Source organism: Cupressus sempervirens, chromosome 8 (assembly GCF_028749045.1).
Source record: "Cupressus sempervirens isolate cs-2001-9-10 chromosome 8, ASM2874904v1, whole genome shotgun sequence".
Taxonomy (NCBI): Eukaryota; Viridiplantae; Streptophyta; class Pinopsida; order Cupressales; family Cupressaceae; genus Cupressus; species Cupressus sempervirens.
This window is the reverse complement of record NC_143125.1, coordinates 23,162,340-23,234,428: the sequence shown is the minus strand read 5'-3', so window position 1 is coordinate 23,234,428 and position 72,089 is coordinate 23,162,340. Positions and strand designations below refer to the sequence as shown.

The window sequence follows — 72,089 nt, the reverse complement described above, 5'->3', positions numbered from 1 at the left end:
AGGATAGAAAAATTAAGTTATAATCTCCTATATTTCCTATCATGAAAAACCTATCTAATTTTTTAGCAATGTACGCAAAATCCTTCCTTCTATTGTTCCATGTGAAATTTCCATTATTGGTTGGAATTTCTATCATGTTATGCTTATCTAACCAGGCTTTAAAATCCAAAGATGATTTTGAGAGATGTTGAATACCACCTACTTTTTCTTCTAGGTTTAAAATAGTATTAAAATTGCCTCCTATCAGAAAAGCTTTATCCTTAAATTTGTAAATGAAAGAGCTAGTTTTATTCTAGATGAACTTTTCTCCCACATGACTATTTGGGCCATATATATTAATTAATATGAAATTTAGGTTTTATTTAAGACTCTGTATACATACACTAATCCAATTGTGACTAGATTTTAAATAGTGGATAGCTACCTTCCTAGGATTCCAAATTAAACCTAGGCCCCCTGAAGCACCCATAGATTCTTGAAAGATGGAACTCCAAAGACCTAGCATCTTATTTAATTTTGAACCTTCTACTTTATTTAACTTTGTTTCCTGAACTAGAATGATTTTTGATTCAAAGGTTTTAAGATTTTTCTTTAGTAACCTTTTTTTACTAGGGGCATTTAAGACCCTAGCGTTCTATGTAGTGATCCTCATGATTCCTTGGGAAGGCACTTTCCTTTCCAATTATTGATTAATTGATCTATCTTCCTCTATTTTCTACTAACTCCATCTACTTTCGTGAGTTCCTTCAATGATTTTCTGCCTCTTTTGCCTTTCACTCTACCATATTTAGGTGAACTTAAGCCTTCTTGATTCATTTGGATCCCAAGGTGCTCAATCTTATTTTTTTCATTTTGAATAGTGGAGAATTTGAAGCCACTTTTTCCTTCCAATTCTTAATTTTTGAGTTCACTTATGATTTGATGAATTATGCTTGGTTGCTCTCTAAATTCACCATATAAACCTTCCATGATATCTTTTTGGGTCCCTATATTTTCCTACTCTGTTATATTTCCACATATCTTAGTTTGTCCCCTGATATTGTCCTCAATCTCTATTTTTAGTAAATCTCTTCTTAAATCTTCAGCTAAATAATTATCACCACCTAATTTAAGGATTTTTTTAATTAATTCCTCCTTCTAGGTTTCTGAGTTGTTATCAATATTATCCCAACTGAATACCTAGATTAACTTATCAGTTAATAAGTCAATATCCTTATCTTCTAAATTTAAGGTATCTAATGTGGGATCCATAGTGATATCCTTGTTTAAAAAATTTTGAACTTCTATCAAAGAGCTATCTATACTTTTAGTATTGCACTTCTAATCTTTTTTCTTACCCTCTGGAGTAAAAGGAGAGCTAACCATTGTTGATGGAGTCTGTCAGAACTTAGAAGAACTTATATCAACCTCTCTTCTGAGAGTAGTACTTCTATCTTCTATGACCTGCTTTTGACACTATTTTGTATGCCTATCTTCTTTTATTCTTTCATAAACTTCATCTTTATCTTCATCTTTGTCTATATTTGATCCAAAAAGAAAGGAGTTTTCCAAGTTCTATATGCTATCTTTTCCATGAACCCCTATTGCCCTATTTTGTGCTAGTGTTGATATCTCTTTGTCTAGACCCTTCTCTTTAGTTAGACTTGAATAAATAGTTGGGCCTCTGCTACAAACAATATTTATTACTTGTTGATCCCTCTTGGTGGGGCTAGATGACTTTAATCTCCTATCACTACTAATAACCTCTTCTTGATTCCTTTCTACCTTTGTCTCACTATTTATCCTCACTTCCCCTTTGTCTAGACTTATCCTCTACCCTAGGTTACTGTTTGAGATTTTTTGCTTCTTTTTAGATCTTCGTTTAGTAGATACATCTTTCTTTTTTCTCCCTTCAAGACTTTCTTTGTGATCAGCCACAATGATGGATTTGATTCTTCTATTAGGTTCTGGACCATTACCATATTCCATTTTTTAAGTACTTTGTAGATCAAATTGAGTGTCAATCTTTCCAAAACACTGTGGGGATGTGATCGAATCTATCGATCTAATTCTTAGCTTCTTTTTATGGGTGCTTATCATGGGAACCATACTCTAAAAATCTAAAGTGTGAGGTAGATACTTAATATCTATTCCTTTATTGTCCTCTACTTTTATGATTTCAAAAATTTCCCCTTCATATGTTTGTAAAGTTAAATCATAAGACGCCTTCTTTGTTATTACTTTTTTGTGCATAGGAAGAGATTGATCAAACTTTGTTCTAATCAGTAATTTCAAATTGTTGGTATATTGAAAGGAGGCATCTATCCCTATGAACTCTCCTATAGCAGACCCTATTGATTTGAGAATTTCAATTTGATTTAACTCTAGTGGTAAAGCCCGAATATTGAACTATATTGGGCACCTAAAATCTATCCCATCCAACTTAAAATTTGGACTCCAATCTACAAATTTGATAGCATGACCATTGAAAAAAAAAATTGATACATTAATAAATTCTTTTTTAATAGCTTCACTCATACTTTGCAAATAAAGGGTTTTATCTGAGTAGTAAGAAATACTTACCTGGTCATGACAAGTTTCTTCTAACCAATTTGAGAGAAACAACAAATCTTCATTAGGGCCATTCCATAGCACAAAAATGCCCATTTTTTGACATTCACACCATGTGGCTTCAATTTCCTCATTGTGAATGTAGATGGAGTTATCTTTATAGAGTGGTTTAGCCTCAGGATCTATCTTTCCCTTAGGGTTTGAAGGATTCCTGCTAACCCTCATCATGGATCGCCAGTGTGGAGGGAGATAGGGGTGTGGAGACTTATCATGAGACTCAACTAGAATATGAAAATTGGGATGATATGGAGTGAAAGGAACTAGCCTATCAGACTCTAATGGAGGTGGCTTGCAAGGGTTGAATTGGGAATACTTTATAAGATTAAAGATCTTAAATTGATCATTTAGACTCTTAATTGTAAAAAATGACTATGGATGAAAGTTCTCAAAAAATTTTGGTGTGTTATGGTTGGATTTAGCCTGATAATCTTTTGACCAAGGAATTCTTCCACAAATCTCCTCCTACTATGGATTTGATTGGTAGAAGTGTTAGCTCTAACTCTTTTTGTCTTCATAGTTTGGTATTATGGATAACTTATTCGCAGTCTTGACTGTATATCAGGATTTTTGTAAATCTCAAGTGCCCTCACAGACCTGCTTTGATTTTTTTTGTAAAAATGCCAAATTTCACCATTTTTGGTCATTATCTATAACATAATGTGAGATCAAAGGGAAACAAGTTTATTTCCATGTAGTTTAGTGGTGGGAACTAGACCCTTGATTTCCAACATTTTTTAGCAACTAAAAAGTTATCATTAAAAAATTAAAAATATATATCATTTCTTATTCCAAATAATTATTAAAATTTATAATCCTAAACTTCATCCATTTCTACACATTTCATTAGTTTACTTCATTTTTAAATTCTAAATAATAATACTAGTTTTATATCATTGATGGTGAACAATTATACTTTTGTTAGCCTTTTCCTTTGTAAGAGGGTGATGCAAGTTTGTGCTTTTCACCTCTGAAAGCTTGGTAGGAAAACTTTGTGTAACTTGTGCTTCTAAACTTTCTTAGTGTAGCTAGCCTTTATAACCTTAAGTGGATTATCAATGCATCATGTTATCACTATCTCAACTGATTCTTGTACTCCTTTACATAATCATAACTCAACCTTTCCTCTAGGTGCTATTGTTACATCTTTTTATCAAATCCTCTTCATTAATCAAATAAGTGATAGTACTTAAATCATATAAGCAGTTATCTTACAATTGAATAGTAGGTTTGACATCAATGAAAAAATAATGATTGAAACATATATATCAATCTCCGTCTTTAACAATATTACTCAATCATTTTCAACAATCTCCCTTTTTGGCATTGATGGAAAACCAAACTAATCAACCAAAACAACTAGATGATAAACACCTTTGCTCAACCAAACTGACTAGGTTAAAACAACAAGACCAACAAAATACCAAAAAGAAAATAATTACTTGTATTGCAATCTCTCCTATTAGCAACTTCCATCTTCTGAATAGGTTACAAAACTCTCATAACTCCCTCCAAATTTCTTCTATATCTCCCTCTTACTAGGTAGATGTTAGGATTTCTCTTTCTTCTATCTCCCTCTAATTTTAGTAACTTTGTCTCTTTATTTCTCCATCTAGGATTAGTATCTATCTTCAATTATCAGCAACTCTCTCCCTCTAATGATGATCAATATTTATGTCCCATTTTATCAATCTTGATCAATAAATCTCTCCCTCTTTGACAACAATGCCAAAGACTTATCATCTTTATATGCAGATATAAGCTTCTTCAATTTCTCCCTTTGTCACCTTGCATGTGATTGATTTGTAGTTTCAACACTTTGACTACTTTAGGCAGCTCCTAAAGTAAGATCCATTGTATCAATTTTTAACATATGGAAAACAACTTGTTTGATGTAGGGCACTCCTCTTGTTACTTACATAACCTTTGATAGGGATATCACCCCTAGTTTACCTCGTAGATACTCATGAGCATCTTTAGGTAATTCTTTTGTGAAGATATCAACAATTTTCTCTTTTGTGTTAACATATTCCATCTTCACCTCTTTATCTTGAACTAATTCCTCAAGTAATGATACTTGATTGCAATGTGCTTAGTCTTTGTGTACATCACAAGATTCTTTGATATGTTTATAGCACTTGCATTTTCACAATAAAGTGTCACTAGTTCTATGATTTATTCCTTCATACCTTTGAGTTGATGTTTGATCCATACAATGTTTGTACAATTTACAACAGCAACAACATATTCAACTTCAGCAGTAGATTGTGAAGTGTAGTTTTGTTTCTTACTAGTCCATGTAACTAGTATCTTGCCTAAGAAAAATGCTCCTCCACTAGTGCTCTTTCTATCATCAATGTTTCCAGCTTAATTAGCACCAGTATAGGCTCTTAATTCAAATTTATCATTTTTCTTATAGTATAGACCAAACTCGTATGTTCCTTTTAGATATCTCATTATTCTCTTCATAGCCATTAAATGATTCTCCCTAGGATTAGCAAAAAAGCTTGCAACTATCCCTATAGATAATGCAATATCAAGTCTGTTATGTACTATGTATTGTAATTTTTCGATCATAGACTTGTATAATATTTGATTCACCTCAATTGAATCATCATTCCTTGACAACTTGTGTCCTATCACATAGGTGTACTTACTAGTTTGGAATCTTCCAATCCAAAAGTTCTCAATATTTCATTGACATATTTAGACTGAGTGACATATATAACATATTTCATCTGATGCACTTACAAACCCACAAAGAATTTGATCTCTCCAAACATAGACATTTCATATTGTTGCTTCATTTCATTTGCAAAAGTCTTACATAAAGCATCTTGACCTCCAAATATGATATCATTGACAAAAATTTTAGATAATAAAAGATCTTTGCCTTTATCTATCTTCATTTATAGATTGTTGTTATCATTAGACCTTTCATATCCAATCTTCATAAGATAATTATGAAGCCTCTCATACCATCAACAAATCCTTTTAGTTGTTCTATGTAGACTTCTTCCACTAATATGTCATTCAGAAATGCATATTTAACATCCATTTCATAAAATTTGAAACCTTTGTATGCAGAATAAGAAAGTAGAGTTCTTACTCCCTCCAATCTTGCAATAGTGGAAAATTTCTCTCCATAGTCAATCCCTTCTTCTTATGCATATCCTTTGCAAACTAATCTTTCCTTATTTCTTGTGACTTCACCATTTTTATCTAGCTTATTTTTGAATACCCACTTGGTGCCAATCACATTCTTGTCTTCTAGTCTAGGAACTAGACTCGATGTTTTTTTCTTCTCAATTTGTTCAATCTTTTCTTCAATGGCTCTACTCCAATCAACATCTTCTAATGCATCTTTTACTAATTTTGGTTCTTTCATGCTCAACAAGCATGTATCATTTCTTAATTTTTTTTATTTTCATTGGTCTAGCATATTTATCTCTAATAATTTATGTAGCAGGATGATGTCTTTTGATATATTTGGACAATCTTGGTTCAACTCTAGTTTCTCCATTTTTTCTTTCAGCTTTAGAATCACTATGTACATCTCTATTAGGTGTCTTAGCATCTCTTTCATGTACACTAATCTTAGAATTAGAATGTGCTTCATTTTCATTCTATAACTTGGCATCTGAATGTAGCTGGGTTCCTAAATATAGCTTGGCATTCATAGGATGTGACTCAGTAGTCACTAAAACTTGATGTTGATTTGCAACTTGATTTGTAGCATCTTCTTCAATAGACATAGCTTCATCAAAGTATACAAATGATTTCCATTCTTCTGGTTCTTTCATAGGTTCAGCCTCATGTACATCTATATATTCATCAAAATTTACATTTGCACTTTCCACAACTTTGTTAGTGTTAGTATTCAAACACTAATAAGTTTTACTTCTTGTGGAATATCCTAGGAATATACCTTCTTCACTCTTTGCATCAATTTTACCATTACTAAAAAATTTAAGAATGTAACATTTGCTTCCAAATACCTTAAAATATTTCACTTTGGGTGAGCATTCATACCATAGTTCAAAAGGTGTTGAATGAGTACCTTTCTTGACTTGCACATGATTTAAGGTATAGATAATTGTACTTATAGCTTCTTTCTAGTATTTCAAAGCAACATTCTTCTCCATCATGAGTGTCCTAGCACAGTCCATTACAAACCTATTCCTCCTTTTAGCTATTCCATTTTGTGGAGGGGTTCTAAGAGAAAATTTCTATCTTTTGATTCCTTTGTCATTACAGAACATCTTAAACTCATCTAATATGAATTCTCCTCCTCTATCTGATCTCAAACACTTTAGACTTTTACCTATTTCTTTCTCAACTCTTTCTAAGTACCACTTAAAATTTTGGAAAGCATCAAATTTTTGTTTCATAAACATAACTGTCATCATTCTAGAATAATCATCAACAAATAGCATAATGTACTTATCTCCTTTCTAGATTTTCACCTCAATTAGTCCACACAAGTCAATATGAACAATCTCTAGTATTCAACCTGACTTTGTCATTTTTACATTGTTTATTCATTGTATTGTCAGGTTTCTTCAACTTAGGCAAACCTCTAACTTTCTTCATGTTACTAATACTAACCAAGTTATCAAAATTAACATGACATAACCTCTTGTACCATAGCCACATATCATCAAATCTTACAACTACACAAGTAGCATCCTTTATATCAAAATAAAATAAATTACTCCTAGTTTGATCACCCTTTCCAGTTAGTATGATATATCTTAGCAGTCTTGTTTTCAAACTCGACCTTACATCCTAAATTATTCAATTGTGACACACTTAAAAGATTATAGTTTAGTCCTTCAACATAGTAAGAATTATCACATGAAATCTTAGCAGTGAGTTTGATAGAACCTTTTCCTTTTATCAAACATGGTGCATCATTACCAAATCTTACACTATTTCCTCCATAACAATTTAAGGTAATGAGCTTACTTTTGTCTCTAGTCATGTGATGTGAATACCCACTGTCAAGGATCCATTTATCATTTTTGTTCACACAAGTCACAAGTGTAGTTGCCTCATCTTCATCAAATTTTTCCATCATAGCAACATACACCACTTCATCATCATGTTCATTAGATTCATATCTTGTTTCCTCTTTAGCAACGTAAGATGGCTTCTTTCCTCTGTCTTTGTAGTCATTTTTTTCATCATATCTTCTACTTTTTTACTTGTCACCACCTTTATAGTTCTTCTTTTGTGGACATGTAGCAGCATCATGACCAACCTCATCATAATTGAAATAAATGATAGGTAACTTACCTTTGAACTTGGCTTTTCCTCTATGAAATATTTTTGCCAGTAGTGCTTCAAGTTGTTCAACATCTTCATCATCTATATCACTGTCACTAGACACATATTTTATCTTTCTCTTCTTCTTCTTCTGTTGCTTTTCATTAGAATCCTTCAATAAAAACTTATCTTTGAAAGCAGACTAAAGAGTCTCAGGTTTGCAATTATCAAAGTTAGATAGCTCAAAAGTAGTGAGCCAACCTACCATACCTTCAAGGGTTAGAATATTTCCCAGTATACATCTATGTTCTTGAATTGCATAAACTCTAATAGCATATATAGGTAGTAGTGTTTTGAAAATTTTTCTTAGCATAGTATTATCATCAATATGACTAGTAGCTCCTCTTATTTCATTAACAACTTCTTTTATCCTTGCATTATATTGAGCAATATTCTCACCTTCTTCCATTCTTATATCATCAAACTTACCTCTGAGACTTTGAGCTTTGGCTCTTTGAACATTAGTGTCTCCTCCATGGATGGTATGTAAGGCATCCCACATTTTCTTTGTAGTGTTATAGCCTTTCATATAATCAAATTTGGCATAGCTAAGGGCAGAGGCAATCTCCAAAATTGTTTGGTTGTGTTCTTTCTTCCATTTCATATCTTTAATAGTTAGTGCTCTAGCAAGACCAACATGCTTAGTAGTAATGGTAGATTGTGCATGATCTCTAATTCTTCCAAGGTGTAGCTACATCAAACTTTACCATCTAGGAAATTTATCTCTATTCAGCTTGGGTACATCTCTTTTTGACATCTTGATCTTTGTGCTTCTAGTACCTTCAAACTAGTCCTCTTAAGCAGATGGATCTGATACCAATTGTTGAAATTCTTTAGAATAATTGAAAGGGGGGGAGGTTGAATTAGTTATCCAAGGTCCAGATGTATAAATAAAACTTTTCACATCTTAGTGAACCCATAAAATATTTACCATCATGCATGCATCCATAATATTATAAAATCACTTATAAACTTGTAGGTTACTCTCAAATCAACTTGCAAAAATGTAAACATGAAACATAAAAGATTCACCAACACATTTGACACAATAATTTACATGGAAACCCAATTTGGAAAAACTCACCAATAACATGCTACTATTTTTCACTCTTCTAGAGTGATGCCATATGAAAGGCCAACCCTGTTAAAGGTTACAATACACACTGTTAAATTTGACCCTATTAAAGGATTTCAATCACTCTATTAGGAGTGAGCCTTGTTAGAGGACTTTTTACCATTCACTTGGAATATCACCTAGTTAAAGGATTTACAAATGACTATTAGATCAACCTTAATACAAAGGATTTATCCAAGACTGATATAGTTGTTAGAGAGTAACAATAAGGCTTGATTTGATTACAACTTACAACTTCATTTGTAGATTATAGATCTCTACTTTAGTCCTCCATTCTACTTGGCCTTCACTCATTGCAGCTTTGATAGCTTGTTAACCCTTCAAGAACTCATACTCTTAAGCTTTCTTGCTTATCATGCCAATGCAGACTCTTCTCTAGGTCACTTGATGAAGAAAAACCCTTAAATCCTAATCTTCCTTACGTTCTTACACATGACAACCTTTTCTTCATGACCAAGCATCCCTATAAATAAGAAATTAAAATCTTTTGTTTCTCATTCTCCATCTTCCAATTTAGGGGTAGGTAGGTTACAATGTATCCACCCAATATTCCATATCTCTTCTAGAAACTTTTCCTTTTATCCTCTTTGAATTTGCCTAAAATTTGGCTTTACCTTGAATTCTGGGACACCAACTCATCATCCTTATCTTCCACCTAGTTCACACAAATCAAGAAAACAAACTTATTGACTCAAATTCATCGAATACAAGATCTTTAAAATAATGCAGTAGCTCGGCACATGTTCTGTTACTCAAAATCCACTATAAAATCACTTGGCATCAACTAAAGTGTATTGGTGCTTGGCATCAACTGTCTTGAAGGACATCCACTAGATTTTTCTTTTACTCAACTCCAACTAATTTTCTTCTTAGGTTGCATTGACTTTTTTTGGCACCTACTATCCACTTAGTCAATCTTGGCAAACAAACTTTGTGTAACTTGTTCTTCTAAACTTTTTTAGTGTAGTCAGCTTTTGTAACCTTAAGTAGATTATGAATGCATCATGTTATCACTGTCTTAACTGATTCTTGTACTCCTTTACATAATCATAACTCAACTTTTCCTATAGGTGCTATTGTTACATCCTTTGATCAAATCCTCTTCATCAATCAAATAAGTTCAATAGTACTTAAATCATATAATCATTTGTCTTACCAACAAATAGTAGGTTTGACATCAATGACAAAACAATGATTGAAACATATATATCAATCTCCCTCTTTAAAAATCTTACTCAATCATTTTTAAAAGTCTGCAAATCTCTATATTGCAAAGACAAAAGGTCATAGAGTGTCCAAGCTACAGGGTTCAACCAATAGTACCATCTCCCCCATAGAGGAATCATCTACCAAGTTGCAAGTGCCCACCCTACTCTGAATGCCACTATGAATATAGAGTGCACATGAAACTATGTTCTATATGTATGGATAGTAGGTGGAGCTAAAAAGACCCATCATGTTTACATTTATTTAATAGGTCTATGAATATTTTAAAATTATAGACCGGATCATGAACGTTAGAATGTTTGTGATGGTCTATAACTTAAAATACCTAATTAAAGACCTATAACAAAAATGCAAACATGTTACATTTTTTTAGCTCCACCTAATATCATATGCATATGAATTTAGATTTCATATTGAACTATGGGCTCCTTCTACATTGCCTAAAACCAAGAGATTCATATAGTTATTTGTACATTGTGCAATCATAGGTTAATGTTGAGCTTCACTTGGTTTTGAGAATAGTTTAATATTATCTACTAATCAGGACCAACCATGTGAAGGTGGAAACTCATTTGCCCCCTTCTCCCCCCCATGAAACATCTAAATTCCCCATTAACATCTAAAATTTATTCATTCAATTAATGAAATGTAACATTAATGAATTATCACATGATAACATTCATTAACACATAAGTTTCATTAAAACATTCACATTAACATTAGAACATTCACATGAACAATCAATAGAACATAAATAAAATAGTTGCAAATAAACATTAGTCATCATCAAATAAGTTGCATAAATAATACATAAGTCCAAATGAATCATTTTTTTTTTTTTTGTCCTTCTCTATATTGTTGTAGAGGCATATCCATGTCATCATCGATATTTCTTCTCACTCATGGACGTAATCTCATTGTCCTTTGAAAAGGTGGGTCCTTTGAAATAAAAAATACAAGGGTTAAATTTTTTTAAAATTGATACTTTAAAGATTTTAAAGAACATTGTAGTGCTCTTTACCTTGTCCAACCACATAGCTTGCCCACTAACTTGAACCTCAACACACTCATCAGGAACAACCTCTGCATCCCCTAAAACTACAATACAAGATGTTTTCTTAATCCCAACACATATTATAGTTAAATTTGTATTACTTCACCAAATTCAATTTAAAATGTTTATTTTTATTAATAATTCAGAAATAAAAAATTGAATAGAAAATATATACCTTTAGTACTACGATCCACATTTGAATTGATGCCTCCATGGTGCTCAACTAGTGTATCGGGATTGGCAAGCTGCAATCCAATGTAAATAATTAGTACATTTATCAACAATATATACATATAAATACAAGATAAATACTACGAAATGTTAATCATTCATTTTAATACAAATATAATAACTTTTATTTTTGGAACTTAATATCAAATACAGTAATTGCCAAAGTATTCAATTTGAAATAAAAATAAATTGACTTATTTACCTCATCAATACATCTAGTAGAAGAACCTTACACACACATTTCTTAGAGTCGTCTAGCCATGATTGTATAGCCTTATCTATAGGCTAATTGCTTGTCCTCTTCAGAAATTTTTTTTTTAACTCCGTGGCCTACATTTTTTCTTAGTATCATGAATTTTTTTTGTAATCAATTTCATCAAGGCCAATTTTTTTACAATTTATAAATATTTTCATATAATTTTTCATTTACTTGTACTTACAATTCATGCAACAAATTTTGAATATCCACTGAAGTCGAGCTTGTGCTTCTCATGCTTTTGTTTTCTAGCTTCGGTTGTCTTTGATGTGTTAGGGAACCTATGTGAAGTTTGAAATATGTTAGATAGAATAAGTATTAAGAGTAATTAGTACATAATTTCATTCTTAATATTATGAAATACTTTCTTTCCTTGGGTGGTACTATTTCTCCATCATGTATTGTTTTTTTCTTAGTGACATCCTTTTTAAGATTCTCCCACTCAGTTATAGGAATATAGGGGGCTGCTCAAAACAAGGGTTATTTTCATTTGGGTCCTATAGTTATACCTAATATACTTCAAAGCTTGGCCCACTTTCTAAAGGAGCCTAAGTATTTGAAAGATGTTGGGTCCAAAATATGTTTTCATGGCATCAATGAGTTTATCCTTAACTCTTTAGTTTGTGAATTCCACCTTTTAAGAAAACCGAAAAAATTGTTAGATTCATAAATGAATTGAAGCTCCCTTTTAATTTACTTGAAGAAATTGATCAAAGGAAACATGATCTACCAATGAAATCAAAATATGATACCCTATGCATATGGTCAGCCCACATATACACAAACATTCATCATTATGTTTACCATAAAATAGATTATTCCCTGCAAAATAATAATGGGAAATCAGTAGTTATTGCAAGGGGCTATATGGGAAGTTAGTTCATTTTATTATAAGTATATGATTGTATAGTAAAAGAAGGGATCAATATTTAACGTACTTGGAAGTTGGGCTACTCTTAGGGGAAGACCATCATCATTGCTCATGAGCAATTGATCATAATTCGTTAGCGTTCATGTACATCTAACACGAGTATCCCCAAGAATGTTCTCATCACCTCCTACATAAAATGAATCTAATATTACAAATTGTCTCCCAAGAAATAATAGTTCAAGTGAAATAAACACATAAAAAATGACAGAGAAAAAGAGGAATCTACTTACCAATAGGTTCTGCCATCACATATGTGTCCATGCTATGTGTTGTCAAATTTGTAGTCAACATTACCTGTTCAATTATGTTCCTTGTAGTAGGTGGTGTAGTGAACATAGGACCAATGGTAGAATATGAAAAATGAGATTGTTAGTGAATAATAAAACAAGATTGTTAGAGCTATTAAAAAAAATTGTTCGAGAAAAACTCAAGTGTAGGTTAGAACATGCGATGTACTTGAACCACTTGAAGTATCATCCTCTGAGGCATCACCCTTGAACCTCTTCAGCATCCTCTATAAAAATAACACATATGCATTCTATTTAATGACATAAATAAAAGAGTATACTATAAAAACCATTATTGAACTTTCATTATAATTAAAAACTACATTAATACTTACTGTATATGTCTCAACTAGGTACATCAACTCATCCTCCCTCTATTATATTTTAGCAGTCTAAGGTCAAATTCATGCAAATTTCTTTAACATTCTTGTTAAATCACAAAGCACCTTTTGCACTACAACCATAGGACCAATGGCTAAGGTAAAATCAATCATGAATTCATCATTCTCATCATGCGGCTCCTCGTGGACTACTTTTTCCTTTCCCTTTTCATGATTACCACTCATGTGTGAGAACAATATTATTAGCGCTATATTTAAAATCAATCCAAAATAGTAGTGAAGAATAAAACATAATAATAAAATACATTAGCATATTTCTTGTATCTAATTTTTTACAACAACAATGAGTTGTACCTATCAGAAAGAAGAAGTCTCGTGAGAACCATCATCGTCATGTGTATCATATGGCTGTTGATAAATACTATAGCCCTGTATTTCAAAAAATATCATTGAGACATGTTAAAACACATGTTATTATTCTAAGTTAGCAAAAAATATATAAAAATTTAATGGTGTGTTGGATTTATTGATTGAAGTTGATTTTAAATGTGTGTAGTACGTACTACCTTGCCCATGATAGTGACTCTATTTTAATCTATGTGATTCAAATTGTAACCAATAAGAAGCTCTTCACCTCCATGTATTAATTTTATCGCACATACAAATACATGATTTCTCTTATGCACCTCAAATATGCAATTGGGTTGCTTCTTAGTTGATTTAGGTCATTTACTTTTTATAAAACCTACAATATTTCCTAATGCTTTTGCCCTTCCATCAATGTATATAGCTACTATTTTACTTTGCTCACTAAATTATTGTTGGATATAATTTGTCACGAGTGCTACACATACATATTTTTTATATATATCTAACAATCTACATCCAACTACTATAATCATAGAAAGGTCAGACATACACCATCAATTCAACAACCTTGTTGTAAGAGACCTTTATGTCAACCATGGAAAATAGAGCCAAACCATGTAATGAGGATAATGCTATGTGATATATTCTCTCTCGAATACAAAAAATAGTTTTTATTGGAGGAAGTTCATCAGGGACCCATTGTTTCTGTAGATGTTTGTACCTAAAGGGCACATCAAAGTCACCTTCACTCTCATCATCACAAGAACATAACCACCTTTGAGAAAGGAAAAATTTCACATGCTTATTGAATTTATTTTTGATATTTTGACCTTGAGTCGATCTCCTTGATTTAGACATACTAAATCTGTCACTTTCTTCTTCCATTCCTACATTTTCCTCACTTGAGGAAGACAAATCTTACAAATACCTATTCACTACTGCCTGCACTCCACAAAATAAGAGAGATAGGTGGCAATGAGACAGATATTTTTAAAATGGTAAAAGACATTAATCTCTATGGGGTGTATTGACTTATACTTGATGATCCATGAGGCTATGTGGGATTCTCATGAAATGGCTTTAGGTTTTTGGATATGTAAATCAATTATCTTATGTTAGCGAAAAAATTCATGATACATATACATTTGAATTATAAATAGTAAAAGGTACATGACAAGTTAATCAAATTAATCATTGAGCTATCAAGAAATCAATATCAAGAATAGCATAGGCATTGATAACATAATTATACATTTCATTCTTGTCATTGATAATTGAACCCCCCCTTCAATGTTAGCTAATCAAACCACCCCATCATTGATATTATTATTCATCCATCTCATCATCAAGATCATCGTCATTGTCAACATTGTCACCACCACTAACATGGGTGTCATCATCGTCATCATCATCATCATGATTAATAGAAGCATCATCATCGTAATCAGTAGCAACATCATTTGCATCAAGAGCATCATTGACTAACTCTCAATCATGATCCACTTCTTCCTTTTCCTTGGTATCTTTTTCTTCCATCACATTACACTTTATCAACCTTCCTTTTGGATCATGTCTAAAAAAATGACAAACCCGGTTTATATGGAACCTTTGAGTAAAATATCTGCTCACATTGGCTTGGAAGAACATGCATCCCATCCCCAATTGGCTCAAATAACCTTGTATTAATCATTGGAAATCTATTCTCATGCTCAATAGCAGTTCTATTAGGATAATTTTGATTGAGTTGTACTTTTTACCATTTGTAGACAAAGAGAACTAATTTGAAGGAACTAAAGTCACAGTCAAGTATATCAACCAAAATGCCATAGTATTGATTTTGAAATTCTCAAGGATGTAAGTCATTTCTAGATGAAATATTGGTCACCTGGAAGACTACACTTATCCCAGCAGATCACAAGTTCTCTTTATGTCATCAAAATATTTGATGCAAAATTTATAACCATTATATAACATAGTCTTGTGGTGTTTCACCTACAATAATTTCAAACATGTATAAATTATTGCATCACAAGTTAAAAAACATACGGTTGATTAACAAACTTAAAAGTACTTGGACATCTCTTAAACCATATGATAAATCTATTTCCTTTTGTGTAACATTGGGATCTCCATTATAATGATCTTGTATAACCAATGAAGACATAGTTTACCATTTTAGTAGATGACCAGAGTGTTGACATTGTTCAATCCATACTGTCATGCAATCTTGATTGTTTGTGATAAACAAATATATTTCATCCCTCTCTTTAGCAACTATACAAAAGTAAATAGATGACTTACAAAAAAATTATTTTGAAGATTAAGAATTAATCAACTACAATAACATCTCATAATTTATTACCTTTCACTTTCATAAATCTATCATTCCCCACCAAGTACTCACCTTCAAATTTTTTAATGGACTCAGGATCCCAAATGAAATATATATGGACCTTTGTTGCAAGATTAGGAAGATATTAAGTAACATACACCATCATCTAGTATACCATGCATCCCTCAACCATATAACCCTCGGGACATGCTCTTTGTCAAACCAAACCCTTCAAACATTTCAAGTGTCTTTGAACCATTCACATTAACCAAGGTTGTACATGTCCACACAATTCAATCTCCTTAACTTGGTGAATGAGGTAGTGTTCTTGTGCATTGAAAAAAGTTGAAGGTAAAAAATTTTGCATTTCACACATTAGTAGACGAATTCTTTTATTTCAATATTTTATATCTTTTTTATGGATTTCTTTATATGAAAACCACCTACAAGGGATTCAAGATACAAAAATGCATAAATACAAAACTTTACAATATATGACTTGTTTGATATATTGAACAAATATCACTCCTTACCTCATGTATTTTTCATGATCATATATCACTTGTTTGATATTATTGTCGAAGTTGTCTGGGAGTGATAGGGGGAAAGCATATTGCAATAATTGTCAATTGATCATTTCAATCTTTTCTAATGTAATACTATGAAAATTGAATGCAATTTCACAAATATATTGTAAATACAAAAGACCGTGACTTACCTTGATGAAGGTATGTCAATCATATGTTTTTAGGCCTGGCCAAAATTCACTTTTCATTTATATGAGATTGATTATAATACCAAAAATCCTCTAGGAAATCAAATTTTGTGTATGACTTCTTTTATGGTATTACTTTGTTTCTTTGTTAATATCCAAGGAAATACACTTGCATTAATCTAGTCTCCATTTCTATTTGATTCAATGATATTTTTCATTGTATTATTGGAATCATGAATGTCACTACAAATTTTGGCAAGTTTTTCTTTGACATGCATTCCATCCAATATTTTCCACAATATCTCTATTACATTCTTTCCAATTATCAGAGTATCAAAAGAATGCACAATTTGTAGCTGCTCATAGTAGGAAAACCTACTAGGATAATATTTTAGTCCCTTTGGAAGGTGGTTAGTAATGCCTTGATGACCTTCACGATCGTCAATTACATTATTTTCCAACAAAACATAGTTAAAATACATAATTTCCAAACATAAAGCATAAGGTGGGGTGATAGTACCTTGAGTTCTATTATATTCCAACTACCATAGGTGAGGTGTCATTCTTCGTGGCTTTGATGTAGTATCTTCTTTCCCATTGAAAAGATTTTTTTGGCACTTCAATACTTATGATTTCTATCGAGGAAGTACCTATACTCATCAAACTCCTACTTTCATAAACTTTTGGAATGACGAGATTTCATCTTTGGGCCACACATTGGACATGCAAATTTTCCCTTTGTTTGAAGACCTACAAGATAACGATACAATTGGATTAAATATGTTTATTTTTGGAATTAGTATTATCATGTACAACTAGATTTTAGCATAACATACCACATAAATGTGTCAACCCTGGGGCATCATGAATTGTCCACACAAGCATTGCATGGAATTGAATTTTTTTTGTCCACTTGGTTGAGAGATATCATATATAGTGAAACCATTCCATAACATTAGCAACTTGTTGATAAGAGGTGCAATATATACATTCATATCTTTCACTTAGTACTTGCCTAGTTGAATGAACAACATTAGATAATTATTGTGGTCATTTCACTCAAAGACTTATAATTTCATGTAGATAACAATAAAATAATAAAATACCTAGAATAATCATTGCCAACATAATGTGCTCCCTCTTCATTGACATCCATGCAGGAATGTTATTGTGGATATAGGCCACACCAAGTAAATAGATCTCATCTCTCCAAATGGATTGACACCATTAGTTACTAGAGAAAGCTTGAGATTTCAAGGTTATTCTTTAAAGTGTGGCCACTTTTCCTCTATTTTCATAAATGTTGAACCATTCACAGGCATTCGACTAATGTCATCTCAACTTCTATTGTGTGCATGGTAATTCATAAATTGTGCCAAGCTACTGCACCTAAATAATCATTTAAGACATGGAATAATAGGGATATAACAAAGAATCTTGTGAGGCACCCTTTTTACCACTTGATCATCTCGACATATGCTCATATTACATTTGGGGAATTTGTATTGTCATGGTGTTTATGATAAATTACATGATCTTCATAACAAGCATCTATTGCTTAATACTCCATTCCAATATGTTTCACAGTGGCTCATAATTCTCAATACAAGCGAGAGAGAACATTTGATGGTTGTAACAAATAGTCACCTATTAATCTATAGAAAAAAATATAAGTTTTTAATATAAAAAATCTTAATAGTACATGTTTCAACTTTTATAGACTATAATTACATATATGACAAACCTTATCATATGTGGCATTTTTATGTTAGATAAACCATTCATAACCTTGAAATTCAACAACAACAATACAACAAAGAGAAGAGTTGATTAGGATCCTTTGTAAAGGGTCATGTTTGAGTTCTCAAGTAGAAGTATATCACAGATAGCCTCAATGTCATCCTCATCACAATCCTCATCATTAGCAATAGTAGCAACAACACCAGTACCGAATGTGTCATGGATCAATGCATTCATACCATCATCTTCAAATGTTTTTTCTAGTGCATGACTTTCATATTTCATGGGATGATCTTCTCCTTTAATACTCACACCTCCATGTTCCTCCATATTCACACCTTTATGTTCCTCTGAGATGTGGTGGTCCATATCATGTACCACCCTAGGGGGATCAACCTATATAAAAATGATGATAATAAAACCCTAATTCCATGATTCATATGTATATTAATTGTGAAAAAAATATAAAAAACAACTTACAAATGAATAATAATCAAACTCCCCTTCAATGTGACCATTCTCCCTATAATGTCTCTTAGTTGTTTTGATTTTTATTCTTCTTGTCTTTTTTTCGTTACAACTCTTGCAAGGACAATAACATTTATCATCACCTTCTCTTTGAAATTTAGACAACAATCTAGCAATTGTCTCCCTATTTTGATCAAGTTCCCTTGTATTATCTAACATGATCCTTCTTCACATGAATAACTTATTCTTGTAGCCTTATTGATTTGGTTGTACTTAATATTTATATCTGCAAATATGGTTTGGAAAGAAAAATTTGGTGTAATTAATGTGTATATCTGCAAAAATATTGAACATATTGTACTTAATGTTTATATCTACACATATGGTTTTGAGAGAAAATTTTGGTGTAATTAATGTGTGTATCTGTAAAGATATTGGACATGTTGTACTTAATGTTTATATCTACACATATGGTTTTGAAAGAAAATTTTGGTATAATTAATGTGTATATCTTCAAAAATATTACACATATGGTTTTGAAAGAAAAAATTGGTGTAATTAATGTTTATATCTGCAAAAATATTGGACATGTTGTACTTAATGTTAATATCTACACAGATAGTTTTGAAGATGGTAGAATTATTGAACAAGGTATTTCTTCACTAAACTACATTAAAACCACCATGTATTTCTTCAGTGAACGTCATTAAAATGTGCCTACTAGCTATAGGACACCTGACATATAAATACAATTTGACCATACAGTATCATTTGAGTAATTTTGTTGTAAATATATGCTATTTTTGTGAATCTCAATTAGTAAGTTGGAAAAATTGATATAAAGATGGAATATATTTTGCATAAACACTATATATGTTGTCTGCAATAAATAAATGATAACTACAAAAATTATTATTTTTTGTTTTTCTTCTTCTTAATCTCTTTCTTCTTGATCACAGAGCATGATCAAACACAAAGCATTATGTATTTTATTAGTTTTTCTTCTTCACATTTCTCACCCAATGATCCCATCTCACCCCTATAAATATGCTCCATTTATATCTCCATCTACTGCATCAAGACAACTCCCATTTCATATCAATTATTTATTTGGACTATCTTTCTCCCATTCATATCTTCTCACACATTTCATCATTTCAAAAAATAAACTATTCGATTCCTTCTTGTATTCTTGAGGAAGGTCTCATTCAATTCTATTTTTGTATGAAAAGTGTGTGGAGATTTTCAAGGTACAAATCATTCATGGAATCATCAGAGATTTTTGTGTCAGAAGTTCTTTGTGTGAGTTTCTTAGTGTGCTTGTGTTGCTCAATTTTAGTATGCTAAATGTATTTATCTACCATGATTGATGCAAGTCATAAGCTATGCAAAGCTTGTGAATTTGCCTCCCTTGGTAGGACTATGTGAGTACTATTCTATTCAATTCTTTATCTCTATAATTCAATCACTAAGCCCACATTAATATCCACATTCCCCTCTCACCAAATCAAGTTATGCAAGTAGGTCTACTCTTGTCTAAATTTGGATCTTTGTGAACTCCATTTAAATCTTCTAGAATAGTAGCTAGTACAAGGGATTTTAGAACTTACAGTTGACTTTTAATCTCCATTTCCACTTGAGAGAGTCTTTCATGACATTTGTTATTTTTTTTCTCTTTTTTCTTTTTTTTAACCTTTCAATTAAATGATACGTGCTAACTCTTAATTGTATGTGGATTATTGAACTAGTAAACTTTATGGTTGACATCTAATGGATAATAATAATATGTAGTTCTAAATCATTTAGATGGATGGAAGGTTCTCAATGATGTGCCTTGGTGGCTATCTTCGATTAAAAATGATAGAAAGATTAATAGATTGTGGGCCAATAAGTAAATGAATATAAGAAATGTACACACACACACACATATATATACATATTAACATGTGCTCACATATATAATATGAATTGATTATTATTATAAATTAATAGATCATTTCTATTTATATTTATATTTATATGAAATAACTTATTAATTTTCCTACCCATTACACAAGGATTTTATTCTATTTAAAGCATACTAAAATCTATAAGTAAATATTTCACATTACTACTTCTATTAAAATAATGTTACTTATCATTAAGTTTTTTTAATTGATTTTCCTTTCCATTAACCAATTATTTTTTCCTATTAAAATATATACTAAAGTTGAAGTGACATATCTCAAAATAAATTCAGCTAATTTTCTTTATTAAATTTGATACTAGAGTCTATACAAGTGGCATATCTCAAAACAAACCCAAATGATCCAAATGATCACAAGCCATACACATTATCTTCCCTATTTACTTAAATTATGAAAATAGAACTGAAATCTATTGAGGATCAAACACCTATGCTAGATTTACAACACAATGTGAAGTTGATTTTAGATATGGTAGAGGCAAATATTTAGAAGTTTGACAAAAAATTTAGGCACGAGAGAGAGTCTATGGCAATATACTAGAAGGAGAAGGTGTGGCTTTAGAAAGAGACTGCATGACTAAAACAATAGCTAGACAATGTAGAGGATATTATGGGAGAACTAGATAGAATCCAAAAAAGTGTTATGGTAGGTACTATGACATTGGAATCACTTGCAAGTTTCTTTGAGAATTTACAATTCAAATATCGGGATGACTACAAGTTGTGCAATTTTTCATGTATTGCATATAAGAGTGTTTCAAGGTTGGGAACCACTTCAACATCCTTTGCATGGTTAAGAGGTAATGTCATTGTGGAAGAGGTTTCTACAAGGGAATGAGCCTCATTATTATGGCATTTACATAGAAGAAAAACTTGCTTCTTCAACTCCTTACACTCAACTCTTCATCGAAGTTATTCTTCCACTAGTGAGAATAGCTGTTACAAATTCCTAGGAGCCAAGGGGCCCTAAACCTATGCTACATTTTTTGAAGACATGGGAGAAGTTACTACCAGTTTCAGTACTTTGTAACATTCTAGATCATATAGTGATGCCCAAATTAACAATAGCATTAGATACTTGGGATCCTCAAAAGGAGTGTGTGCCAAGCCATGCATGGTTACATCCTTGGCTTCCATTGTTGGGCCAGTGTATGGAGCCTTTATATCCAACCATTCATTATAAGTTGGTGAATGCACTTCATGCTTGGATTGCAAGTAATGCATATACATATGCAATTTTATCACCTTGGAAAATGGTATTTGATCCTGCTAGATGGGAACTACTAATTGTTCATTTTATTGTACCTAATTTGATGACAATTCTACAAGAATTTGTAATCAACCCAACTAATCAACAAATAGACCAATTTAACTAGCTTATGGCTTGTTTCTTTCTAAAAATATCTTCTATGATATATTTTTATAAAATTTCTTCTGAACTCTACCTATTTTTCCTGGTCTGCATTATTTTTGTGCAGGATCTTGAGGTAAGTCACTTAGCATGGGGGTAGTGAGTTTTATTGTTTTATTATTTGGATTTTGGAATATGTATGCAGCTGGATCATTTTTTCTATTATGCTAAGATGTAATAAGAACCTTAAAAATACATTTGAAGCACTTATTCTCCTTCATGATGCATTGAATATTTCAAAATTATATTAAATAATGTGGTGAGAAATTAAATTTTTTTTTAAAGAAATGCATTGTTCTATCCTATCTTTATCAAGTCCAAATTTTATTCTCACTACACTATAAGTAAATAAAAGGGGATTTGTAAATAGCGATTGTAAACGTAAAATATTTTCTCTACAAGATTTAATTTATTCTATTCTATAGGAATATGCATTCCAAATATCTTGTTCTCGTATATTTTGATTACAGGTTAATGTACACCAGTTTCTAAACTCTGATCTATGCACTATCATAGGGGGCATCACATGAATCACAGATTTAATCGAATTGTTAGTAGAGTGCAGAAATTGATAAATCCCAATTTCATATTTATTTCCAATGTCACATTTCACAAATCTATTTCCAAACAACCACAACCATTTTATCCTCTTGCACAAGTTATGGTTATTAACTTCCATGATATCTAATCTTTTATTTTATCATATATAAATATGAAATTTAACATGCTTTGTTTTAATAATTGAGCATCTGCACTAATGGTAAAGTCCATTTAGCAAGGATAAACATGATAGGGATTGGGCTGGAAAATTTTATAAAGGTAGTGGAAACTCAAGTCTTAATATAAATATAGGAGATTGGGCATTACGAAAAGATATGCAAATTTGTCCATAAAAATTTGCTTCAAATGTTTTGGGTGCCAAGTCTCAAAATTACAAACATGATTAAGCCATGTAAATATTCAAACTAGCAAATCTCATTGTGAAAATTATGAGTGGCACATATAGTTGCAGACAGTATCTAACACAAGATTCACACCTTTTTACACAAGCAAATATAGAGTAAATGTAAGCAAGAAAAGAAATAAAAATTTACTCTAAACTGATGATATATCACCAAAAATATTTTTGCAATTCAATATTTACAAGCACACGAAATTTTTTTATTTGCATAATTAAAATTCAAAATCTTTAGAAGTAGATCAAGGAGCCCTACCTTGATTACCAAAGAATGGCAAAGAAAGTTTAATAATTGCATAGATGCCCCTTCCAAAAAGGTGTGAACTATTATATTTGAAGGTCGCTATATTACTGTTAGGGTAGTATTATGGAAAGTGAAAATTGCACGCTTCTTATTGTTTGCCAATCAAAAAAATTTCCTATAATCCATCATGTAGTTTCAAAGCCCTAAACCTAAACCATTGATAATATTAACAAAAAAGAACCACAAGACATGCCATATAAGATATTTAATGTTGAGATGAATGAGATTGATAATGTAGACCAAGATTTTAGTAATACTCACTGATAATCTTTTGTGTAGGGAGAATTCAGAGAAAGAGCACAAAGATCATAAGGGCATGGCATGGAAATGCAATCATAGAGCAAGGGTATGACAAAATAAAAATGTAAAGCAAGGGAAACAAAATGCAAAGAAAGGGTATGCCTAGGCAATGAAATCATAGATCTCCAAACTGATCTCCACACTCTTTCACAACTTCTCAGAGCTCTTCACAATCTTTCATGTGCAACTCTCCACAATCGATCAAATGGGAATGATTAATATTGGGTTTCTCTATTTTTCTTTATAATCATGTTGACATTGCAATTACGATGCCAATGTTAGTATCACGACGGTGTCAGGGACAATTGCAAAAAGAAAATGAAAATCACCACAAATTACACCACCATCACAAATTGTTGTCACAAGTTGACCCCACATATTATAGTGATATGACCTTACTCTACTCTGAATAAGCTTTCCATTTACAATAATTTTATTAGACATTATATTTATTGTGATGTTTTATTTCTAGTTTTATTAAATATAGGTTACTTGGCCATCTCACAAGTCTCATTGAAACTTTAGAAAAAATAGAAAATGTGAAATTCTTTTTTTTTTTTTAAATATGTTCTACTAAGGTATGTGTGTTACCTTTCTAGAAAAATAAGAAAATTTTCATTTCAATTTATACAAAACAAATTATATTCATCAAAATCAACCTATTTATAATTTATCATTTACGTCACTTTTTTCATTGAATATAATCTACAATTTTTAATGAAACTAAACAAAACCAACTAAAACGCCTAGGTATTGGTGTTGCCATTCTAGCCTTGAAATAATTTTTTCATTATCATATTTTTTTTTTAAATTATGTTGATCAAAATGACCATCACTGTTTTAAAATGTTGATTTTTCATATATACCACTTCTCGAAGGAGATAACATAGTGGACTTCAATCACTTTGGGAAAAATTAAAAAAAATAGTGTTAGAAACTAAATAGAAAATGCTACAAATCACTAATTTACATCATCTTCAAATTCTTTATAGTTTTTTAGTAATACACATTTGAAAGTGAAGATTTTTTAAAAAATATCTATTTCAGTGTTGAAGTTGGCCAAAAAGAGGGAACCATTATTCCACTATATATTATTCCCACCAATATTTAATTGGATGATAAAAATCCTTGTGTTCAAGCTACATATTCAGAAATTTGAATGTGTTCTTTGACAAAATAATAGATTCTAAAATGCTAAGCTTGACTGAGAAACAATTTGAACTAGAATGATTAAGATTTCTTCTTCTAAATCACAGTTAAAGGAGGAATGATCTCCTTTAAATAAAAACCTATCAAGCTTTCTGGATATGTTGCTAAAATCTTTCCTCCTATTGGTCCAAGCAAAAGTGTCATTCTTAGTTGAAATTTCAGATAAACTATTAGAGGGTACCCAATGACTAATGTCTTTTAGGCATGTGAAATGAAGTTACTACTTCCTCTCTTCTCTGAGGAATCTAAAATAGCATTAAAGTCTCCTTCTAAAATAAAAGTTACCTTTGGCTCAAGATAGAGTAAGTTATTAATTCGATTCTTTACTTTTTCCTTATCCTTTGTGATAGTAGGCCCATACACATTAACTATCGAAATGGTCAAATTCCTATCAACACTACTAACCTTTGCGCAAATCCAATTATTACCATTGCTAATATTTGTTGAATTAATTTTCCTTGGATCTGATGATATAGCTAGACCCCCAGATGTGCCATTGGATTCTACCTAGGCAGTTTTCCAAATTCCTATCTTCCTATTAAATTTTTCATAATCATCCTTATTTAACTTTGTCTCTTGTAGTAGGATTAAATTTGAGTTGTGAGTTTTTAGACTCCTCTTTAGGAGCCTTTTGTTTGTTAGGGGAATTTAGTCCCCTAACATTCAATGTGGAGATCTTCATTAGCGAATGGAAGGAAACTTCCCCCTTCTTGCATTGAACAAATTTGTAATCTTGGCCTAATTGTCGGCCATGTTTAAGTTCATTTCTTAATAAAACATATAAAGTTAAACTTAACTACTTGGAATAAAGAGCATTTCAATAATGTTTTTGATGAAAAATCTACAATTGAGGAAGAGCTAGCTAACCTCAATGACTCTATTATTAAAGATGGCATGGAAAATGAGAGTTTTCTAAAAGAAAGTAGTTACTAGAAAATCTTGACTTCCCATATTTTTTCCTTAATTTTAAAAGGGGCTTCCTCCCCTTTTTTTTCTATTTTTATTTCTACTTTGGTGTGATCAAGACTACCAATAATAGTTGTAATGCCTAATTTCTCTAAGGAATTTAAAATGATGTTTGAATTAAGAATGGGAGAGTTTGACTCGAGCTTCAAGGGTAAACACCTTATATTTGCCTCGAATTCTTGATTAGGGTAAGTTTTTTTTTTATGATATTGAGAACATTTTTCACCCACCCAAATATGCTTAATTAATGAGAACTTTGTTAATGTCAATGCAAATTCTCGGTCATTGTAGGGATCCAAAAATATTTTCCAAATCAATACTCAATTGAAGGTCCATACTAAATTCCTCAACCAGATTATTTATTTCAATATAGGGAAGACATAAGTCCTAGGAATAAATCTCATTGGGTCAAATTGAGTCCCAAAGGATATTTGGGTACAAAAATGATGCCATGCAACAAGTTCTACATAGACCTCTTTGTGAACTATCATTATATCCTTCAATAAATTATTTAAAATTAACATATTATTTTCTACATTTTTAATAAATATATCTATATCATCCATGTTTTTTAATCTAGAGTTTACTACTCAAAATAGACTTGTGTCAACCATTTCATTATTAGGAGATTAATACAATTTTATCATCCTTTATCCTTGGAGATAGTAATAGTGGTGTGCTTTTGTAGGAAACTAATAATTCATCCTGATTATGTTCTTGCCTATTTGGGGAATCAGGACTAGGTTTTCAAGTGAAGGAGAGGGGGATGGAACAAGGCCTTCCTATTGTTAAAAGGAGTGTTTTGATGACAAAGAAGGAGCGCTAATTTCTTCCTCTTCTACCGACTGAGAGTGTTTGAAAATCTCTAAAAATTTAAAAATTTTTTCCTTCACAATTTTGCTAGGCGCGACTGAAAAAATCTTTTCCGTTAATTCTGAATCAAAATATACAATTTTAGAATTAATCTTAACTCTGAAAATTGAAGCAGCTATTTATTATATATCTAATTGTTAGTGATGATCTTAATATGTTTGAGGACTTAGAAAATTCTTAGATATGCTTTTAAAACCCCCAGAGTATTTCCAATATTTTTCAATATGTTAATGTTAATTAATTCTATAGGGAAGATAGGAAATTTGATCTCACAGTAGACAGAAGGAATGGGTAAATCAGATTAAGTCCAAACTGGTATTTCCTTCAAAGAAATTAATTTAAAAACCATTAAGATATAGAGGAGAGGAGGGACTGATAGAAGTTTATCTTTAATTTGTTGATTTAAGCATTCTACAAAGGAAAAACATTACTTAAGTTTAGTGGTACATATCTCACCTCTGAAATTCGAAGAAAGCCAAAAAGAAAAATAAAAGTTAGAAATATGACTACCTTGGCAGAATGCCATTAGACTAAATTTATGACATTCCTCCCATAATCTTTTAGTCGTTTGGTTACGAATTCCTCCCATAATGTTTTTATAAAGTAACCCAATTCTACTAAAGTTCCTTCAAATTTCCTTATAATAAATAATATAATAAATTCAAATTTTAAACTATCTAAAATTATTTTAAAAAATTGTTACAAAATAAGAATAAGAAATTTTGTATAAGAACAAATATAACATTAATCATCGAATTTTATAACAGCAACAAACATTTACTGTAGTCTATAAGCTGACAGCTAAAATATGGTAGTTACAGACCTATGCCTGTAACCCTCGCATTCTAGATGGATTCCCTTGGCTTAGATAAAGGGCGGTTCATAGGTATGATAATATATTGTTTTCTATCAGTTCACAATGACAGTTTAATTAAAATAAAACATGGAAGAATACAGCTTGAGCTGAGTATAAATACTAACTAGGTAAATATAATAGCAATAAATCACAGATAAAATCTCTTATGTAAAGTAAAACATTATTTACAAATGCTCAATAGTTGTTGTCTCCATTGACAGATGAGTACCTTCTGATTTTTCAGCAGCAACGAAGTAGAGCTTCGTACGAAGACTTTCACAATCGATCTCACACGTTTCCACCACCTGAAAACAAATAACATTGAATTTTCACCGTCATAAAATAAGATGAAAGCTCTTCCTTGGAATCTATCAGTGTTCGAGGAAATTAATTGTGTATGTTTAAACTATCCAGCAATAAAAATATAAAACATCTAATCAATTAAAATAGATATGTAAGAAGTCTCTTACAGGTAGAATATTGACCAACAGAGTAACTATCATATATATATTTTGAACAAAACATGAAAATAAAATGGTGTTTCATAAGAGGAATCAGTTGAAATAACTTTGTATTATAGTACTTCTTGTTTAGCATCCAATTATGATTATAACATAAAGTTGTTAGTGTTTTTTTATATTGAATAAATATATATTACATAAAGAACTGGAAGTTTAAAAATTGGGAGATAAAATAATTGCTGATATCAATTGAATACTAATTGTTGCCTATAATATGTAAATTCAAAAGTTATTTGTGTTCATGATAGTTATCTATGATTGAGTGAAATGCATCATGAGTATATTACAAAACATGACCTCATCTATTATAAAAAGCATACTGATGCAGTATCATATTTGATGACGTGGTACTCAAACCTTAATTATAAGCAAAAGAACTTACCAAATAAGCTTTTGGTAGGAATTGGGAGTGCTTTGAAATTTTTACATAAGATTTTGAAAAGAATGAAGTTAGAGTGTTCAGCTAATACATCTCCTCTTTTTCCCTACTATTTCATCCTACTTTTATAATCATATATGGTAGTTTAAAATATTAATGAATCATAAAAATTCATTATAGACAACATAATATTTCACTTTATAATATAAATATATATTATGTTAAAATAGAAATTTCAAAATTTGTAATGTATATGTTTCTATTTTGATTATTTTATATATAATCTTAATTTAGTTAATTTCATTTTATTTTATTTTACTAATTTATAATTATTTCTGCATTTTTTACTATCTATCTATTTTTCACTATCTATATTTTTTACTTTTTCGTACAAGTTTCTGGTTTCTTAAGGACAAAGAAATTGGTTTCTAATGATTTTTTTATTTATTTTTTGAGATATTAGAAAAAAAAATTACTATCTATTATACTTCAGTCTGGAATCACATGTCATATCTTTTTACTAATTTATAGAAATGAATTTCTATTTTTGATATTTTCATGTCTTGTTTACTATTACTTTTATTCTATCATCTTGTTGTTCATTCTTCTATAATATGCAGACAGATATATTCAAATAAAAAAGGTATTTCATCTAGTTTTGTATCATAGTTTTTTTTACTAGAACATATTGTAACTAACAACCAACTCATTAGAATTCAATTCTAAAATTTAACTTTTTAAACTTTTCTTTAGATCAAAATGTGAACCTAACATATAGTTACTAAAGTTTCATACCTCAACACTCCATTGTAGTATCACATGGATGCTACTTATTTCCACATTGTTTCCTTCAATGGCTATCACTAGGACAAACATTTTCTAGAACCTCAATTGGATTCACTATTTTTAACCATTATCATCTTCTTCTTTTCAAATATAGTTTAACAAAATTATGCTTAAATGTATCCATTTCTCAATTTTGGTGGAGGTTAGTTCATTATTTCCTATATTATTGTGTGTGTCAATCCCTTCTCACACAAATGAGAGTCCTAAAAGACACACATTGTGAAAATCATAATCATACTAGACAAAATTAAATTGTTAACCTTTTTCTTTTAGAAGCATCCTAGCTAACATATCTTTCAGCTATCACCTCTTGCCCATATGACACAAATGCCTTTAATTGTCCATATGAAATAGATGCCTCTAATGATCATAATTGTGCCAAGGACTCCAATTGAATTTGGTCATCTCTCTTGTGAGACTTGTTCCTTTTCCAAAAGAAGAAATATAAAATTTTCAACAAAAGTGTAGATATCAAACCTAATAGAAAAACCCTCAAACCCTCCTGAATTGGCAACCTAGAAAACCCTTAATTTGTAACTTAGGCCATCTTCTTTCACTAAATTTATGGGTCTTGCAATTTAATGTTTGATTGCATTTATATTTTATTTTTCCATATAAATTTTTATGTAACTTACCAATAACTTTTTAAAAGGATGTAGTCAAGTGGTCTAGTCACTTGATTCTTATGTTGAAGATCAAGCTTCAAACCCCTCTAATAGTTTCATAACATTAGACGGTCTATTGAATAATTATAAGAACATTTGTTTCACATATGCTATATATTGATGCTAGCAAATAACAATTCACTTTATGATCATGGAGTGTTTAGTACTGTATAAAGAAACAATCCTAAGATGTTAGATGGTACAAAAGGTAGTTAGCAACATTTCAACATGATAGAAGTTAATGTAGGTTATATTAATAAGTAATTTACAATTATTTTATGTCTAAAATATTGACCATTTCAACAATTTATTCTTACCCTAATTTCTATAACAAAAAATTACTCATAATTTGAAAATATACAATAATTAAAAAGATGAAAAACATAAGTAAAACATATTATTTTGTATTAAGACTATTTATTAAAATGACAAAAACTTTTGTACTAGTTCCAATTTTAACAAAAGCATCTTTCTAGAATTGGTTGTATTTAAAGTGGATTTCATGTAGTGACTCTCTGTCTTCCAATTATTATTATTTATAATATAATTACTAGTCATAAACTAGATTTATAATATTTAATATAAAAAATGATAAAATTAAAAAAATCTTAAATGGTATTCTTAGTCTCTTCTATATCATTTCTTAATTTAATATAAAAAAGCTTTTCCCATAATTCTAAATTCTGATCCTTTTTCTAGAACGGGCCCAAAACTCAATGAATTTTCCTTCATTACTTCTTTTATAACATTTATGAGTCTCTAATAATTAAACAGATTATTATTTTTGGAAAGCAGAGAGTACCTTTACCTTTACCAAGATGGTGTAAAAGACTTTCTTGGCCACGCAAATTGTGTGGGCAGAACAGACTTCAAGATTCTCCTCTTCCAGCAATACGAGAATGGATGAAAGTAAGCACCACTCTGATCGAGTTATAATCTCAATAATCGCATTTGGATGAAAGCTGTTAACTTGTACTCTTGGAAAATTTGTCAGCTTTTGCCAATCAATGCCTTGTAAACTCTGATTTGGTATATTCTTCATTGAATTGCAGCTTTCATTCTGAGAAACCTCTTTCAAATGAGAATTAGAAATTATTGCACCTCTGACCTGCTAAATCCACAGATTTACATAGGCCAAATTTCACCCCTTTATGTCATCCGACTTCTGTAATCATGGTTTTCAGTATTTGAGAAACACAATCAAGAATAATTAGATCAATATCTAAAATTTGTAATAAAGTATTATTTATGTCTTCTAGTTTACTTAGATTCTGATAATGGATAATCAAAACATCAATTTCAAACTTTATGCAATCTATTTCAAAAATCGAAATCTAAATCTAAAACTTTCCCAATATAATTTCATTCCATCTAAGTTCTCTAATTGATGCTATATATTTCGTTAGAAAAAAATCATAAAGACTGATTCATCTGATAAACCCTGAATCAACTGATTTGACTGCAATACAATTGTACGAATATTAAAAAAAACATCGAAATAAGCTCAAGAATTTTCTTACCTTGGTAGATCGTCGTGTATGAAAAAGCGGGGAAACATTCCTGGGTGTTCGTAAGTGTCTAGTAAATTTCCCATATTTTTTGCTGCACAATCTTCTCATTTCTGAAGAATTCTTCAATACCCTCAAATTATTGTCAATTATGTTCAGGGCATCTTCTTTATGGAAAATATACCACATAATCGTGGATCACGAGTTACACGCCCGATGGGATATTTTTTTCGCATACAGCAAAACGTGGGAATTGGCATTCATTAAAGAAGGAAAATTTCTTACCTTATACTCTTTGAAGTGGGCATATATAGCAAAAAGAAACATATTTTATGTTAAAGAGGAACCTCAAAGCAAGTGACAGGTTAGTTTGTTCATTTCATCCATGAAATTGTAATTTTTTATTGTAATTTAGTTTTCAACTGATGGACCACTTTCAACTACTTCCGTTTGGGTATATTTTGACATCTATTATTAAAGTATGAAATTAAATATGTTTATGCTCAAAGTGAGGAAAAAGTGAGTAGTAGTGAAAGTTGATGGATGGTATTAAAGTTGATGGATGTTATTTGTGAAAGGTATTGTTGATTGATCATATAACAAGAAATTATTAGAGTAATTTTGTTTATAAATTTAGGATTTTATTTTATTGAGTTGCATTCTATTTAGAACTTACAGATTTTTTAGGTAGACATTATGATAAAAGTTTAGTCTTGATTAAGCTTATGTAAGAAACGTTACAATAAATTGATAGAGATGATAAAAAAAATTATCGGCAAACAGCCAAAGTCTAGATTAATTATTATTATTTGTTGAAATTAATTATTATTGTATGTTAAGCGAAGGTAGATTCAAACCCAAGACCTCCCACATGAGAGGCTTGCAATTTACCGTTGCATTGTAGGCTTTTGCCTAATGATAGATAATCTTATCTACTAAGACATGAATTTATTGAAGTCCATTAATTAGGATTCTATCATCTTTGATAGCATTATATGTTTAAAATGTCTCATTTTATTATTATGTAGTTTTAGTATGATGGAAAATATTAATCTTCATTACAACATACATAATCTATTAAATTTGTTGAATCTCATCCATTAATCTCCACTGAATTTTTAGATAAATTCTCTAAACATGTTAATTTTGTGCTCCCTACTTTGACTAGATATGAACTTAACCTTAGTGGCATTTAACCCTAAAAACTTATATAGTAGAAAATATATATGATTTTTTAAACAAAGGGGCTATTATAGAACTTCTAGTAGAAATGTGACATGGAATTCTTGTGCTCTAGTGTTTATAATTTTAGTGTATATATGCTATAGAGAGCACCATAATAGTAACTAGCAATGTCTAATAAAGAGAAACCTTATTGGACCAGTAAGAGTACTACATAAGTTTAGATTAAGAGGTATTTCAGAAGATGCACATAATTTTGATAAGAAAAGATGATTGGGGAATAGGGTTTAAAACGATTGAGAAAGGCTTGTTTTTGTAAAGAAACTTGCTATTATAGTTAATAGCGGCTCAAATGACCGTGGGTTGTTTTCCTGAACAAGCAGAATTATTTTTTTGTCTATTACCCAATGTCTAATGGGATCATGGATAAGATAACTATTTAAAAGGATTTAACAAGTGTGAGGCCTTATGTTGAGATTTTAAAAATATTATTGTATTTTTAGGGCTTTCCTTAATGCTATTTTATATACATGAATAATTTGAGTATAAATGATATACAAATATTTGAATATTATTTAAGTAAATATTATCTATATTCTTATTCATTGTTATCAAAATATTGATTAAATTAACTATCAAATTTATTTTCTTTTCTATACTAAACGCCCAAAAAAAACATAAATGTCTCCTTAGAATAGAATGCTTGAAAATATGTAATTTCCTTATAAATAAATGCACTACTAAACATCTTGTTTCCAACAATTTTTTTAAATTATTTAACAAGTGTCACATAGTGGCATGTACTTGTCGTTCTAAATTTGTTTATAATATAATTTTAGTTTTTTTTAGTATTAACATAAATAGTATTTTAAATAACTACATTATTATTTGATTTATTTGAAATAATTAACTATCAACAAGTTCTATAAAGATATCAAAATTTAGTAATACAAATAGATTCTCCTCCTAATCTTAAAAAATAAAAAATAAAAATCCATGCTATTCTTTATTATTTTTGTAAGTAATATATTAAATTATTAACTCAATATATTAAATTGTTAATTCAACTTTAAAACTAAAAGAACATGATTTATTATTTTAGAATTGCAGAAATTTCTAAAGTTTAAATTGTCACATTAATGAAAATCTAGCCAATATGAGAACCTTCCAAAAAATAACAAACAAATTAACCAACAAACAATTCAATCAATCATATAATTTGAATAATATAGAAAATTCAAAAATAAATAACAAAACTATATGTTGGTGTAAATAAGTATTTACTTATTACACTTACTTAAGTTTACTTAGGTTAATGCATTATTTAATTATTTTACATTATTTTATTATTTATTTTAGGTGAGACACTTAGGAGTTTGTGTACTCTCATGAGTTACACAACTCTAATTGTGCACATGGTGTCTACAACATAGGAGTATGCATCATTCACTAAGTTGTCATGTTGGCAACCTAGTTCTCCACACTTCTCATTTAGCACATGTTGTCTACACCACTGATTTGTGTGCTACACCATTGTAGGCTTATCCTCACATCATCGCACTTAATCCCATGCTTAATGGAGGATAACCCATATCTGGTGGACATGTGCTTGGTTGTATGACTTATCATGATGCTGACTTCTATGCATTCTAGAAGCTCTCCTGAGGCCTTTATATACAGGCACTCCTAGTGTACTCTTAAGCTGACATATTGAATGAATATCGTCATTATGATCATACTCTCTCTATTTTGGTCTACCGTGTGCTTGTGTTGAGTTCTTTAGTTCTTAGGTGAATTCTGGCCTAAGCCAAATTCTTACACTATATACATATTTTGATAACTCAAAAATAGATACTCATGATTGGTAAATATTAATTCAAGTTTCAAAAAATTGAATATAATACTTTAATTTAAGTACAATAAGTAGGAGATACTTCCTCTAATAGGAAAAATTTTAATATTCCTTTTTTGATTCTATTGTGTAGTTTTCAAATCAATTTCTTTGATCTATTTTTCATGATTAGTGGTTCACGAGAGCTCATCTCTAGTGGTAATGAAATAGAACACTTAAGACATGTTGCATCTTTGAGGGTTTTCACAAATACAATAGTTTAGTTAGTAAGTGGTTCATTCATTCATGTGGAATGGATTCTCATAAATACAATCAATACTAAGTTATTGGTAGCTTGTATATTAGAAACCCTATGTTGGAAATTTAATCTTGATTGTTAAGAATCTTCAATTTAGGACATTAATGCCTTAAGCTTATGTAATAATTTCAATTTAGTTATACTTTTGTTATCAATTCATTTACACATTCAAAAATGAGGATTTATGTTGGAAAACCTTCAAGGAAAAATTCAATAGTAAAGATATCTGAATTTGTGTCAAGTAGGAAACATATTATAAATATTAATATACCTCTTATACAACTTTTATAATCTATTATTTATATAGTGCATAACCTTCACACACAACCACCACAACTCTAGAACATAGTGAACCATTATCAATGAATAGCATACAATATAGATATCTCTTTGCAAACCTCTCATCTTGGGAGGGCAACACAAATTAGTATGAATAAGATCAAGAAATCCATTTGGAGTTTCTTTGTTAGAGTGAAAAGTCTCTCTTGTTTGTTTGCCAAATTAGCATACCTTGTAAAAAATGTTAGGAGTCTTCTTTTGAAGGCAAATATCTAACAAAAAAAGTAGAACTTGTAGAAACAATATTATCAAAGTTAACATGACCTAACCATATACACCATAACCAACTTTCGTCTATATAAGAAATCAAACAAATATTCTAACCATTTTTCTAATGAAATATGTTACCTCTTGTCTTGGATCTAGAAGGAATCTCCCTTCCATAATCATTTAGGATCTTGCACATTTCATTATTGAAATGAAAAACATAACGTTCATCCATTAGTTGACCAACATTTATATTGTTTCGGGTACTCTTTTGTTATTAATAAATAGATAATAACTAATTTCATTAATAGGATGTGATTAAGGCTCAAAAAAAATTATTGACCTCTAGAAAATTATGACACAATAATGATACCATTTTGGGAGCTTTAAGAATGTTATTTTTATCACTTAATAGAAATCCAATCAAAGGTGTTTGTACTAATAACTAATAAAAAGGAAAGATAGGTTTAGTTCATAAAATAGTTCTATCAAGAATATATAAGAATTTTGTTGAAGAATGAAAAATTAAAAAATTGAGTTTTGTAATTTGGTTTTTTTTGCTTAGCTATATGTTCGGAGGTAGTATATACCTCATAATGTAAAATGGTTGCTTTTTGGCATCTAAGATGGATGATTTTGAATCGGTTTTACTTTTAAAAAAATATTAGAATGTAGAAAACTAATATGTGGATCAAAAATACCTAAATTATTGTACTTCTAATACCAAGCTTCTATTTCATAAATTGCCCATCTTATAAGGAGATGGTCACATTTATTAGATGCTAGCTTCACCATATCAATAACTCAACACTGAACCCAAGAGATAACAAGATTGCAAAGCAACTTAGATCTTTCCTATTAAAAAAATGAAATAAAAAATTATTTACATTTAAGAATATAGATAATATATTTTGTTAAAAAACCATTTACAAATTTCAATGTACTAAAACAAAATTGATTTATTTGATTTAAAAGAGACATTTAAATTTGTTAAAAATAGAAATATCTATTATTTTGTAAAAACAGAATTTAAAATTTTAATATATTAAAAAATACTTGATTTATTTTAATTTAAAAGAGACATTTAAATTTGTTAAAATTATTATTTTTTATATAAAAGAAATATATAATACTTTCTAAATTTAAAAAAAAAAAAATGTGAATGTATCAAAAAATAATTGATTTAAAAGAAACATTTGAATTTGCTAAAAATAATATTTTATTTATATATAAAGACCAATTCTCATTTAAATAAAAATAAGAAACATTGTGTAAAAGCAAACCTATTATTAATAATCAAATAACAAACATCGCCAAACATTTACTTAGTCTATAAGTAAGCAGCTGAAATAGTATAGCTACAGTTACAGACCTGTGCCTGTAAACCTTCATGTTCCAGAGGGATTCCCTTGGCTCACTTTCACAGTACAAGGGTGACCCACGTTCATAATAATACTAATAATGTATTGTTTTCTATCATTGGACGATGACAGTTTAATTAATTAAAATATGGAAGAATACATCTGGGGGCAAATAACTATAATAATAATAAATTACGGATAAAATCTCATACGTGTTATAAAGTAAAATACTACTGTTTACAACTGCTAAATATTTGTTGTCTCCACTGAAAGATGAGTACCGTATGATTTTTCTGCCGCAATGAAGTAGAGCTTCGTACAAAGACTTTCCCAATCCATCTCACTGTTTTCCATCCCCTGAAACAAATAACATTGAACTTTCACCACTGTAACGGCGTAAATATAAGATGAAAGCTCTTCATTGGAAACTAGTTGATATTAACTAGTAGGTTTTTACAGTCTATCAGTATTTGGAAATTAACTGTGTATGTTTTAACTGTCCAGAAATAAGAATATTGACATCTAATCAATTGAAATATATATGTAACAACTATATTACAGATAGAATATAGACCAACAAAGTAACTATTAGAATAGATATACAAAAATGAAATATATTGAACAATACATGAAAATAAAAAGATGTTTCAAAAGAGGAGGAATCAGTTGTTCAAATGAATTCTGTATTATAGTACTTGTTGTTTGACATCTAGTTACGATTATAAAGTTGCTACTATTTTTTATATTGAAATAAATGCTCTATTCATGCGAACTTAGAAAGTTGTTTGTATTTAGAATGGCTATTAATGATAAAGTAAAGTGAAATGTGTTAGTTTAAAAAGTTATCAGTCATAAAATGTCATATGAGTGTATTATAAAACATGTTTTTGTTTATTATAAAGATATGTTGATGTAGTATCATATTAGATGATGTGGCACTTAAATCTTAACTATAAGTTAAAGAACTTAGCAAATAAGCTGCTGAAAAAAATTGGAAGTGATTTGAAATATCTATATAAGATTTTAAAAAAGGTCAAATTGGAGTGTTCAACTAATAGATCTCCCCCACCAAATATCTCTACTATGCCACTCTACATTTACATTCACGTGATCAATTCAAATATAATACAAGTTGTAACATGACATGTAATATAATCCAAAACATAAACTAAAAATATACACAATTTATTTTAGATCCCAAATAATTTAAAATTTAAATTAAAAACATATATATTTATAAACCATAAAAAAATTAAATGCATTTATTTTGTCGTTGCTTGGCAGCCCTCCTAGACATATGCATGCTGAATAAATTGTAAGTATATATACCTACACTGTGTATATGTATAAGAAAATGAAAAGAGAAGAATTTAGAATTATTTTATATTCTTATAAGTTATTTTATTTTATTTATTTTATAATCAAATAAATTTATTTTATTTTAAAAATATTATATTCCTTATTAACTATAAAAAGAAATAATGTTTCTTTCATACATTTAGATTATTGTTGTCATTGTAAAATTTCTAAAATTAATGAAGAGATATTAAAAAAAGTTATTATTAAATTAATAAAATAAGTTTTGGCCTATTTTATAATAGAATTCTTTAATGTTTAATATGATATAATAATTTAGTTTTATGTCTTTTGAAAATCTATTTTTGCTTAATCCAAACATTAAGTAAATATTTAAAACAAATAACTTGTCACTAAATAAAATAATAATTCAAATTTTATTTATATATAATAATTTTTTTTAAATAAATAAATACTAAAACATAAAAAATGAAAATTTTGAAGTAAAAGTTAGAAAGTTTATCTTTTCAATTTTACAAATGCAATTTTTTATCAGTAAGAGGTCAAAGCCATGATTAATTATTATGTATTATTATTGATTATTATTTTATTAAGCATGGGTAGATTCGAACCCAAGACCTCTTCAATAAGAGGCTCACAATTTACCGTTGTGTTGTAGGCTCTTGCCTTTTTTGTCTATATTTATTAAATTAAATAAATATAAATTGTTAAAAAATAAAAAAAATATTTTACATTTTGTTTCATTATGTTATTTAATAGTCTTTTATTATAAAAAGTAGCAAGAGGGTGTTGACCTATGCTACAAACAACAAACACTAGATATTGTCAAACAACAAATTAACAACACCTAGTACTAGACATCCAAAGAGACAATGACTAAGGTGTACCACTATAAAAAAGTAAAAGTCCAAATATGAAAAATCCACCAACTATAGTCCACATTGCTAAGGATCAACACAGGACAATCCATTATGCTAGTTGCATTTTTAAACCAAAAACAACAACAAAGGACCCATGTGCGCCCTTTAAAACTAACAACAACTAACTAGTCACAAGAGGAAAAGAAATAAAGAGGGGGAGACAAAAAAATCCTTAGAAGGCCCAAAAACTAACCTTAGGCAATAGGTAGCCTGTTTTTTTTCACCCATATAGCTATAGGTCCACAACCAACAAAACCCCCAATTCAAGTTAGCTTTCTCAAGAATCTTCCACCCCCTGCAAACTCCCCTCCCACCTAAAAAGAGAAGGGGTCCTCGTCAATAGTAGAAGGAGGTGGAAAGATCCTAAAATCAATGCTAGGGGAGAGAAACTCCTAAACATCAGCACTATCAATAATGGAAGCTCAGATACCTTCCCTTTTAATAGAACTAACCTCCACCACAAAAAACACAAGAATTACTACACCTCTATAGGAGTCAATCCCAATAAAGATCATGGAGGTAACAACCAACAAACTCCAAATCTAGTTTGGAGGAACACCCCAAACCCATAAAAGAAGAATATCATAAATTGTCCTCTCGTCATAGCTTCCTTCCACCTTAAGAACAAGGAATCCCACCTCAATAGGGATAATGAGAAGGAAGAGAAACACTAAAAAAACCTTCTTCTAAAACCACTTGACCTTCCTAGCATCAACCAAATGAGGAGGATTTCTCAACCCACTATCAAAAACAACAACACAACATATAACCAACTCAATATATGATATCCCCATCTCAATAAGAGTTATGTGCATACTAGAAAACAACATGAACCAATCCTCAAACAAAAAATGTATCCTAAGGTGCCTTTGAAATCGTGGGTGAGATTTCATCATTATAGAAATAACAACCACCTGGTTGCCACCAAACAAAGCCCACTTAAGAGACTGGGCGACATTCAATGCATGAGGCCCCTTGATTTGGACAATCCAATAAGAAAACACCCCTAGATGCCTTAAGGAGAGGCATTAAATGATTGTTCCAAACTTAGAAATAGAGAGGCCACAACCTTTACTTATTCCCACAACACTAGAGGAGCTACCAGGAGTAACCATATGAAACAAAAACTTGGCTTCTAAAAGAACAACAAAGACAATAAGCAAGAGAGCTGCCTCAAAAAGGCTATTAGGGGGAAAACCCTAAGCCAAGATGGGCTTCTACATACCAATACCATCAATAATGAAAATCCTAGAAATAAATTCTCTCCCCCAAACATTAGAGGAGCACTCCAAAGGACTAAGGGTCTAAGCCAAACCAAAAAAAACCTACTCGTACTTACAATCCCAATAATAGAAGTTAGGTCACCATCATTAGGAGAAACCCTCCTTTGCCCTTGAGAAACACCATCAATGTTAGCCAAGGGGCTCCTAGTCTGATATCAAGCTACACACAGACCTCGTAGCCAATAGATGTCATTGCAAAACATCCATGAACCCACACCCCACAACCTGAAATAGTTGAAGGAAAAAATCCTTTCCCTCCCTCTAAGATGAGCACCCATCTGCATAGGAACAAAATGCAACAACGTGAACTAGTGAGAGAGAGAGAAGGAAAGCATTGAAGAAGAAGCACCAAAAGTTGTCCATCAAGATATTCACTCTCTAAGTCCCCTACACTATCATTTGGTCCATCCATTTAGGAAACCCTAGCGCTGACCCTTCCTCCACTCATTCTATTTAGTAGTTAATGGTTTAAGTTATTTTTCTTTTTAAAATTTAGGAGTGTTAATGCCAAAGTGGTCTAGGTCTAATTTAATACATTAAACGGGCCAACCCTTTTATTATTAGAAATCATACTTAAAAGAAGTAAAGCTCTAATGGTCTATAAAATGTTAGATATTTGGACTACAAAATAAATGATCAATGGACAAATTAGATTAGGTGTATAATTGTGAAGATCATAATCTTTTAAGGCATTAAAAAATAAAAAATAAAAAATTTAACATTTAGATAGAGGTACTATAGAAAAATTAGAAGTGAAAATTCATCAATTTAATTTTTAATATTATATATTGATTTTATATATTTTCTAAAGATTTCATGACCAATTCTAACTTTTAAGTCTTAATAGCAAAGGGTTTGTTTCCCTTTCTACCTGTTGTGTTTGCTTGATCATAGTATCAAAGAGTATAAGGTAAAACCCAATAAACCCATTCCATATGAAGGGTTGATGCAATTAATTTTTGAGTTCCTAATGGATCATGTGAAGGAATCTCTTCATTTTCCTATCCCTATCAATAAAGAAAAAAGCCATAAAACTCATGCAAGTAGTAAAGGGAAAGGAAAGAGGTTGATCATTGAGTTGGGAGAGGTTAAAAGGGAGTTAGTTGAAAGAATTTTTTAAAAATCAACTATAAGGAAATGGAGTTGGATTCATAAGAAGCTAGTGATGATAAACCTTAAAGTTTAGAAATGAAGGAGGAAGTGGAGAGTGGTTTCTATAGTGGGTCGGTGGAAAAAAATTGGTCACCAAATATCCTTCCTTGCCCCCATATGAATTCATTCTAAGGAGATGATGGCTAGTTTCTAGGAAAAGGAGGAGAGGGGAGGCACAAATTTGGAAATTGGTAAAGAAGAGGAGGAAACTAAAAATGTGGACATAGGGGAAGAAGAAGAAGATTATGATAAATAGGCCTTGTGCTATAAATCCTTCGAGGATAACATCACTCATGATGTGTAGATTAAGACTAATAATTACACTCTCAATGTGGCCCCTAAAGAGTCTAAGGAAAAGATTGACAAAAATAGAGAGAGGTAGTTCCCAATTGCTAATACTATGAGTGTAGAAGAGGTCCATGCCAAATTACTGGAGGAAGACCTGAAAGGTAAAGATATCCATCCTCCGCTTGGAGTACTCCAAATGGAAAAAGAGATTTAAATGTACACATTCAGAATGGAGTAGTGGATTTTCAACTCCATTAAAGAGCTCAATATCAATTAGAGAGCCCTAATGCTAAAATGGAGGAAATTGAGAAAAATTTGACTGGGGATGTAGGGATTGGTAATGCTAGTAATAATGTGGAGGAAAAGAATCAAGGTCTAGTAGAGAGAATTAAGATTTTGCAAAGAAATACTTTCACTCTCATCCATAATTACCACAAATTGTTGGAAGCCTCAATGGAAAATGAAAGTGAACAACATAATGGTTTTGGACTTGGATGAGGCTAAGGGAATGAAAGAGCCTTTGGGTAAGAAGAGAACAAGGTATGGTACTAGGAAGTTGAAGGCTAAGACAGAGGAACATATTAAAGATGTCAAAGCGGTTGTGAAGAAGATGTAATGTCCCCATTTTAACAGTTGACCAAGTGTGTGTGCGTTAGCCTTGTTCTACATGGTCTCGAGGGCTAACGAAGGGTTTAATGGGATCCTAGACTGTTTTGGCCTAGTCATTTCTAGTTTGGGCAAAAACAAAGTTGATTTACTTAGTTTCAAGCATACTTACTATTTTTAGTAAGTCGGCAGGACACAGTGTAGGTCAATTTTGGTGATTGGATTCGATACTCCTCGATGAGAGCTTTCCGATGAGCTATCACTCGCATTATACGAAGTCCGATTGCTAATACATTTTAATGCCTGAATTTTTATTAAAGTAATGTCTAATTTAATTGTAAAATATTAAAGTGTTACTTTAATATTTATTTTATGGTGATGTGTACCCAAGGGAGACATAAGGGGTATTTTAATATATGTTTTATATATTACACATCTTTTATCCCACATTGCCCATATGAGTTGAGCGGACCCTTGAAAATAGAATAAAAGGAAGCATTTGTGGCTTCATTAGGCAGGTTGAATATGAGAAGAAATTGGTGTGTGAGTTGTAGCTTTGTTCTTGGCATTTGACGATGTTTATCCTCTCTTGTAACATTCTAGACGTCATTCCCTTGGGGTTTGGCCTTTTGAATTCTTTGTTATCGGCTTCATTATCAGGCAGTTTAGTTGCATTTCCGGCTACAAGCGGATTTGGTATTTTGCTCATATCTTCTTCACTACTTGTCCGACGCTTATGCCACTTTGAGAGAATGATATTACGAAGGTAGTGGACTGATTGAAGGACAAAGTACTGTAGCAACAAGTTCAAAAGCATGTGCTGGAGTATTATGTCAATAATGCTGAAGTAATTAGTGAGTTGATAAATCTGTCATGTATTTAGTTTTATGAATTCTGAAAATAACATTTATTTGGTTGTAGTTCATTTCTACTTTGCATATTATTGTAGTTTCTTTCTTGTTTATGTTGTATGATACCAATTCCATGCACAAACACAACAAACAAATAAACGTTTGATTTCTGGAGTTATAAGGGGTTTAAAACATTAAACAGAGAAATAAGAGGTTGCATGGAAACTGTTTGACAAAATTCCTTTGAGAAAATTGGTTTGGTTTTTTGGGACATCCAGGGGTGCCCATTATAGTGGTATCAGAGCTATAAGTCCTGCCATCTTGTGGAGGTCTTATAGGGAATTTGGAACAGCCGGATAGAGGGAAAAAGTGTTTGATCATAAATAAATAAAAAACATAGGCTAAGCATTTATGTTTGAGCATGCGATAGGGGTCTTATAATTTCCGCGATACCAGAGCAAGACAAAATAGGATTTCAGAATTGCAAAGAAAACAGTCTAGTACATCTGTGCAAGTGGACATTGAATCCAACCATACAGACACAGAGGAGATATTCTTTGATCAGGACAATAATATGGGTGATCGAGATGACAGGAATACAGGATTAGGTGGAGGTGGAAATGATAGTCCAGATCAGGGGCAGGTACTGTTCAGACAGTTACTGGATACATTAGAGCAGAGGCAGCGCATGCAACAGGAGCAGAATAGGTGAATGGACATGATGTTGCAGCTCATGGCTAGACAGATGGGTGTCAATATTAATCCAGGTGATGCCAACAACAGAAAAAATAACAACGAGGGAAACAATAACAACGGGGGAAACAATAACCATGGAGGCCAAGGCAACAACAATGGTCATGAGAATAACATTAATGGTAATAATGGACACGGCAACAATGGGAATGAGGCTGATAACTTTAGACACGTTGCATGCCCAGCATGGACTGTGAGCTCGAGACCTCTTCTACCCACTTTCCCACCCAGAGATCCGGTTCAACCAGTAAACAGACCGTAGATTACCAAGTTACAGGATCAGTTTAGGAGGGATTGGGAGGCTAGTGGACCAGAGTTTGAGGCGGATATTTCTCTTAGAGATTATATGGACTTGAGGATGAGACACATGCCTAAAGCAAGAGGGAGGAATCAAAACTTTGAGCTGAGGAAGAAAGTTGGAAAACTTTCTTTACCTTATTATGATGCTTCAGGAAAGATGACTGCACGAGCTTGGGTGCAGAAGGTAGATACATACTTCTAGCTAAATCCTATGCCTGAGGAGGAGGCTATCAAGTATGCGGCTATGCACTTGGATGGCGTTGCACATGAATGGTGGCATCATGGCATGGTGACTTTGGGGCATAATCATATTACATCCTATGAGGAATTCATCGAAACATTGATTGGGAGATTTGACACTAAGGATCCCAAGTTACATTTCAAGGAGCTAGCATAGTTAAAACAGTCAGGTTTTGTGGATGCTTACATTGCCAAGTTTGAGTGCTTGTCTGTACTTGTTACTGATATCTCTCCTAGGAGATTGGTGGTGTTATTTTGTGATGGTCTTGCTGATCCATTACGAGGTTGGGTGAAGGGACATGATCCACTCACCTTAGCTGAAGCAACTAAAAAGGCACAAGATTTAGCCCCTTCGGTATACAAAGGAAAAAACCATTCAACAGATTCTTCCTACCGCAAGGACAAAGACAAAAAAACCATTTCAGAAAGAGTATAGCAAACCCAAAGAAGGATCAAAAGGACTAGACAATGAAACCTTGAATGAACTTCGAAAGAAGAAGTTGTGCTTCCATTGTAGAGAGCCTTGGGACTTATCTCATAAATGTTCTCTCAAGGATAAGGCAAATCAAATCGAGTATTTTTCAGCAGAAGAGTCAAAGTCAGAAGGGGAGGATCAGCACTCCGATTCAGATGAGGGTAACACTATAGAGGAGAGCAACATTCCTAAGGATGATAGATCATTGGCATGCTTGACAAGGGCCCAAAAGGTAATCACATTTAAGGTCAGGGGTACTATCCAGGGGCAGAAAGTGATATCTCTTATTGACACTGGGGCTACACATAACTTCATAGATGCACAGTTGGTAGCCAGGAGAGGGTTACAGATAGAGGAGCATGATGGGTTTAGATTCATGGTGGCTAATGGTGATAAGTGATTATGCACTCAGAAGATATCCAATCTTCACATCAGGTTTGGAGATGGCTGCAAGTTGGAGGATGAGTTCTATGTTGTGGACATGGGAGATTATGATGTCATCCTCGGCATGACATGGATGGCTTCACTAGTTGAGTTCACACTCAATCTAGCAAAATTGGAGATGAGATTCCAGCATGAGGGCAGAACTGTGGTACTTAGAGGACTTTCAGATGGAGGTTGTAGAGTAGTGTCCTTGAGGAGAATGCAGAGACTTTTTCGTCATGATGACATAGAGTGGGCGGCAGAGTGCTACATTATGCCAACTTCACCAGAGCCACAAGAAAAGAGTCATCCACTAGATATCCAGAAGATACTTGATAGACACGCTAAAGTATTTAGTGATATTCCTCATGGGGTTCCTCCTAACAGAGGGATGGAACATGTTATTGAGCTCAAGGAGGGAGCCAAACCAGTTATGATTACTCCCTATTGTCATCCTAAGAAACACAAGGATGAGATAGAGAAGGCGATTAAGGATTTGTTGGAGATGGGGCATATCAAGCCTAGTAAGAGCCCCTTTGCTTCAACAGTAGTATTGGTAAAGAATAAGGATGGGACGATGCACATGTGCATCGATTACAGGGCATTGAATAAGAAAACAATTAAAAACAGGTATCCCATTCCTAGGATTGATGAGCTGATTGATGAGTTGCATGGGGCATGCTTCTTCACCAAAATTGATTTGCGATCCGGATACCATCAGATCAGGATGAGAGCAAAGGACATTGAGAAAATAGCCTTCCGATGTCACTATGGCCACTTTGAGTTCATGGTTATGCCATTTGGTCTAACCAATGCACCTGCTACATTTCAAAGTTGTATGAACCAGGTATTCCAGAAGCAGCTGAGGAGATTTGCCTTGATCTTCTTTGATGACATCTTGGTCTTCAGTAAGACCTGAGAGGAGCACTTACATCATCTGGAGGAGGTGTTATCTATTCTGGAGAGAGAGTCATTGTATGCCAAGAAATCTAAATGTGAGTTTGGCATGACTGAGCTCCTTTACCTTGGGCATATCATTAGTGTAGATGGCGTTCGGGTTGATCTCGAAAAGATTAGAGCTATTGTAGAGTGGCCTAATCCCACAAACCTTACACAGCTTAAGGGATTCTTTGGTTTATGTGGTTTTTATAGGAGGTTTGTTAAGGGATTCTCATAGATTGCTACACCCTTGACAGATCTTACCAGGAAAGGAGCCTTCATGTGGACAGGGGCAGCACAGAGGTGTTTTGAGCATTTCAAACAGGTAATGTCTTCATGTCCAGTTCTAGCTCTACCAGATTTCACGAAGCCTTTTGAGCTTCATTGTGATGCATCAGGTGATGGGATTGGAGCAGTATTGATGTAGGAGAAGCATCCCATTGCATTCGAGAGTAGGAAGCTCTGGGGAGTTGAGAAAAGTTATTCTATCTATGACCGGGAGATGTTGGCCATAATGCATGCATTGGCCAAATTTCAATCATATTTGGTAAGTGGACATTTTGTGATCAAGACTGATCACAATAGTATTAAATAATTCATGAGCCAGCGTGATCTTAATGACCGGCAACAAAAATGGGTGACTAAATTGCAGGCTTATGACTTTGACATAGAGTTTGTCAAAGGTAAGAAAAATGTGGTGGCTGATGCCTTATCTCGGAGACCTCACTTATGTGCTCTGGCAGAGATTTCAGGAGATTGGAGAGATCAGATTATAGCAGAGTATGTTGGAGATGCTTGGGCTTCTGGATTGATTTCAGGTACCATACAGGATGATCGCTATGAGGTGATAGATGGATTGATCAGAGTTCAGGACAGGGTTTATTTGATTCCATCATCACATTTGAAAGAGGCGATACTGAAGGCATTTCATGATGCACCCACAGCTGGACATCCGGGGGTCTTCAAGACCTACAAGCAGATCTGAGAGCGGTTTTCATGGAAAGGGCTCAAGGATGATGTTCAGAGGTATGTCAGGGAGTGTGTGATTTGTCAACAGAATAAGGGAGAGCAAACATTTTCTGCAGGTTTATTACAGCCCTTGCCCATTCCTGATAGGAAATGGGAAAGTATTTTGATGAACTTCATCACTGGTTTACCACGAGTGCATGGAAGGGAGTGCATCTATGTGGTGGTGGACCGCTTGACGAAGTTTTCTCACTTCTTTGCTATTCCGTCCACTTACATAGTGGCACAGGTGGCAGATCTTTTCTTTAGAGAGATATTTAGGTTACATGGGTTGCCCAGATTCATTGTCAGCGACCAAGATAGTAAGTTTATGAGTGTTTTTTGGCAAGAGTTGTTAAGGTTGTGTGGCACAGATCTTACACCTAGCACTAGTTATCATCCACAAACAAATGGGCAAACATAGATTGTGAATAAATGGGTGGAAGGATATTTGAGGAACTATGTAACTACACAACAAAAGGCTTGGATCAGATGGTTGCATATGGGAGAGTATTGTTATAACACCACTTATCATATGTCCATCAAGATGACTCGTTTTATGGCACTCTATGGTTATGAAGCACCTAGCTTCATGGATTTAGTTTTGGGGGACAGTAGAGTGCCCAAAGCCAAAAACTTATTGTAGGATAGTCAGGACATCCTGAAAGTGCTCAAAGAGAATATACAACAGGCCCAGAATCAACAGAAATTGTATGTTGATCAGCACCGAATAGAGCATAGCTTCGAGGTAGGGGATATGGTTTACCTGAGGCTACAACCATATAGACAGTCATCGCTCAAGAAGAGTGGAGCTGAAAAGTTGAAACCTAGATTTTATGGTCCCTACAGGGTGATTCGCAAAATAGGCAAAGTCGCCTATGAGCTTGAGCTTCTAGAGGGCAATCGAGTGCAGAATGTGTTTCATGTGTCTAGGCTTAAGAAAGCCATTGGTTAGAGTATAGTGCCTTCTATAGATTTACCCCCTTTGGATGAGGAGGGGAAGCTTGTGTTAGTACTCGAGGCTATTCTGGACACTAGAGAGAGGAAGCTTAGAAACAGGATAGTGAAGGAGTATTTGGTCAGATGGAAAGACCTACCGGAGGAAGATTCTACATGGGAGAGTGAGCAGGTTATTCAGCAGGCTGGATTGAGATTGCTTAAGGACAAGCAATTTCAAGGGGGGCGGACTGTAATGTCCCCATTTTAGCAGTTGACCAAGTGTGTGTGCATTAGCCTTGTTCTACATGGTCCCAAGGGCTAACGAAGGGTTTAATGGGATCCTGGAGTGTTTTGGCCTAGTCATTTCCAGTTTGGGCCAAAACAAAGTTGATTTACTTAGTTTCAAGCATACTTACTATTTTTAGTAAGTCGACAGGACACAGTGCAGGTCAATTTTGGTGATTGGACTCGATACTTCTCGGTGAGAGCTTTCCGATGAGCTATCACTCGCATTATTCGGAGTCCGATTGCTAATACATTTTAATGCCTGAAGTTTTATTAAAGTAACATCTAATTTAATTGTAAAATATTAAAGTGTTACTTTAATATTTATTTTATGGTGATGTGTACCCAAGGGAGACATAAGGGGTATTTTAATATATGTTTTATATATTACACATCTTTTATCCCACATTGCCCATATGAGTTGAGCGGACCCGTGAAAATAGAATAAAAGGAAGCATTTATTGCTTCATTAGGTAAGTTGAATATGAGAAGAAATTGGTGTGTGAGTTGCAGCTTCGTTCTTGGCATTTGAGGACGTTTATCCTCTCTTGTAACATTCTAGACGTCATTCCCTTGGGGTTTGGCCTTTGCAATTCTTTGTTATCGGCTTCATTAGTAGGCAGTTTAGTTGCATTTTCGGTTACAGGTGGATTTGGTATTTTGCTCATATCTTCTTCACTACTTGTTCGGCACTTATGCCGCTTTGAGAGAATGATATTACGAAGGTAGTGGACTGATTGAAGGACAAAGTACTGTAGCAGCAAGTTCGAAAGCATGTGCTGGAGTATTATGTCAATAATGCTGAAGTAATTAGTGAGTTGATAAATCTGTCATGTATTTGGTTTTATGAATTCTGAAAATAACATTTATTTGGTTGTAGTTCATTTCCACTTTTCATATTATTGTACTTTCTTTCTTGTTTATGTTGTATGATACCAATTCCATGCACAAACACAACAAACAAATAAACGTTTGATTTCTGGAGTTATAAGGGGTTTAAAACATTAAATAGAGAAATAAGCAGTTGCATGCAAACTGTTTGACAAAATTCCTTTCAGCAAATTGGTTTGGTTTTTTGGGACATCCAAGGGTGCCCATTACAGAAGATTAAGGAAAAGAAGGAGAAGATGGTACTAGACCCATCATAATGTTGGTTTGGTTGTCTATCCTTTGGGTTTTTTGGCTTTTTGGAGCTTACTCACATAGTTAGTCATTTGGATTTTGGTGTTGGTTCTTGTCTCTATTTCTTAGTTGGTTTTTTGTTCTTGCTAGTTGTCTTAGTGTGCCAGTTATTTTTCTAGCATTGTTCTTTATATTAATGTTTAACTTTTATGTTGTAAAGACTTTTGGGATTTCAGCCCCCCTATTAAAAACCTATTTTAACCCTTGATCAAAAAATTTTAGGTTGATTTATACTTTAATTATATCAATCTATTCTTTATTAGCTTGAATAATTTTAGTAGAATTGATTTTTTAATATACAGTGTTAAGATTTATTTTTTATAGTTGAACATTTAGATGTGTTTTTTCTAATTTTTTATCATTCATATTAGATTTTATTAATTTCTAGACATAAAGAATTATTATTTTTACTATCTATTATACTTTAATATGGATCTATATAGGCCATATCCTCTTATTATTACATACACTAATTTCTAATTTCCATATGTTTATATATTTTTTACTTTTAGTTTTATTCTATCCCTACGAGTCTTTCATCCTTTTGTGATATGTATAAAGATGTATTAAAGTGAAAATTTTATTATTTTATCTAGTTACATATATATCATTATCTACTTTACTAGACAATATTAGAACTAACAACCAACTCATTACCATCCAATCCTAAAATTTAACTATTTGAAAGTGTCTTTAGATCCAAAAGTGACCCTAACATATAGATAATGAAGTATCATACCTCAACACTCCATTGTAGTATCACATGGATGCTATTTAGTTTTACATTGTTTCCTTACATGTCTATCACTAGGGTGAACATTTTCTAGATGTATCAAAGAATATATTTTAAATATAGATAGAAACTTATCATCTAAGGCAATATGGATGCTATTTAGTTTTACATTGTTCCCTTACATGTCTATGAGTAGGATGAACATTTTCTAGTTGTATCAAAGAATATATTTTAACAATTGTAACATAGTGGCATGTACTAGCTGTAAAATGCATTGTAATAGAAATAGATATTACAATGAAATTATTGAACAATAATAATTAATCAATATAACTTAAGAAAGATTTAAAAGATCATTTGAAAGTTTATTTGAATAGTAATGTAGAAAAGTAGTTATAATTAATAGATTAAGGTAGTCATAAGAAAATTTATAAATAACTTCATAAAAAATGTTGAAATATTAGATGTTAATAAAACATTATAACTACCTAAAATGTAGCCAAAAATAAATCAATATGGAGGAGACATCCAAAAAAAAGGGGCTCTATAAGACCAAATCAAATGAGCCAATCATCATTGAGAGAAACAGTTTCAATAATAAATTACTATATAAACATTATAAATATTTGATTAATCAAAAAATAATTCACTATGATTGGATGATAGATTATGAAGTAATCCTAGTTGTTGAAAGTGAATACAATAATACTAGCCTATGACAAGTACAATAATAGATAGAAACTTATCATCTAGGGTAATATTCTAGCATTGGATCATAACAAAAATATGAATGAATATTTGCATTCAAAATTTGTGAATTGAGTTCATCTCAAATTTGTAATTCATAATAAAAAAATTAATTTTCCTTTATAAATTTCTTTCATATCTCATTATGCCAAAACCAAGATATTTCCTATTTCTACATAAACCTCAATCTATCTTCACTATTGTTAACAATTATCATCTTCTTTTTTCATTACAATTTAACAAATTTCTACTTAAATTTGTCCATCTTTAAATTCCAATGGACAATTGAATTATTATGTCCTATATCACTAATTGTGTTTCAATATCCCTTCTAATACAAATGGGACTCTTAAAAGACACATACATTACTAAAATCACAATCATACTATACATGAGTAAATAGCTAACCTTTTTCTCCTAGAAGCATCCTAGCTAACATTCTTTCCTTTTTTACCCAAATGACACAAATGCCTTTAATTTTCCACAACATCGATGCATTATAAGTGTGTCAAGGACTCCAATTGAAGTTGCTTATATCTTGTGTGAGAATTGTCCCTTTTCCTAGAGATGAAAATGCAAAGTTTTCATCAAAGTGTAGCTATCATAACCTAATAGATAGACAACCCCTCCTAAAGTGTGAAAAATCTCAAATTTTATCTTAGGCTATCTCTTTTCACTAAGTTTATGGATCTTGCAACTTAATATTTGAATGCATTTATATATTTTTGTTTATGTATAAAACTTTTTGTCAACTTATCTAAACATTTCAAGTTATGATTCCATTATCCTTGATTTTTTTCTAAAAGAAATCTACAACTTCTTCACAAAGGTTGTTGGTTCTTATGTTGGAGATATGCTTCAAATCCCTCTAAGAACTTCTAACATTCAAAGATATATTGAATGCTTATATGAAGAAGAAAAAAAATACATATGAGATTTTTTGATTTAAGCAAATAATAATTTAGTTTATGGCCAAAGAGTGGCATAGATTCTAGAAAGAAAGAATCTCAAAATGTTAGATGGTAGGAAAAAATAGTTAGTAAGATCTCAACATGACAAAGGAAAGGGCCTACAACACCACAGTAAATTGTGAGATTCTTATTTGAAACATAATAATAATCAATGTTGACTTCAACCTCCTACCAATCAAAAAAAAAAAAAAAAAATGATATAGAAGAGGTTAATTATAAGAAGTAATTCACAATTATTTTATATTTAAAAGATTTTTTATCATTTGAAAATTTCATTTTTATTCTAATTTCTATAAAATGAAGTACTCATAACTTAAAAAGATTGAAAAAAAAAAGACATTAATTTTATTAGATCTATTTGTTAATAGGACCAAACTTAAAAAACCTTGAATGGTCTCCTTAATCCCTAATATATAATTTCCTAATTTTATATAGAAAGATAGAAAGTTTTTGTTATAATCCTAAATTCTGATCCCTTCTCTAGAACAGACCCAAAACTATTGCTCTATTTTTCTAATATGGTATCAAAGCTATCTTCCTATTAAGTTTTGTATATTAGAGAAGAAGTTGTTAAAAAGATGAGGCCATGAGAAGAACCACCAGATGATTGTGATTTCATTGAAGAAATTGTTTGATTTTGAAGAGATCAATGGTTTGAAAAATAGGAAAAGATGTAGTTGAGTTTAGATGGATGGTTGAATAGTTTGAGGTGTTATAGGATCAAGAAGCTATACTTCTACAAAGGTTATGAGACATTCCATGTGGAGATGGTGTGTCAAATGGAGTTTTGAAGCTAGATGATAGCTGCATAAGTACGAGAAAGTCTTACTCCTCTATGCCATATTTTCAAAGTATAATTTTTAGATAATGCTTCCTTTAGTTGTCACATTAAGTGTTAAGTGGGAGTGTTGGAGTTAATGTTCCAGCCATAGTAAATAGTAATTGCTGCACATGTGGCAAGCCTTGTTGAGTTGCTGGTAACACAAGTTTAGTGACTTTTAGTCTGAATCAAGTTCCTATTGTAGACATTTTACATTAGGTGTCCATAATTTTTTGTTAGTTGTTAAGTTTGTGTGTTGTCAATCATGAAGTAGTTTATTCTCAATCTAATTAGCAGTTATTTAAGAATGTTGTTGAGTCAAGCTATTGTATAAATTGGCATCTATTATTCAATAAAAATAAGTAGAAAGTTCCTTCTTTCTCTATTTTGTTACTGCTGTTCTATTTTTCCAATAGGGAAGACATAAGTCCTTGGGATAAATCTAGTTGGGTCAAATATAGTCCCAAAGAATATCTGGATACAAAAATGATGCCATGCAGCAAGTTCTACATAGACCTCTTTGTAAACTATTATTATATCTTTCAATAGATTATTTAAAATTAACATTTTATTTTCTACATTTTCAATAAATATATCTATATCACCCATGTTTTTGAATCTAGAGTTTGCTACTCGAAAAAGACTTACCAACCATTTCAGTATTAGAAGATGAAAACAATTCACCGTCCTTTATCCTTGGAGATAGTAATAGTGGTGTGTTTTTGTAGGAGACTAATAATTCATCCTGATTATGATCTTGCCTATTTGGAGAATCAGGACTAGGTTTTCAAGTGAAGGAGAGGGGATGGAACAAGGGCTTACTACTGTAAAAAGGAGTGTTTTGATGATTTAAATCATCAGACAAATAAGGAGCGCTAATTTCTCCCCCTTCTACCGACTGAGAGTGCTTGAAAAAACCAAAACTACCATGCTCTAAAAATTTAAAACTGGTTTCCTTCACAATTTCGCTAGGCGCGACCGAATAAATTTTTCCGGTTAATTCTGAATCAGAAAATACAATTTTAGTATTAATCTTACCTCTGAAATTGAAGCAGTTATTTATTATATATCTAGTTGTTTGTGATAATCTTAATATGTTTGAGGACTTGGTTCATCAGATAATCAATCAAAACCTTAATTGAACTTGAACCCAGGATATTTGCCAATATGTTAATGTTCATTAATTCTATAGGGAAGATATGAAATTTGATCTAACCGTAGATAGAAGGAATGGGCAGATCAGATAAGTTCAAACTAGTATTTCCTTAAAAAAATTAATTTAAAAACCTTTAAGATATAAAGAATGGACTGATAGAAGTTTATCTTTAATTTGTTGATTTAAGCATTCTACAAAGGAAAAATATTGCTCAACTCACCTCTCCTCTGAAATTCGAAGAAAGCCAAAAAGAAAAATCAAAGACTAAAATATGACTACTATGCCATCATGCCATCACACCAAATTTATGACATTTCTCCCATAATCTTTTAGTCATTTGGTTACCGATTACCAGAAACTATGTTTCATTATTATGCTCTGAACTCTTAATATTTGTGAACTCCTTTAACTTCCTCTAATCATAGGTTTGATCCCTTCCAGATTTGCACGATGCCTCTTGTAAGCTTTCCTGTTGTCTCTGTATAGAAGGAATGAATTCGCTCTGCAAATGTATGTTCCCACAATCACTCTTTTTCTATATTACAATCTGGAAACAAATTATTCAAATGCATGGATTGTTGAAATTTAATGTCTGTTAATATAAATGTTATTTTTTCACACAACTCATGATCACCCTTGGAAATATAAATATAAATTTAGCATTATATATATATATATATATATATATATATATATCAATCATCAACTGAATATATTTTTAACTTCATGATTTATAGTAAATATTAGATTATTTACTATTTAAAAATATTATGTAATAATCATATTTATATTACCAAAATTTAGTTTTAACCATTTAATAAAATATGCAGTTAGGACAAAGAATTCCTTTGAGGTGCCAAAGGCAGATGACCGTTACACTACGAATTAGATAATTATTACAAACAAGATACAGATGAGTAACGCTATTCAGTCAAATCTTGTTGACGCTGATAAAGGATGAAATTTGGTCCACCATGGACGAAAGGGCAATGCAAAATTCCCTGGGCAAAATGCTTTACGGGATTGGAATCATAAGAAGTGTATTTCTTATCCACAGCCAGGTTCATATTTTCACAAATATATATTCCAACAAGAAAGAGGTCCAAGAAAAAAGTTCAGGGTTTTCAGATAAAACAATAGGTCTGGTGGCATAATAGCTCTCTTTCTTATATTATAATTTGGAAACAAATTATTCAAATGCATGCATGGATTGTGAAAATTTAGTGTCTATTATTTTTTTACACAATTCATGATCATTATTGAAAATATAAATTTATCCTCAGATAATATATAAAAATTCGTATATATTAATCATCAAATAAATATATTTTTTAACTTAATGGTTAATAGTAACTAATAAATTATTTACTATTTAAAAATATAATTAAGTAATTATTATGTTTATCTTACCAAAATTTATTTTTAACCATCCAAATAAATATGTTTTTATAAAGTAACCCAATTCTACTAAAGTTCCTTCAAATTTCCTTATAATAAATAATCTAATAAATTCAAATTTTAAACTATCTAAAATTATTTTTAAAAATTGTTACAAAATAAGAATAAGAAATTTTGTATAAGAACAAATATAATATTAATGATCGAATTTATAACAGCAACAAACATTTACTGTAGTCTATAAGCTGACAGCTAAAATATGGTAGTTACAGACCTATGCCTGTAGCCCTCACATTCTAGAGGGATTCCCTTGGCTCACTCTAATATAAAGGGCGTTTCATAGGTATAATAATATATTGTTTTCTATCATTTTACAATGACAGTTTAATTAAGATAAAACATGGAAGAATATAGCTTGAGCTGAGTATAAATACGAACTAGGTACCTATAATAGCAACAAATCACAGATAAGATCTCTTATGTAAAGTAAAACATTGTTTACAAATGCTCAATATTTCTTGTCTCCAGTGACAGATGAGTACCTTCTGATTTTTCAGCAGCAACGAAGTAGAGCTTCGTACGAAGACTTTCACAATCGATCTCACATGTTTCCACCACCTGAAAACAAATAACATTGAATTTTCACCGTCATAAAATAAGATGAAAGCTCTTCCTTGGAATCTATCAGTATTCGAGGAAATTAATTGCCTATGTTTAAGCTATCCAGTAATAAGAATATAAACGTCTAATCAATTAAAATAGATATGTAAGAAGTCTCTTACAGCTAGAATATAGACCAACAAAGTAACTATCAAAATACATACACAGAAAATATATATATATATAGTTTTTAAACAAAATAAGAAAATATAATGGCGTTTCAAAAGAAGAATCAGTTGAAATTGTCACGACTTATTATTTCAACCCGTTTCTATTAGGACTTAGTATGTTTTTGACCTTTTGACTAAGACTATGATTGACTATGTAGGACTCGTATCGAATACCTTAACACTTTTATTGTTGATATTATTGGATGGCTAATTTAATTTAATAAATGGTCGCAATATGCTGAGCTTATAAAATTTCGATATGATGGTTAAAATTTTGAATTCATATATATGTTTATATCTGATAATGTATGTTGAATGTTTTAAACGAGCTTATAAAATTTCGATATGATGGTTAAAATTTTGAATTCATATATATGTTTATATCTGATAATGTATGTTGAATGTTTTAAAATTTGAATTTAAGATATTATGATTATTATGATGATGACATTACTGACGTATTGGGTGATGTCGAATTTGTGAGTGTGCAGGTACTGAAGGTAGAAGGGTGGTTGAGGTAGAGGAATATAGCTCCTTGGCAGGGTTGTGAATTTGGAATGCATATAGAATGGTAATGAATTTATAAATTGTTTAGTAATTTTGCTATATTATAATTTAGATTTAAAATAAGTATTATGCTCTTAATTTATTTTCTTTAATAATTACAATCGAAATAGTTAGTTGAGAAATTTATTTCGATTAAATAGAAACGAGCGTGGACTAAAGTTAGCACTCCAAATAGGAAGAAATTAATTAAATATTTTCCAATTTTTAATATTCTTCCATAACGTTAGCTGGATGGAAGAAGGGCAAAATATTTTTTAAAAAATTATAATAATGATAGAAGTTGCTGTTTTTCTTGGGAAGAGGCTGACGTTTTTGAAGAAAAACAAAGCAGACGTTTTTGAAGGAAAACAAAAGGGGAGACGTTTTTTGAAAAGGAGGGGGAGAAAACGCGTGGAAATAAAAAATATAAGGAGGGCTGCATTAAAAAAAATCCGCAGGCTTGCAAGGGGTCGTTTTTGGTTCGTGTTAAGAGGGCGGTGCGTTGAGTAGAACGGGAGAGGAAGAAAGATTTGAGGAAAGGAGCAGGCAGCGGCAGGGAGAGATTTTAAAAATTGGGGAATAGAAGAAAAAACGCAGGAGCTGGTGGACAGCAGTAGTGGTGTTTAAGTTGGAGCATAGGGTGCTGTAGTGGAAAGGAGCAACCGCGGGTGATCGAGAAAACAACACAACCAGGTTCCTTATTTTATTTTATTGCGGCAACTTCAACTTTTATCATGACTGTTCCAATGTTATTACGTACTGTCTGCTGTATGGAGAAATAGTTCAAGTCTGAGGGGCACTCCAAGTGAGCATATAACTTGAAAAGGTTAAACACGTAGCTGTTTTAATTGGAAGGTTAAAAAGGCTCTAATTTTCTATATATTTCCGAATATTGTTCCGCATCTTGAGGCTGTTTGCTTATGTGGCAATATTTGTAGTTTTCGGACACAGAAAAAGATATATATATATATATATATATAGATTTTGAACAAAATATGAAAATAAAATGGCGTTTCAAAAAAGGAATCAGTTGAAATAACTTTGTATTATAGTACTTGTTGTTTAACATCTAATTATGATTATAACATAAAGTTGTTAGTTTGTTAGTTTTTTTTTAATATTGAATAAATATATATTACATAAAGAACTGGAAGTTAATTAGTTAAAAAATTAGGAGATAAAGTAATTGTAGATATCAGTTGAATACTAATTGCTGACTATAACATGTAAACTCAAAAGTTGTTTTGCCTTTGTGTTCATGATAGTTATCCATGATTGAGTGATATGCATCATGACCATATTACAAAACATGACTTCATCTATTATAAAAGACATGCTAATGTAGAATCATTTGATGATGTGGCACTCAAACCTTAATTATAAGCAAAAGAACTTACCAAATAAGCTGCTGGTAAGAATTGGAGTGCTTTGAAATTTCCACATAAGATTTTGAAAAGAGTGAAATTAGAATGTTCAGCTAATACATCTCTTTCTCTCTACTATTCATCCTACATTTATAGTCATATATGATAGTTTAAAATATTTTAAAACTTTATAGATTGCATATTACAATTGTTTCACATATCATAACATTAGAGGATCTATTGAATAATTATAAGAACATTTGTTTCACGTATGCCATATATTGGTGCTAGCAAATGATGATTCACTTTATGATCATATAGTGTTTGGTGTAGTGTAGAAAGAAACAATCCTAAGATGTTAGATGGTACAAAAGCTATGATAAAAGTTAATGTAGGTTATATTAAAAGTAATTTACAATTATTTTATCTCTAAAAGATTTTTGACCATTTCAACAATTTACTTTTATCCAAATTTCTATAACAAAAAAATTACTCATAATTTGAAAATATAGAATAATTAAAAAGATTAAAAAACATAAGTAAAATATATTATTTTATATTAAGATAATTTATTAAAATGACAAAAAGTAGAGAGTACCTTTACCTTTACCAAGATGGTGTAAAAGACTTTCTTGGCCACGCAAATTGTGTGGGCAGAACAGACTTCAAGATTCTCCTCTTCCAGCAATACAAGAACGGATGAAAGTAAACACCACTCTGATCGAGTTATAATCTCAATAATCGCATTTGGATGAAAGCTGTTAACTTGTACTCTTGGAAAATTTGTCAGCTTTTGCCAATCAATGCCTTGTAAACTCTGATTTGGTATATTCTTCATTGAATTGCAGCTTTCATTCTGAGAAACCTCTTTCAAATGCGAAGTGGATATTATTGGACTTCTGACCTGCTAAATCCACAGATTTCAAAAACTTTCAATCTATCACGTGTCTATTTGGTCAGGATAACTCTGATAAAAACTTTCAAAGAGGATTGAGCTGAATTTGGTCAGGATAACTGTGATAAAGACTAAAATAATAGCAAGAAAGGGAAAATATAGGCCAAATTTCACCCCTTTATGCCATCCAACTTCCATGATCATGGTTTTCAGTATTTGAGAAATGCAATCAAGAATAATTAGATCAATATCTAAAATTTGTAATAAAGTATTATTTATGTCTTTTAGTTTACTTAGATTCTGATAATGGATAATCAAAACATCAGTTTCAAACTTTATGCAACCTATTTCAAAAATCGAAACCTAACTCTAAAACTTTCCCAATATAATTTCATTCCATCTAAGTTTTCTAATTGATGCTATATATTTCATTACAAAAAAAATCATAAAGACTGATTCATCTGATAAACCCTGAATCAACTGATTTGACTGCAATACAATTGTACGAATATTAAAAAACACATCGAAATAAGCTGAAGAAGTTTCTTACCTTGGTAGATCGTCGTGTATGATAAAGCAGGGAAACGTTCCTGGGTGTTCGTAGGCTTCTGATAACCCTGGTCTGTCTAATAAATCTCCCATATTTTTTGCTGCACATTCTTCTCATTTCTGAAGAATTTTTGAATACCCTCAAATAATTGTCAATTATGTTCGATGCATCTTCTTTATAGGAAATTGACCACATAATCGTGAATCACGAGTTACACGCCCGGTGGGATATTTTTTTGTGGAAAACAACAAAACGTGGGGATTGGCATTTATTAAAGAAGGAAATTTCTTATCTTATACTCTTTGAAGTGGGCATATATAGCAAAAAGAAACGCATCTTAGGTTAAAAAGGAACCTCAAAGCAAGTGACTGGTTTGTTTGTTCGTTCAATCCATGAAATTGTGATTTATTTTTTAATTTAGTTTTCAACTGATGGAACACTTTCAACTGCTTCCGTTTGGGTATAGTTTAACATCTATTATTAAAGTATGCAATTAAATATGTTTATGCTCAAAGTGAGGAAAAAGTGAGTTGTAGTGAAAGTAAAGGATGGTATTTGTGAAAGGTATTGTTGATTGGTCATAGAAATGTGTATTTAGATTAATTTTGTTTATAAATTTAGGATTTTATTTTATTTTATTTACATTCTATTTATAATTTATTGATTTTTTAGGTGGACATTAGGATAAAAGTTTAGTCTTGATTAAGCTTATGAAAGAAAAGTTATAATAAATATGTAGATTTTTCTATTTATTTGGGAGATGATAATAATAGTGTACTAATGTTTTTAGAACGATTACTAAAATTAAAATTGATAGAAATGATGGATGATAATATTATCTACTAAGACATGAATTTATTGAAGTTCATTAATTAGGATTCTATTATCTTTCATAGCATTATATGTTTAAAATGTCTCATTTTATTATTATGTAGTTTTAGTATGATAGAAAAAAATTAATCTTCATTACAACATACATAATCTACTAAATGTATTGAATCACATCAATGAATCTCCACTGAATTTTCAAAAAAATTCTCTAAACATGTTAATTTTGTGCTCCCTACTTTCATTAGATATGAGCTTAACCTTAGTGGCATTTAACCCTAGAAACTTATATAGTAGAAAATATATATGATTTTTTAAAACAAAGGGGTTATTAAAGACCACCTAGTAGAATGTGACTTGAAATTCATATGCTCTAGTGTTTATAATTTTAGTGTATATATGTTATAGAGAACATCCGAATAGTAACTAGCAATGTCTTATTGGATCAATAAGGTTCCATTTGGTTCCTGGAAGATGACAGGAATTGGCTTTTTCAAAATTTGGATTTATTCTTTTTTGCATTTGTTTCAAAATTGGTAAAATGGAATTAGCATATCAGACTTCCAATTTTTCCTCAAAACCATGTTTTCCAACTTTCTAACCATGTTTTCCAACTTCCTACTAGCATGTAGGAATTGAAAATCAAAATCTGGTTATGATTTTTAAGGAGTATAAAAACAATAGATTGGTCTACTTTTTGTAATTTTCCTTCAACTCCAAGCTTACACATAAAAATGTGTCTTCACATGCATCTTTCGAGTGAAACAAATGGTTCAAGTAAAATCCCAAAAATCAAAATGGAGATTTACAAAACCTTGATTTGCCTAAACCAAAGTTTGCAGAAATCCTGATTTTTTTAATTCCATGAACCAAATAGACCCTAAGAGTACCTTATAAGTTTAAATTAAGAGATATTCAAAATATGCAAATAATTTTGATAAGAAGAGATGATTGGAAAATAGGGTTTAAACCTATTGAGAAAGGCTTATTTTTGTAAAGAAACTTGCTATTATAGTTAATAGGAGCTCAAATGACCGTGGGTTGTTTTCATGAACATGGAGAGTTATTTTTTGTTTATGACCCAATTTCTAAAGGGATCATGGATAAGATTACTATTAAAAGGATTTAACAAGTTTGAGGCCTTGTCGAGATTTTAAAAATATTATTGTATTTTTAGGACTTTCATTAACATTATTTTATATACATGAATAATTTGAGTATAAATGATATACAAATATTTGAATATTATTTAAGTAAATTTTATCTATATTCTTACTCAATGTTATCAAAATATTGATTAAATTAACTATCAAATTACACCGCAAACAAAGCATAAATGTTTTCTTAGAATAGAATGCTTGAAAGTATGTAATTTCCTTATAAATAAATGCACCATTAAACATCTTCTTTCCAACAATTTTTTTCTATTATTTAACAAGTGCCATGTAGTGGCTTGTCCTTGCCTTGTAGTTAATTATATTTGTATTGTTCTGAATATATAAATAGAAAAATATTACATAAAATACTACTTTGGTGTTGGACATTGTGACATGGAACAAGTAGTGACCTCAAAAATTGAAACCACTAAAATTTTATATCAATATTTTTAATATTATTCATGGTATATTTATTATTCATTATTTAAAAACATTAAATAATTATTATAAAAAGTAAAATAAAAAGAAGTTAATTTGTAAGTATAATATAAAAATATAAGTAGTTAAAATATGTTATACTTTTGTATTAAACAATAACACTATTAATCATTACAATAAGTTTTTGACCCTTTGTAATTATATCAAATAAATTGTTAGTGATTCAAATAATTTGTGACATTTACTATAGAATATACTATAAATAATTTATTTTAAATATTTCACTAAATTATTAACTCTGCTATCAAACTACATTTTTTTGGTTTTTATTAATTTAAAATTTATTTTATTATTATTTTTTAAACCAAATTAATCAAAAATAAAACATGTATGTTACTAAAACATGGTATTGTTTCTTTTGGTTTTTATTAATTTAAAATTTATTTTATTATTATTTTTTAAACCAAATTAATCAAAAATCAAACATGTATGTTACTAAAACATGGTATTGTTTCTTGACATTTTTAATAAACAATATTGAGTTTGTAGTGGACTTGTGATCTAACTATTCATTTTCTTTATTATCTAGTAATGTATTTACTGAGTAAATTAAAAATATAATTTTCTTTAAAATAATCATATTAGGTATTACAATTTTAAAATATGTTTAAAATAAATTTCCTAATTTAACATTTGTGTAGTAGAATATAGAAATGATAGAAAACCTAATTATTCTTATCTTACTATTATTAGAAATGATATTTTATTTTAATCAATATTGAACGGGGATCTCACTATTCATTTAATTTTCTTTATCATTTTTAATGATGTAATTTAATTAGAGAGTAAATTTAAAATATATTTTTCTTTAAAATAATTATATTGAGTTTTACAATTTAAAAGTTTGTTCTTATAAAGAAATACAAAGATAATTTTTTTGTAATAATATAATGTGTAAATAAAAAGCTATTCCCAAGTTTAGCATTTGCGTAATAGAATATAGAAAATATAAAAAACATATTTACTCTCCAATGACATAGTTAAAATTGTGTTTTATATCTATGTTAAGGATTGAAAAGGGAAACAATTTTTTTGGCAAAAATCACATGGAATGTGGAAAATGTTTCACTATAACACATATTGGTTTGAACCAATGAGAGTGCAAATATATTATGCTTTATTTAAATATAAATATAAATATAAATATGAACATTATGCAAACTATAGAAATGAAAAAAATGAAGTCTTTCTATTGGTTCAAATTAATTGAATGATCGAAGAAAGTGAATGCAATAGTATTTGCCTACAACAAGTACAATAAGAAGGAGATACTTCCTACAATAGGTCAAATTTTAATATTCCTCTTTCGATTCTATTGTGTAGTTTTCTAATCAAGTTCTTTGATCTATTTTTCATGATTAGTGGTTCATGAGAGCTCATATCTAGTGGTAATGAATAGAACACTTAACACATGATGTATCTTTGAGTTTTCATAAATACAATAGTTAATAAGTGGTTCACTCATTATGGTGACATGGATTCTCATAAATGCAATCAGTACTAAGTTATTGGTAGCTTATATATTAGAAACCCTATGTTGGAAAATAAATCTTGATTGTTAAGAATCTTCAATTTAGGACATTAATGCCTTAAGCTTATGTGATAATTTAAATTTAGTTATTTTTTGTTATCAATTCATTTACACATTCAAAAATGAGGATTTATGTTGGATAACCTACAAGGAAGAAATCAATAATATAGATATCTAAATTTGTGTTAGCTCTCTCTCTCTCTCTCTATATATATATATAGTGCACGACCTTCTGTAATCAATGCATAGAATACACTATAGATATCTCCTTGCAAACCTCTCATCTTGGTAGGGAAACACAAATTAGTATGAACAAGATCAAGAAATCCATTTGGATTTTCTTTGTTAGAGTTGAAAGCCTCTCTTATTTGTTTGCCAAATTGGCATACCTTGTAAAAGTGTTGGATTATTGCAATTTTCATTCTTCCTATATAGACTGGAGTGCAAACCTTAGCCATTGCAAGGTTGATGACAATTTTATCAGATTCAAATCTTGTTCTTTCATAAGTTTCACACCTTGCTTTTTCATAGGGGGTCAAGGTGATCACAAGGGCTACCACTCCTGCAGTGGCTCACACTCTACTTGCCATGTCTTCCATTGCGACACAAAATGTGCAGTGTTCTCGTAGTCCAACTGGATGTGCTAAGAAACCATAAGAGAAGCAGCAGGCTATTACTCTAGGTGAATTTCCTTCTAGTTTTACCCTAGTTTCTTCTTTTTTACAAAATAGCTACTCCTCTCTCGAGGATGAAGAAGATATCAAGGATTTTTCATGAATTTTTAATCATGGAACGTATGAGGTCTCATAAACCTCTCTAGAAAGTACTATGTTAGGGATACCCATCATAGACTTGGAAATTTAAATTTCCTTTGCATGCAAGAGGTTAAAATCTTTAGTTTCATGATATCTTTTGTAGGTCCCATCATTTGGCTAGACAACATTATATTTTCATCTCAACACAAAACTAGTAGAGGTGGTGTAGTTACGCTCCTATCACCTCATCTTCATTTTGTTATTATTTCACATGGTTTTGACCTCATGCACATAATTATTTGGATTTTTCTTTCTATCAATAATCATTCTTTTGGTATAGTTAATGTTTATACTTCTAATGATGCTATGGGAAGATCTCAACTTTGGTGTTGGATGGCTGACAACTTGCCTCAAGCTACTTGGGTGATGTGTGGTGATTTTAATATGGTTGAGCTGGCTTCTAACAAAGAAGGCATTTTTCCTTCTCACTACATAGTTGGGGAAAGGGAAGCATGGTACTACATGCACAATAAACTGGGCCTGTTGGATCCCAATACTAAGTTCCATTGCCAGTAGAGTGGGGTTTGGCACACTTGGTCTAATTTTTGAGTTGGCTCTAACCACATATTAAAATGTCTTGATCATGCTATGATTACTACACAATATTTTTTTGCCTTTTCTAAGGATCGAGAGTTACCTATCATTCCTTTATTGGATGTGACATAGTTAGACCACTATCCCATTTATTGTTCTATTTCTTAGCAAATAGTTGTCCAATGAGTTATTAGAATGCAGTTTTTCCTCAACATGTTAGTGTTGACACATTCTTCCACTATTGCTCACATCCTATGTGTCTAGAATTTAGAGCCACATCCTCACTCTCAAACTAGTTTGATTCAATAGTGGAATGATGTTGTTACTAGAATCACTAGATTTCTTTGCATCTATGGGAGGTAATTAGTGATTTTCAAAAAAAGGTCTTATGAAGCCAATACTAAGGCCCTTAGGAAGGCTTCTTAAGCTCTTACCCTTAACCCATTTGATGTTGATTTACAAATCTAGCTTGCCAAGATTCACCATGATAAATAAATTGCGGATAACTATGCTACTTAGGGGGGCCAAATAAAATCTCACCTCCATTGGTTGGAGGTTGGTGATAAAGATTCTAAAGATTTTATATTCTAGGCTCTTAGAGCCCACCATACCAAAGTTGCCTAATTCTTTCCAATCTCCTTGACATCCTGCAAGCTTTTGTGCATCATTATGATTTTTTTTTTCTTCACAGGGAAATTTGGTTGCTTGGGAGAAAGCTCTCAAAAAGTGTATTTTTGTTACTCCAGACTACCTAGCAATCAAGCAACGAGCTTTCTATGAACAAATACTTGCCATCAGGGACCTCAAAGAGGCTATATTTTCTATGGAAAATGACCACCCCTTGGGTATGATGGTTTCCATTGTGAATTTTATGAATACCTCTAGGAGTCTATAGGTCAAGACCCGCACAAAGTATATTTGGAAGCTTACCATACTAAGAGCCTAGGAGCCATTATTATAAAAGGAAACAAGAAATTCATACCTAAAGCTGGTAACCGTGAGGATATCTATAATTGGTAGCCCATCACCTTGTTAAATGTGTCATACAAGATCATTGCTAAAGTGTTACCTCTTAAGATTAGACATCTCCTTCATTTAATTGTTGATGCAGTGCAAGGCAGGAGAATTGCCAATGTAGATGTCCTAAACCCAAGCAATATAACTACACAATGGAAACATAACACAAGATAATTTAACAATGTATGATTTGATACCAAATCACAACTCTTTTTATAAAATAATTATTTACATACAATATGCCTAGCTATAAGACCTTCTGAGTTACGACCAAATATAATAGCAATTACAATAACAGTTTTGCAAGATTCCTCAAGATCCAATCGAAACCCTAGCTATTCCAAATCCACAACTAGATAAAAACACCAAGAAGAATCCACACTTGTACCCTTAGGTCTACCAAGCTATTCTCTAGTTCTCAAGCTGAAGCCCTAGCTCTGCTCACAACTTGCAACTCCACCATAATCCTGCTATAAACTACCTCACATTTGGTACTTTGTCCATAGACTTGGGAAAACTCACCCTTCAACTACTCCCAAAATCACTCCTCTCAAATTGCAGCTAGCACTAAGCCTAAACACCCTATTTATACTTGCCAAAATAGCTATCAAAACATTCTAGAATATTACAAAATAGAAAGGCCAACCCAAAAATAGTTTGGACACATCCCAAGACAAGATCTTATCATAAATATTGTGAAATCCTGCAAGTTGGTGTAGGAGTTGAGAATTCGACTCTGATAATGCACCAAGATCACCTGCAATGCAAATAGCTTACTAAAGAGAAACCTAGGGAGCAAAGAGCTTGAAGCAAAAACTGCACAAGAATAATTCACAATAGGAAATTAGAATTGCTATGTGAAAATGGAATGAATTTACAATGAGTGAGAGACCGCTTATAAAGGCCTCATGGAAGCTTGTAGAACAAGCTGGAATGTGGTAGAAGATAAGGATGACAACTCAGCACACATCCACAAAAGGTGGAAAAGATAAGTATGCTAAAGGGAACAAACTCCCGTGTTGTCAACAACTAACCTCAACTACGTGCATTAACCTAACTATTAAATAAATGCATTTACCTAAGTAAGCTTAAGTAATAGAATAAATAATTAACAATTAATTAATTATTTACTCTAACACCCCCGTTAAGTGCAACTTAGGGGAATGCCTTAAGCTCACAAAATAAGGAAAAAATGCAAAATGAGTCTCGGCAACGAGGCCATTTTAGGTACCCAAGTACAAAAGTACAATGCAACTAAATGCAACCTCTATAAAACGGGGAAAGAGAGAAAACCCTATGGGAAAAAATCTCCCCCAAAAAGAGGTAAAAAACAACATGCTGAAAAAAAACATGAAGTGAAGGAAGGAAGGCCTCAACCAATCCCTCGAAGGACAACTTTCGTAACTTGAAGCATTGACTGTAGCTGAAGAAAGCGTGGCGATGCAAAAGGTTTAGTGAAGATGTCTGCAACCTGACCGGTAGTAGGAATGTACTCTAATGCAATAACACCATCATGGATCGACTGACGAATGAAATGCATATGCAGCTCAATGTGCTTGGTATGCTGATGTTCCACTAGGTTGCATGAAATGTGGATGGCACTCTGATTATTGCACCACAAAACAATAGGGCGATCAAGAGGAAATCCAAACTCAGTCATCAACTGACAAAGCCATAAAGCCTCCTAACTAGCAAGAACGGTGGCCCTATACTTAGCCTCTATAGATGAAAGTGCTCAAGCATGCTGCTTCTTACATGACCATGTGATGGGACCAAAACCAAGGCAAAATACAAAGCCATAAGTAGACTTCCGATCATCAACATCACCGGCCCAATCTGAGTCAATGTAGCCAACAATGTGTGAGTCCTTGTAGTGTAGTGAATGCCATACAAAAGTGTGCCCTATATGTAGTGCAGAATACACCTAACAGCTTGCCAATGACTCTCATGAGGGTCCTGAGAAAATTGAGAGACTAGGCCAACCGCAAAAGAAAGATCAAGGCGAGTATGTGTTAGGTACAAAATGCTTCCAACCAACTGCCAATACAAAGTAGCATCCACTGAAGGTGAGGAGAAGGAGGTAGAAAAAGTGACGCCTGACTAAAATGGTGTAGGAGCAGCCTTAAAATCAAGCATGTGAAAGTGACAAAGCATGTCAATAGCATACTTCTGTTGATACACAAAAATGTCAGTAGGAGACTGATGAATCGGAAGACTAAGAAAATAGTGTCCATCAGTGCATCTCAAACTGGTCCATCAGTGCATGCTTAACATCCTGGAGCATGGATGATGAACTACTTGTAAGGATAAGATCATCAACATACAAAAAAAGAATCAAAATCTCATCACCAAGATGCTGAATGTACATTGTGGGATCGAAATGGTAGCATGTGAATCCTGTAGATAGCAGAAATGAGTCCATCTTGTCATACCAAGACCAAGGGGCTTGTTTTAGACCATACAATGAATGTCGAAGCCTACAAACCAAGGTGGGATCCTACACAAAACCTAGAGGCTACTCCACATAAATCTCCTCTGTAATATCACCGTGCAGGAAGGCACTCTTCCCATCCATCTAATAAACTAATCATCCTTGTGAAGCTGCGAGGGATAAGACAAGGCGAATAGAATTCATCTTGGAAACATGGGAAAATGTCTCAGAGTAATCAACACCCTTGACTTGTGAAAAACCCTTCGCAACAAGATGAGCCTTATACTTATCAATAGAATCATCACCAGCATACTTAGTGCAGTAAATCCACTTACAACACACTAGTTTTCTCCCCTTAGGAAGAGAACAAAGATCCCATGTGTGGTTCTTCATCAAAGAAGAATATTCCTCTTCCATTGCACTATCCCATTCTAAATGTCCTGTCGCCTCTGCAAAAGTCTGAGGATCAGTACTAACAACATGACTGAGTAGATTGGAACCTACAGTGTTAGAATGGGTGTGACATGATGTGGATGGGTCACTAGCTAGAGATCTTGCAGCCTCAACAGTAGCTTGAGTCCATTTAGGCATCTAGGGAGGATCTTGTGATGGAGGTATATCGGGATCACCATGGTCATCATCCTCATCATCTATGAAACAAAGTGGAGATGAAGAGAGAGTAGTGGGAGATAGAGGAGGCACTGGAGGTGAGGAATGAACTGTAGGAAGGCTCTCATCAAACTAGACATCCCGTCAAAATAGGACCTCTCTGGAATCAATATCAAACAACCTCTCTGGAATCAAGATCAATGGTCGGCTCTTCGGTTCCATTGCTTTCCTCTAAGCATTAGGTACAAATGCATATGTTGTACTCCCAAAAACTCTAAATGACGACACATCAGGCTTGACATGAGACCAAGCTTCCTCAAGAGTGATATGTCGAAGTGCCTCATGAGGCATCTGATTCTGAATGTAGTTGGCACAATTGACTGCCTCTTCCCAAAAACATGAATCCATGGACCTAGACTAAATCATACAATTTTCCATCTCCTGAAGGGTTCTGTTCTTTCTCTCAGTGACACCATTCTGTTAAGGAGTGTAGGGCATTGAAAACTGATGCTGAAGTCCATGCTCAGAAAAAAATCTTTGAAACCCTAATTCACATACTCCCCCCCATTGTCCATGCATATCTACTAAATAGAAAGTCCAGACTGCTTCTCTACAAATACCTTAAAAACATGGAATGAATCGAAGGCATCAAACTTGTACTTAAGAAAGCACACCCATGTGCATCTGGAGAAGTCATCAATGAATGTAAGCACATATCTAGCACCTAAAAAAGATGGAGTAGGAAATGACATGAGGTCACTATGAATCAACTCCAAACGTGCTAAAGCATGAGTGGCTCATCCATGTGGAAAAGAATCCCTATGTTGCTTTCCAAGTGCACATCCCTGACAAACACCATCTAGACAAGAAATCTGGGGAAGCCCAAGAACAAGTGCCTGTGTGCTCATCTGATGTAGGTATCTATAATTGACATGCCCAAAATGTTCATGCCAAAGTCTACTTATTGAATCTGGACAACTCAACACACATCCAAAAAATGTGGAAAAGATAAGTATGCTAAAGGGAACAAACTCCCGTGTTGTCAACAACTAACCTCAACTACATGCATTAACCTAACTATTAAATAAATGCATTTACCTAAGTAAGCTTAAGCACTAGAATAAATAATTAACAATTAATTAATTATTTACCCTAATAGTTGGCTTGCACAAAAAATGTAGAAAACACATTCAAAATGTTGACACTCGACATCAATAGGGAAACTTAGCACATGAAGGATCACTTGGCACATGAAGGATTACTTAGCACATGAAGAATAGCTTGACACACAATGTAGAGTGAGATGGGATAACACATTAACCACAATGTTAACATGATGCGTGATAGCTTCAACTTGGCTTAAATTACAAAATTATTGGCACTCAACAATTGTTGTAACTTGATAGCAACCAAAAAAATTTGTGGGATAACATGAAGGCTAGGATTCTCCTATGTCATAATCCCTAAGTAAATAGAAAAGTGTATCCCACACTTTGATGCCCAAAGAAAGAGCAACAACCATCTTCATCTTCACCAAAGGCTTTCACTCCAACAAGGACAAGAAAACTAATCTGCACATCATCGATCTCTGCATCACTCTATCAAACACCAAAATCTCAACTATCCAATCAGCATGCTCACTTCCAGGAACAAACTGAACATAATGCTTCATTAGCAAACCCTCATCTACAATAGCAACTAGTGAATCCACACCAACAACAACAAGCTCCATATCGGCAGCAATATATAGATCTCTATCAATACATGCCAAACTCACAACACCAACAATCTCATTGCTTACAACAAGATGCTTTTCAACATACAACTCATCATCAACAACAACTAGATCATCCACGACCAAGTGCTCTACAATTTCCAAGTCAGAACCAACTGACTAATCATGAAAACCAACCTCCATTCTAACATCAACAAGATTAGGAATATCCTCAGCAACAACCTCAAGTTGCTCTGCAAGCTCTGTATTTGAATCCACAATCTGATCAACAAAACCAACCTCAAACTTTCTATGCCATCTTCTCTCATGTCAAACAAGTCTCTTTACTAGCCAAAAAACTCTCTTCTAAATTAGTAGACTCCAGCTCCACAAACATCTACATAATTCCTTCCTCATCGTGTCCCTAACTTGATCAACTAAGCTAGCTTTGAATGGAGTAGACATCTTAGAATACCTCCTGTCAACCACATCATAGAGATTTTCAATCATCTCAGGGTCCAATGCTCTCGAAGCCATCTCCCAAGATCTTCATAAACACTTTGTGACAACTCCTTCCTATGCTCCTTGTGATAAAACAAAATTGTTTGCAAGTCAAATTACAACCTGCCACCTCACAAAAAAAATCAAAAACCAAATCACAAGTCCAAGAAGATGGATCTACAATACACAAACTCTTTATGATCATGCCTCAACAAGATCAGTCTTCCATCCTCACATCCATCAGTCCATCTGCAAGCCCTCTATAATTTCAAGTTAGAACCATGATTTTCCACCTGACAACCAAGAGATATAGGACTCTAGAAAGAGCAATACACCACCAGATCAAGATCTTCTCAGATATACTTATTCAACCCAAGTCCTAGTGCAAACTGCCATAATTTTGGTGATCTATCTACACGCTTAGGAACAACCCTCACTCTGATACCACTTGATGTAGTGCGAGG

The 72,089-nt window shown here is 31.9% G+C and overlaps 1 protein-coding gene across 14 annotated transcripts; it reads right to left on the bottom strand.

The window, feature by feature from the left end:
- Positions 1–27,704: 27,704 nt before the first annotated feature.
- LOC149541383 (uncharacterized) lies at positions 27,705–60,309 on the bottom strand. 14 transcript variants are annotated; one of them, XM_089796659.1, is made up of 4 exons: positions 59,991–60,278; positions 59,144–59,452; positions 56,348–56,423; positions 36,929–37,379 (listed from the first exon to the last, which is right to left on the bottom strand). In XM_089796659.1, the coding sequence occupies exons 1-4, from the start codon at positions 60,183–60,185 to the stop codon at positions 37,363–37,365; spliced, it is 597 nt and encodes a 198-aa protein (XP_089652785.1). In that variant the 5' UTR covers positions 60,186–60,278; the 3' UTR covers positions 36,929–37,362. The 14 variants fall into 14 exon arrangements, with proteins under 14 accessions (XP_089652782.1, XP_089652783.1, XP_089652784.1 ...); XM_089796661.1 differs by having other exon boundaries at positions 59,150–59,452; positions 59,991–60,276; XM_089796660.1 differs by having other exon boundaries at positions 59,144–59,449; positions 59,991–60,275.
- Between the last annotated feature and the right edge of the window lie 11,780 nt (positions 60,310–72,089).

What these genes read in the sequence shown, in the direction of transcription:
- LOC149541383 (XM_089796653.1), bottom strand. Translation starts at nt 60,185, where the DNA reads ATGTGGTCAATTTCCTATAAAGAAGATGCATCGAACATAATTGACAAT. An exon ending in ATACACGACGATCTACCAAG is followed by an intron (nt 59,453 to 59,990) that starts GTAAGAAACTTC and finishes CTGTGGATTTAG; the next exon opens with CAGGTCAGAAGTCCAATAAT. An exon ending in CCATCTTGGTAAAGGTAAAG is followed by an intron (nt 56,424 to 59,143) that starts GTACTCTCTACT and finishes ATTTGTTTTCAG; the next exon opens with GTGGTGGAAACATGTGAGAT.